The 72089-nt window shown below is 34.3% G+C and overlaps 3 protein-coding genes across 3 annotated transcripts; all 3 read right to left on the bottom strand.

Moving 5' to 3' along the window:
* Positions 1 to 12571: 12571 nt before the first annotated feature.
* On the bottom strand, positions 12572 to 15034 carry LOC120144563 (serine/threonine protein phosphatase 2A 57 kDa regulatory subunit B' kappa isoform-like). Its single transcript, XM_039158606.1, has 2 exons — positions 13886 to 15034; positions 12572 to 13122 (listed from the first exon to the last, which is right to left on the bottom strand). The coding sequence occupies exons 1-2, from the start codon at positions 15032 to 15034 to the stop codon at positions 12766 to 12768; spliced, it is 1506 nt and encodes a 501-aa protein (XP_039014537.1). The 3' UTR covers positions 12572 to 12765.
* Positions 15035 to 26452: 11418 nt separating this feature from the next.
* Positions 26453 to 27067, bottom strand: LOC120144707 (protein MAINTENANCE OF MERISTEMS-like). The gene has a single exon (XM_039158711.1). It carries the CDS (start codon positions 27065 to 27067, stop codon positions 26453 to 26455), a length of 615 nt encoding a protein of 204 aa, XP_039014642.1.
* A 1586-nt stretch (positions 27068 to 28653) lies between these two features.
* LOC120144473 (probable serine/threonine-protein kinase fhkB) lies at positions 28654 to 44474 on the bottom strand. The gene is made up of 3 exons (XM_039158512.1): positions 43991 to 44474; positions 29505 to 29778; positions 28654 to 29121 (listed from the first exon to the last, which is right to left on the bottom strand). Exons 1-3 carry the CDS (start codon positions 44318 to 44320, stop codon positions 28784 to 28786), a joined length of 942 nt encoding a protein of 313 aa, XP_039014443.1. The 5' UTR covers positions 44321 to 44474; the 3' UTR covers positions 28654 to 28783.
* Positions 44475 to 72089: the final 27615 nt, after the last annotated feature.

The raw sequence follows: 72089 nt of genomic DNA, 5'->3' as shown, positions 1-72089 counted from the left end.
CCGCCGTCTTCAGAATTACCCGGGATAACTCAAAATCCAAGTGCACATGATGCTCACGTAACCAATACGTGCCAAGAATGAAGTCGAAACCATGGAATGATAACTCCAGCAAATCGACTGAAAAAACTCACCTTGAACTACTAAAGGACACATACGATACACAAGATCCATAAGTGCTCTCTCACCCAAAGCTCTAGTTACATCCAAACCCACTCTTAACACAAACAGGAACACTCAACCGACTGCCAAACTACCAAGGATATAAGAGCATGTAGAACCAGAATCTATCAAGGCAAACAACGGAAAATAAGGAAAAGTACATGTGATCACGTCCTTCAGAACACGATCTTGAGGCTCACGAATCGCATACGCTCTATCAGGTCTACCAGTCTCAACTACCTCAGCACGTCCACAGCTTAACCCATCAGACCACTCGTACCAACTCGACCACCTCTTCTGGCAGGAATAGGTGCACCATTTCTAGACTCAGCTCTCCTCGGAAAATCTTACAACCGATGACCCTTGTCGCCACAATGAAAATAACCTCCAGTAGTACGCTAACACTCACCTGGATGACTTTTACCATAAGACGAACAAAGTGGGAACTATTTCTAACCTCCAAATGATCCAACAGCCATACCAGACTGGTCCTGAAAAGAATCATGTTGATATGATCCTCAACCCCTCTTAGCCAAATGACTCTAAAAACTAGCATCACCGGACCTCTTTCCAGAGAACTCCTTGACTGGTCTACCCAAAGTACTCTCAATATCCCTTGCCTGATCTACCAGAATGTCAACAGGCCTCCCCTACCATACCATATACCTCTTGCACCTCGTAAGCTCAGTCGGCACAATCTCTCAGGCATACTCACTTAGACGAACAAACTCAGCCTCGTACTCAGATACCAATAAACGACACTGAACCAAGTCGAGAAACTCTTTCTTCCTCGCGCCCGTATATTTTGTACTGATAAACTTGCACCTAAACACCTCTAGAAAGTACAACCATGCCAATATATCCTCAGTAGCACTCCTCTGAGTCGTGAGCCACCAATGATGAGTGTCACCCTGAAGTAAAGATGTAACACAACCCATCCTCTCAGTATAGTTACAACCATCTGATACAAAACCTGGATAACACTCTCCAACCACTCCTTTTTCACTATCGGCTCGATACAACGAACACCACTAAACTATCTCACTCATAAAGCCCTCAAGCGGTAACCCTCTAGTAGTTAATACCAGCACAGAAGCATGCACCTCAACTGGAATGACTCAACGTAAAGCTCTCAGAAGTGTCTTAGTCAACACATCCAAATGAGGATTCTGTTGTGGAATCACTGACGAGCGTCAATTAGCGCCACTTCTGACCTCGATCACATTTACCTCGGTAGTAGGACAACTCAACCCCGAATCTCCCAACATAGCATGACATTGTGGTGTCATTGCTCTAACTAGACACATACAAACCAATATTAGAGTGAGAAGTGCACCAGTCATCAAAGCAAGAACTGCAAAAACATTTCAAAACTATGTGGCAATTTGGTTTCTATTTTCTACCCCAGCCTACAATATGTTGAAAACATTTTGATGTTTCGATATAACAAATTAAGTATAAATGAATGTTAAGATTTTACAAATAATTTTCTAAGTATATTTGATTCAATTATTCGAATAGCAAAATATTACTCCAAGTCTTTCAAAGATCAATTTCAATCCTTACTAAAGTGTAAAATTGTGTTTTGAACTTAAAATATTTTTTAAACAATTTTTACAAAGTATTTCGAACCAAAAACGAGCCAAAAATTATTTTTTAGAGTGATGTACTGATGCACTATTTAATGCATCGATGCACACCCTATTTTGAATACATTTTGTGTATCAATGCACGGACATGCATCGATGCACTCTTGAATTAATTAAAACATCGAATGCATTTATGTACCGATGTACAGACCATGCATCGATGCACTCCTGGCTCTTTTGAAACATCGAATGTAATTAGTGTACCGATGCACCCCTAGTGTACCGATGCACTAAGTCTTATAACTGTCAAAATATTTGAATTTTACACCTAGTGTACCGATGCACCATGTTAGTGCACAGATGCACACACGCTCCCAACTGTTTTATTTAATTATTTTCACACAATAACGGCTCTATTGACTTCACCAATGATCCCCAATGTTCATAAGTGATTCAAGGTGTATTTAAACAACCTTATGAGCCATTGATCAACAACAAGAAACAAGAATTGAGAGAGAATCAAACAGAAAGCATCAAACATCAAGTTTGAGCATTTCAAGCCAAATTTTTCATTCAATATTCATTTTTGCTTTCAAAAACACTTATTGTGCTCAATTGTATTATTCTTGAGTGTTCTTTCTTTGTTCTAGAATTCTGCAAACATTTTTCCTTGTGAGGTTTTTCCGTAAGTTTGCGAAATTTGTATTGTTCTCTTTGGGAGAGAGTGTTATCAAGAATTTGGGGTATAATTCTTGAGGGATTTGTAAGGTTACTCTTTGTCCTCAAAAGAAAGAAAAATTAGTGAATTTGTGGAAAATCCTTAGTGTGGATAGCTAAGGTAGTGGACATAGACTTTGGTTGAGAAAGTCGAACCACTCTAAATCATTGTGCAAATATTTTCAATTTTCTGCAAAAGCATCCACCAAAATATTTATTGCCAATTCACCCCTTTTTGGCTATCTCGTCGATTGATTAACTCAACACAATAGTATACACATCATCAATCAACACAATATTTGTGTAACCTAGCTCTGATAACAACAAATGTAATGCCCAATACCCGATCCAGGAGTTTGAGCCGGATACCTGAGCATACATTAGGTTCCAATCGTGTTGGACATATCAGGATCCACATTACGCACATTTCTCAAAAACAAACAAATTAAAATCTCTTATTGTTCATCATATACAACGTTCAATGTAACTAACATGCAATTGAATCTCAATTAAACATGCAAACATTACATTTAAACGTTTAGGTGTATTTTGATTATTTCACATCACATAATAAATCAACAAGTTAAATTGTCCAATTAAGGTTACTACATGTTAAACAATCTCATAAGGAAACAATACGTAAAGAGTCATACCAATCAGACATCAAACAATCACTCAATTGATCATACAAGATTAGGGACTAAACGTAAATATGCAAAATTTATGTACCAAATAGTAATATGTAAATTAGGGTTCCATTATGTAATTAAGTGTGTTTAAGAAGTGATCACTCAAATCTTGTCAAATTCTAATTTAAGAGTTTAAGTAATTAAGCAAATCAATTCATGGGTTAACTTGAACTCACATAATCAATCACGGGTCAAATTAGAATTTAAGAATATTTCGGTCCTTTAATTAATGCAATTTCAAATTTTTCCATCGAGCAAAATAGCGAAGGAATCTATCCTTTATTGAAAGGGATCAATCCTTTTTCACGGGGGATTGATTTGAAAATAGATTAATTCTTTACAAAATATAAAGTTTGGGATCGATCCTTTCCCCAAAGGAATCGATCATTTTTCTAAAAAACTACATATTTTCTATGAACATGCATATTTGGTCAACTAATCACTCACATAAAAGTAATCATGTACTAGGAACATGCTTGCACACTATTTAACCACTTCATACATGTCAAAACAAAGGTGTAGCAAGCTCTATAACACAAGTGAACATTACCAACATTATAAGTCCAACAAAGTGAATAAATGGTCTAAGTCCCAAACGTCCCCAAATTGCCACACAAAGTTTCTGAAAACCACATACATAAAGCTTTATGCCTTAGCCTTGCTTGATCACATTGATGTCAAGCTCCTCGTCTCCAAACTCGACTCTAATCCTTTGAAAAAATGTTAACGAGTGTGAACATATAAAGCCCAGTTAATGACTAACATTCAAAGTAATCGACATAACCAATATAAAGATCAATCTTATATGTTCATATGTAACTTGTTCCTTACTCTACACAAATAATTCAACATCTCATACTTGAATGATCAACTAATATTTTTCCAAAACACTTGATTTCCAGATTAAACAAACATCAAAGGACTATATAGTTCAAAAGCAATCACAAGTACACGTGCACAATTACCTTCCTTGACAAGTCACAAAATCACACATGTTTTTATATTTTAAGTTCAATGACTTTTGTTCGAAACAAAACTCACTCTTGGATAAATGGACTCCATACAACTCCCATTTTGCTTATGGACTCACATAGATCCAAAACCATGAATTGCATAGTAAACTCAATGCCCAACCTTACTCCTTATCTTCTCGAAGCAAAGATCAATGTACCATCCAAACCCCGTATAATCCCGAATCACACACTAATACAAAACACATAGAGTACTCTTTCCTAGGCATGCCTTTCATATCCAAATGTCATATTAAGAACAATATCCAATTAATCCAATACACCAAGATCGATTGACAATGATGCATAGTTTTCAAATATTGATTCAAATACACTTTGAAACACACTTACAGATTTGGTTGTCATGATCAACCCACATATTTGAACAGTGAGAAAGTTCATCTCATCGAATTCACATTCAGAATATATATATTTTTTAACAAAACCATTTACAAAATCCTATACATCATTTTGTAACACATCACATTCACATTCACAATTCACATTCTCATTTCCAACATAAGTGGCATCATATGTAAATATACATAATTCATCCTCCATCATCATAATTAACCAAATAACACAATATATATAATAATATATATATATATATATATATATATATATATATATATATATATCGGAATTACAATGAAATATTACACAACCTCAACCTTGAACCATGTTCATTTCCTAAGAATGAGAGCCAATCACCTTTCTGCCTGAAAATCGAAAACGATTCCAAACACTACCTCAACGTTCACCAAACTTAAAGAAACAAGTTTCCTCAACCAGCAACACAATAAGAACCTTTTAAAGCAAATTAAAACACCAAATCAAATGTAAACCAAAGCAGAATCCTCTTTTTCCAAAATATAGCGCAAACGTCAAAAACCTTACCGAAACATCACTCTAGAAGCTCCAAGCGCAAACGTCAAAAACCTTACCGAAACATCACTCTAGAAGCTCCAAACCGAAACACACGAATATCCACACTAAAAGTTGATAAACAAAAACTAGAATCAACATCTAACTCAGCTAGAACCACACAAAACAACATCTACAACCCTTAATTCATGGATTCCCAAAAATACCAAAAATCGACATTGTTTTCAAGAAATCAACATTCAAATAATTTGAAATAAAAAACTAATTTAATATGATTATAATCAGTCCAAAAACAACTCAATTTCATTAAGAAAACCTCAAAATCAATTCAATAAATTAGCACATTAATTTGTTCCAAAAAATCAATTAAAATCTTAGAAATTATTTCAATTAAATCAACAATTCAATAGAATCATTAACACTTAGTCACTTGCCCTCAAAGCTTGAAAAAACCCAAGGAAAAGATCCTTACCTTGTTGGAAAATAGATTAAAATTGAGATCATCAATGGAACTGTATTATGATAAAGCTTTAAAAACTAAAAAGAGAAGATAATAGAAGAGAAACTTGAGAATTAAAATCAAGATTAAGATGAGTGATTTATAAATCAAGAAGAAAAAGAGATAGAATTGATCAACTTGTTTGGGAGAAAATGAGAGAAAATGGATGAAGTTATGGGAAGTTACCAAAATGTAAAATAAGAAGGAAATGAAAAGCACGTGAATGAAAACAAGTAAATAAGGAAATATAATTTAGATTAAAATGAATTTAGATGGAAAATAGTAAAAAAGTGAAATTTAAAACATTTTAATTTATGAGGGAAAACTCTAAACATAAGCCTTGGTATAATTGCTTCATAGACTTTGGACATTGTGAAAATTTACAAAATGATCACTGAAATTATAATTTCTAATTCCTTCAAAATCATCTAAAATCACTTAAACTTTTCCAAAATATTTTTTAAACCAAAATATAAATTTCATAAATTTTCTTCCTTTTTATCGAAAATCCAGAAATCGACCCAAAACCGACCCTAACTACAAACCCGATTTTATGGTGTTATAGTGTATTTAGATGACATGATTGTCAAGGCTCAAATAGAAGAAGAACACATTGAGAATCTCAAAAAAAAATTTAAGAGATTGAGGAAGTTCCAACTAAAGTTCAATCCGAATGAATGCACTATTGGAGTCACATCTGGAAAGTTGCTAGGCTTTGTCGTTAGTAAAAGGGGAATTGAGATTGACCAAGACAAAGTCAAAGAAATACAAAATTTTCTCCCCAAGAAACACAAAAAGAAGTCTAAGGCTTCCTGGGGAAACTGAATTAAATCGCCCGATTCATCTCACAGCTAACTAATAAATGCGATCCAATTTTGTTTCTTACTTAGAAAGAATAACCCAATGGTATGGAACGATGATTATCAAGATACCTTGGAAAAAGTGAAGAAATACATTTCAAACACTCCTATCCCAATGTCACCAATCCTAGGAAAACCTTTGTTCATGTATCTTTTCATCTCTAAAAACTCGATGGGATGTGTACTAGGACAACACGACGAAACTGGTAAGAAAAAAAGGCCATTTACTATTTGAGCAAGAAATTCACAGACTGCGAGGCATGATATCCTCCAATTGAGAAAGTTTGTTGTGCCTTAGTTTGGGCTACTCGAAGGCTCAGGCAATATATGTTATATCATACCACATGGCTGATTTTAAAGTTGGATCCGTTGAAATACATGATGGGTATACCCGCTCTTTCAAGAAGGCAATCTCGTTAGCAAATGCTTATGGTAGAATTTGATATCTAGTATGTAAGCCAAAAAGACGTAAAGAGAATCGCCATTTCTGACATCTTAGCTAGTAGAGCTTCAGATGATTATGAATCCTTGAATTTTGATTTTCCAAATGAAGATCTTATGGCCATATCCGCAGAAGAAGCCAGTACCTCCACCTCTGACTATTGGACTATGAACTTTGATGGAGCACTTAATACTCTGGGGTCATGAAATCAAGGTAATTTTGGTTTCACCTAAGGGGATCATTACCCGTTTACAAGCATATTGAACTTTGATTTCACCAATAATATAGTAGAGTACGAAGCTTGCGTCCTGAGACTCTGAGCCGCCATTGATTGGAAAATAAAAACTCTAAAGGTATATGGAGATTCTACTTTAGTGATCTACTAGCTCCAAGGAGAGTGGGAGACGAAATACTCTAAGTTGACAGAATATCAAAAACTTATCCTAGAACTGATAGAAGAATTTGACGAGGTCACATTCCATTATTTGCCCAGAGAAGAACACCAGATGAAATACATCAGAAATTCAACTTTGGCATCTGGCATCCTTAGAAGGTTTAATGATTCGAAGAGAACCTCGAACTCTTTAGACATCGTTAGAAGCATCAAGATCCTTTCGAAAACAAGTGACGCTCAACCTTTCTTATGGCGTGCCAGTTCAAATGAACTTATATCATTGATATGTATGGAAACTATTCCACATTGTTTTTTCTTTCTGTCAAATGTTTGCCATGTGTAGCTTATTTTCCTTGAACAATAGATCATTGGATATTACTGCACAAGAATTCATTGAAAAATGCAGGCATTTCAGAAGCCAAAAAATTGTCAATACGGGACTGACAAAAATTGTCTGGATTTCATATCGATAACCTTTCGTGCCTAAATTCTTGAAAAATTGGGCATCCTTCCAAGCAACTTCCCTACAAGTTTTACAGTGGGATCATGAACTCACCACGACCGACGTCATCTACAAGACACCCAGAGGTCAAGATAGAAGGGAAAGTCAAAATCAATCAAAGAATACCAAGACTTTTCCTCAAGGAACAAAAAGGAAATATCATTTGCATTTTTAGGCATTTAATAAGAGCATGCATCACATATACACAAATGTATTTACCATTTTGTAGATCATTTGAGTCAGCTTGAACCGCACAAAGAATGCTACACTCGAACTCAACTCGATTGAAACAAGACATCTCTCAATAGAGGTCTTCAAATCTGGAGGAAGACCCAAACTTATCCAAATTTTAGGTCGAGGTCAAGTCAATAAAAAGCTATTTAATAATTCAAAACCTTCAAGTTCGATTACACTCAGCTCAGAAGTACATTGATCATATGGAAATAGCAAGAAATTATCTTCCGGTTAAAATCCTAACGGAGATCTTCAAGTTTAGGATGAGACTTTAAATTGGCTACGATTTAGCAAACAAAGAACTACTTCCCAACCTAATTTACAACATAGCTTATGTCGAGAAGAGCTATCTGTCAATGAAAGCTTTCAATTTCGATTCCGCTCAGCTCAAGAGTGCATTGACCGCATGGTAGCAGCAAGGAACTACCTTCTGGTCAAATTCCAAACCGATATCTTCAAGCAAGAAGAAGACCTAGGTTGACTACGATGTGGCAGCAAGGAACCACTTCCAAGTCAGATTTTAATGCAGCTTAAAGCAAGAAGGGATATTTGTCAAACAAAGCTTTCGAGTTCAATTTCACTTAACTCGAGAACATATTGATTGCATGGTAGCAACAAGGAAATATCTTCCAGTCAAAATGTAAACTGAGGTCTTTAAGTCAAGAAGAAAACACGAATTGGTTGTGATTTAGCAACAAAGAACTACTTTTTAGCCTAGGTTTCAATGTAGCTCAAGTTGATAAGAGCTACCTATCGACCAAAACTATCAACTTCGATTCCGCTCAACTTGAGAGCATATATACCATGATAGCAATAAGGAGATATCTTCTGGTTGAATTTTCAAGATTAGCTGCAGTCTAGCAATGAGAAACTAGTCTCCAGTCGAAACCTTTGGGTTCAAGTTTAAACTTCACAAAGTTGCTTGATTTAAAAGCATGATCAACCCGGTTCAACAAGAAATCCAACCAAATTCTTGAAGAAAAGTAGAACGTCTTCAAAAGAGCAAGCTCAGCTTCGGAATCCTTTTAGCTCAAAACACCGAACGAAAATTTGTATTTTTATCTTTGTCATATTGTCGTTACACGAAAATGGACAAAGAGGGATAGCTGTAGACACCTATTTTTGTTTGAGGTTACTTTAGGGTTCATATTATTAGTGTAGTATATAATATGATATAACATGTAGTTTCAAAATATATAATATATATATAGGTTTTTTTAAAAATTTTAATTTTTAAAAATATATATATTGAAAATATATAATTTAATTTTTTAAAACATATTATATAATTTTTTTAAAATATAATATATATTATATAGTTTTTAAAAAATAATATTTTTAAAAATATTATATATAATATATAATTTTTGAAAATATAGTTTTGAAGACATGTCGTAAAATAAATATAGTTTTCAAAGATATATATATATATATTTCAATTATTATTATTATTATTATTATTATTATTATTATTACTACTACTATTAATTTAATTATTTTAGGTCTAATGTCCAAAGTCCAAAGTGGTTCAGTCCAACATGGGTGTCAAAGACCCAATCTACCTGACCCAACAGATTGGGATTCAAGGAAGTCCAAGTCAAGTGAAGGCCCAACAAATAGGCCCGCCTGACCCAGCAGACCAGACTGCCAAACCTAGAGAACAAGGGCATAATGGACAAAAGTCCCAATCACGAGAGCCCAAGACGTCTGACCCAACACCCTAGGGTTTCATCATTGAGTCCAGTGTCGTACAAGTGAAGACCGTTAGATCAAGACACGAATGGACGGCAAGAATCACGAGCGACTAGGGTTACAAAACCCCAGGTTTTTTATGACACTTGCACAACTGATCCACAGCCGTTAAATCTGCAACAAATCCAACGACCCATATCACACCACAGACATCAAAGTTCATCGGTCGGACGATTAATGGTGCATGAGGGCCACGTGCAGACGAAGCAAATCCCATGCGCTAATCAAAACATCATCGCCGATTTTTTGGCCATATTTCCACAAATAAGCTTAGGGAAATTCTCCAAAAAAAGACAATCAACACAATGATGGCAACCGAATAAAAAAGGCAACAGAACCATATTAGATGAAATCAACAAATTTGAGCATAAAATAAAAAGGAAATAAATCCTTTTTGCATACAAGATCGAACCAAGAAAGAAGCTTTCAGCGGTTCAAAATAAATCACGAAGCAAAAAGGAAACAAATCGTCTTAACGCTCGAAGTCACAACTGTTAAAGAGGGAACGCATCTTCGGTCAAAGGGAAATAAATCCCTTGGCCACACTATAAGAACCCTTGCGAACAAAGAGAGAAAGGCATCAAGCTGTTACAAAAAATACACAAGGAAAAAAAACACAAAAAGGGGAGATACTTAGCTAGGGAATACCACCGGGAAACAGATCTGAGCCAACGAAGAAGTTAAATCTGAGGCCTATTTTGTTAGATTTATGCCACGGTGTATGTAGCATGTATAATCGGTGGAGAGATTCAAGATCGGGGTAGCGAGGAGAGCATTCGGGATGATTTTTGTGAGCTTTAGCCACCGTGGGTTGTGGCTCGAGCAGCGGCGATGCGACGATAGATTTGTTGCTTGATCCATTTTCTTCTTTTTATATTAAATTGGTGCCTTAATCGATTCTTTTTTGTTTTGTAACATTCCTTTTTTTATATTATATTTTTATTTTTTATTTCTTTATTATCCTAACATTAATTTTATTTCTTAAAGCAACCCCTTCAATTTCTAAATAATCGTCAAAGGTAAACAACTCGAATCGATTTTAAATTTTATTTAAACTTTAAATTCCTTCATTTAAGATGACATGGTAATCAAATGGTACTGAAAGGGCGGTTCAGGGGTGCTCATCCTTCCTCGACCGTAAATGACTCTCGAACTCAACAAATTTTTGATAAGAGGTAGATCCAGTACACGGTAAGTTCGAGGTATCCAATCCACCTATTCCAAAAGTGGTCGATGGCAACTCCATCATTTCATTCAAGTCGAAATGTAACCTCTCGAAGGACCATTGCGACAGATATTGTCCTCATAAGTGTTGATGCTTCCTTAACAGTACTGATACTTTTCCTTGAAAAAAGAAATTTATTAAAGGGATTTTAGATAAAACATTTGTTCAAATATTCTTCCAAGTATAAATGGTCCATATTTTAGTCCATAAATTTATATTAATTCATAGATTGCATATTATTTATTAAAAAATAAATTTAAATTTCTTGATGCAATGATGTGACATTTCCGCTTGAGTTTTAAGATTGAAATGTTGTCAAAATAGGGTGTTTACTTTTCGGTTTTAATTGAATTAATCAATTAAATTGAATTAGTTCAGTTAATGTGGTCGGCCACCGAATTAGTTCGGTTGGAAAACGGTTAATATTTTTTCAATATTCGGTTAACGGTTAGTTCGGTTCGAAATTAGTTAATTAACTGAATTAATCGAATTAACCAAAATTATTAAATATTTTATACATTATTTATTAAAACATATTTTAAGCTCAAACTCATTAAGAATTAATATACAATTATTTTTTAACCACACTAGACTCATTAAATTATCTATATCTAATTAAATTTTATCTCAAATAAAAAATACATCTATTATATTTAAAAATCAATCTAATTAAAAAATTATTAAAAAATTCCGGTCAATTCGGTTAACCGACTGAAATAATCAAACTTTGTTCGGTTTGGTTAATATTTTCAAAAAAAATTAGTTCAGTTAACGATTAAAGATTTTTTTTTAATTAATTCGATTAGTAGAAATTCGATTCTGATGGTGACCGAATTAACTTAATCAAAGGATTAGCGATGGGGAATATGGGTTGATTAGCGATGTGACTCTAATAAGGCTTCTCTGTTTACTTTTTAAGTTATAGGATGTCTAACGAGACAACTTAAGGTTGCTAGGGATTAAACCCAACTCAAGGGAGTTGATGAGATGAGATCAATCTTGACCCTCCACAGTTGGAAACCCACAGGGTGATTATCCAGTTTTAGGGTGCCATGAACAAGTAAGCTTGGTGTAGATTATCACAAATAATTCTGCCATGGCATTCCCTTCTAACGCTAATGGTTCATGAACTAAGGCATTAAAAATGTCGACGCAGTCGGTTTTAATTTCGATCTTATTAAAACCTAGGATCTATGCATGCTCTAAAGCATCATGAACCAAGGCACTAAAAAAGAATACAAAAATGAAAATGTTTCAAAATGATAAGACTATGCAGATGAAAGTTGAAAATGAGTCCTTTTAAAAAAAATAGAGAGTTTGGATTGTTACAGAGGAAGAATAAACAAAACTAGCAGACAGAACCTTTGTATATCACTGCATGGCCCATCCCATGATCTTCACAAGGAGGCAAATTAAAATCCCATACAGTAGCATTGGATAATACACATATAATATATTACAAGAAATGACTGCCAATGAAAAGTCCATATATACATTATACATATATATATCCCTCCACATTGACAGTATTCATTTCCATGTACTTCTAATCGTAATAAAATCGAGAAATAAAGTAACAAAACTTGTAAGATTGTATTGCTCCGACATCCCATTTTCTTGATGTATCTGTATCTTTGACAGCAGTGTGCCAAAGCACATTTATATATGAATACGAAGATACGACTTTCCAAGGACCTCATAAATACATGAAAACACTTTGAAAAGTTGAACATAGCCGTATCAGAGACATATTCATATCCGGCCATTACACCCAAGCTCGTGTAACCTAGATTCAAGAAATCACTTTAGGAGGAGATTGAGGTATCCAAAGGAGTTACCATGTCATTAGTATTTCGAGTAATTGGCCGGAGATTAGCTGCATTTTCTATTCGCTGCCATGCTTTTTCCTGTTTCTCGGCGATTTTTCTTTGCTTTGCCTCTACATCCTTAAACTGAATATGGCAAGACATGAAAAACATACGATCCATATCCATGAACATCCTCCTGACATTTAAAGTTAAGTTCAGGATTGATGGATTCCAATGGCTCTGGGCATTCCTTTCCAAGGCAGGAAGTATGATGGGCAAAATCACATGCCGGTTGTGCACAATTAGGTTAAAAAATTGATCTTTATTCCAAAGGAGAAGTGCCCTTTCAGCCACCTGAAATCAATCATATTTTTCCATGTCTCATATCGATTCTAGCAATCCAGTGAAAAGATTGAAATCTTGTGAAACAAGGCATCCCCGTTAAGATAGTTCGACAGAAGACTTCTCTTCTCATCGACTGCCGGGATAGTTGCATTTTATAGGCAACTCTTTTGTAGTAAAAGAAATCTAACTCATAGCTTGTGAAATACAAGGTATATTGGTTATCATATTGGATAATCATAAGCTGTGATTTAGGGGTAATAGCTGAAAAGTTTAACAGAAGAACCATTATATATTCCAAACCGTTATTTTAAGACACCAACGGTCATCATGGCCCAAGTTGGCCGGAGTAAGTTTTATTTCAGGTCAAAGTAGAGATGTAGATAAGCTCAACTTTGTTAAAACCAAACATGAGGCTAGCAACCCTAAGTATGGACATTATGTAACTCATGAAATCAAGGCCTAGCTCCAAGTTTTCTTGAGTTATGCTCATTTCTGATCAAACATGATGGTGGATGATAAATTAATGTCAAATCACAAAACATTTCATTCAACTCGAAGACTCGAATGGTCATTACATTTCTTAACATCTTAATACATATGTATGGTAACAGATTTGAAATTGTGAAACAGAAGATACAGAGCATGATTCAAAAATTTTCCGAAAAAGATAATTCAAGTGAATGCACCACCTTGAGGAAAACAAAGTTGAGAGCATACCAAGCATGACATGAAGACTAGATGTAAAAAGAGCATCAAGGTAAGGAGAAAATACCTGAAAGTGCAAACTGTTAATGCAGCGGCCAATCCGTGAAAACAATGGGACCATAACCTTTTGGAACTCCACCATGTTAGTTTCTTCCAAAATATCTTTCAACTCATCAAGAAACATCACCTCCTTCTGGCTGTTCGTTATCGGCCAATACTTCAATAAACCCTTTATCACTACATTGGACAAGCTTGGGTCCTTATCAATGAACTGAGTAACACAATAGGACAATTGATTAAAGTAAACTCCCAAACTCTTCGGTTTATGCAGCGGAATCAAAACCCTCTGCAAGAAGATCTTATGCTCCTCCTTCAAAGGCAGAGCAAATCCGCTGATTATACTACCGAAAATCTCCAATAACTCGCTGATTCCATTATGTCTCTCCATCTCAAAAATAAATCGACAGAATATATTGCTTATATCCTTTCGAATAAGCGGCCTATGAACCATAAACTTCCCATAAACCCTATGCAATATAGACTTCAAACACTCCCTTTCTTTTGGATCCTCAGAATCAAATAAGTCGAGCAATTTCAAAATAAATGAATGGTCTATATACTTTTTAGCTATTTTTGCATCAAGGCACGGAGAAGTGATGAACTTGAGCAGCAAATCATATACAATTTGCAAATGTGGCCAAGCTGAACAAAACACTGGATCATCATCATCAGGTTCACCGCTACTGCTTGAAATAGATCGATAATTGGGCGGGAAAACTCTAAACAAATTCGTAGAACACATCCTACACAAGGCTAAAATCGCAGGTTCGCTAAATATAATTGACCCGGAATTCACGAAATCTAACAGCTCAAGCAGTATTTGCCTTTTTACATCTTTTTCAATTGAATTTTTAGTCGCGTCACTGAAATCGAAAGTCACGCAACAAAGGCTGACCTTACTCACAAAAAGGTTCATCTTCTCTGAATTCGGCGCGCTTTTGAACGGCAACAAAGGTTCGACTCCCGCCACAACGCTTGCCGGGAAAATGGCAGAGGATGTTCGTTTTGTGTTGCATGGACGACCAATGCCCGGGCCGAAACTTGTGGATCGGTGAATGTGTGACCCGGCTGTTATGTACGAGTTTGACCGAGCTATCTCGGGCGAGTCGGAATTCCCAAAATTCCGAGGGATTTTACTGAGGAATTGCCTTAACATTGCAATTTTGTTTGTAAAAACGGATTCTTAAGGAGAAACCATATTCAATGGGAAACATTATGAAAAAAGTGAAGAAGAAATTGAGATGCATCATTCCATAGAGAAAGAACGAGAAAGAGTGTGTTTGGATAGAAAGAAAAACAAGAAATCTGTAGGAAAGCGAGAAGGGGAGAAGGGGAGAGAATGTTGTTGTTTTTCTTATTATTATTTACGGTTGAGTTTCTTTCAATCTTTGTTTTTTGTTGTAATGGAAGTAAGAAAACTACACAATATTAAATAGGATTATCCCTTTTTTTTAAATTATAAATAAAACAATGTTATAATTATCATGTGAAAAATCCATCCAATAAATTTTTTATTAACTTTTATTTATGAATATCGAGTTTTCATCCATTCATTAATTCTTATCAACTTTTATTTTCGGTTTCTATCATACTTTTAAAAATATATGCTTAAAAATATGAAAAACTTTATTCTATAATCATTTCATTAAGAGATAAATGGTTGTTAACCATGTGTAAACCAAAATATAACTTTTAAATAAGTTTATTGATTATTTTAGGAAAAACTGTTAGCAATTAAAATAAATTACATGGTAGAACCAATCGGTTTCTATGGTAAAGAAATATTGTTATTTTCTAAGGTTTTGAGTTCGAGTTAATTTAGAATATATATTATCTTATACCCATCTCAAATTAATAAAATAGAAGATATACTGCTAAAATTTACTATTAATAATTGATGAAACAATTATTTTAACCCATATTTTTTTGAAGTACTTTAATTAGTAAAGTAATTGAATGGAAACTATTTATTAACAAACAATCAAAGTTTAATATGATATTAATATCTATATATATATAACTAACAATCAGTTGATCTAGTAGGATAAGGCATTAGGTCCCTTAAGCAAATCAGGGGTTGTGAGGTCCTCGCCTCTGCAATACTCGATATGGATTAGTTGGTCAACAGAATAGATCAGATATCAGTGATTAATTTAAAAAAAAATGCCTATATATAAAGAATGATGTGACATATTATATAATTAAAATATTTTATTTATCAGATTAATATTATTTATTTTTTAGTAATTAATATTGTTTGTTTATTTTGTTAAGTTAATATAATAAAATAAAATGATGACCCATATTATTATTAGAGAATATAAAGTGACGAGAATCAAATTCAAGTCTTCCAGATATAAAATTCAATACCTAACCACCAAGTCAAATTAATAATGCATAACATAGTTCACAAATATATTCTTATATTTATAACATAAATATTCGTATTTTTTAAAGTCTATGCTATAAACTATTTTAGGTAAAAGGGTAATTTTAATTTTTGTAGTATACCTAATTTATCACTTTTGCTTCTGTCGTATTTTCATATCAATTTAGTCCTCGAAATCACTCAATTGCATCATTTTTTTTTAAAGTCTATGCTATAAACTATTTTAGGTAAAAGGGTAATTTTTATTTTTGTAGTATACCTAATTTATCACTTTTGCTTCTGTCGTATTTTCATATCAATTTAGTCCTCGAAATCACTCAATTGCATCATTTTATATTCTACCCTAGCTTAAAACTCTGAATTATAAACCCTAAACCTTAAATCATAACCTTATAGTCTATAAACTATAAACCCTAAATCTAAATCATAAGTCAAGGTATAGACGAAAATGATAAATTGGATTTATTACAGGGGCAAATGTGACCTTTAAGCTATTATTTTATTATTAAAATATTTTTTAATATATTATTCTTTATTTTATAAATATATTATTTATATTTTATAATCTCAATATTGATATATTTTATCATTTAAATATTATATTTCTCACGTGTGAATTATTATTTATGATATAAAATAATAATATTTTATATCATAGTAATAAATTTAAAAACTAAATATTAATATAAAATAACATTAATTAAAAAATAATTATAACACACGTTATATAATAATATTTGTAGTATACATATATTAATATAACAATATATTTGTCAAATCATATATTACTAACTTGATTTAGGGCTCGTTTGGTGATATTTTCTAAAAGCACTTTTAGTTAAAAAATTCGTTTTGTCCGTAAAATCAATGGCAAATAGATAAAAACAAAAGAAAGAAATTACGGTGAAAACGGTAGTTTTAAACCAACCGCAAAAGTTAAGGTTTCTAGCATTTTCATTTTTAATTTTGTGTTTGAAATCAAATTATAATTTTTCATTTACTAATAGATGGGTTCCACTCAATTATATATTTACATTTTATTTTAATAATTCAATACTAACATCCTTAAAAAAATAATTTATTACTTTTAATAATTTATTTTAATCATTTAAAAATAAATAAAATTCATGATTTATATATTCAAATATTAATAGTGAGTTATATAAATATATTTTTATTATAATTATAATTTTATTTATAATTTTAAACTTTTATTATAGTTTAAATTGATTTAATTCATACATGATAATAAATTTTTTATTTATTATAGTTTAAATTGATATGTTTCATATATAAGTATAAATGTTATTTTTTTAATTTACACCATAATGTCTATAATGAACATTTTATCTTTTCAAACTTCTTTTTTAATACCAATCTTAAACAATTAAATTTTAAATTGTACTTTTGTACAACACTTTTAAAAGTTCATTTTTACAACAGTCACTTTTCAAAAGTTATACCAAACTGACCCTTAGTAGTTCCTGATTAGGTATTTTGTTTTTCATCCTATTCACCTAAGTCAAAGTCTCAACTTACATTTTTAAATTTCTCATCTTTTTTATAAGATGATTATTTGTTTTACTATCTTATTAGATTAAATTAATTTAATACAAAATTAAATAATATTAATTTAATAAACAAAAATAAAATATTTTTAAAGACATAGTTTATCACATCATCATTTTTTAACTCGTGATATATATTATATCATTATTTATATACGTATGATAAGTGTCACATTATCACTTTAGACACATGATAATATCATGTCATAACTTTTATACACGTGATAATATTACATCAACACTTTAAATACATATAATATAACACATCAATAACAAACATATTGTTAGTCACTTAACGATTTTATCAAATTAGAGATTATTTTAATTTAAAATAGAATGTTGAAGATTAAAATACTTCAAAAAAATAAAGATTAAAATGACTATTCATTAACATGTCGGGGGTGATTTGAGAAAGGGGAGGTTATGAAAGTCTTATCTTTAAGACATATCGTGTCTTCTATTTTATGTGACAACCTTTCTTTTCTTATTAATCATGTGATATATCAAGTCCTCTAAAGATATATCTTTTTTATGTTTTAGAAGATTACAATAATCTAACTATGATTTCGACAACATTTTACTGGAAAAAGTTATCTCGAAAGATCTCACATATTTTAATCTCGTTCACTAAAATATCAATAACAATATGAATTTATTCATATTTTATTAAGTTCTAAATTCATTAATTTGTTAAGAAAAGAATTACTTACTTCACTATATATTAATTTTAGATATATTCATTAATACTTAAGCAGATAATTTCATTGTTGTTGTTTTTCTCGTTTTAATAAATTTTTTTTTTGCAATAATGTGTGACAGTTAGATAATGCAAATAAAAGCAAAGAGAAATATCTTATAATATTGTAAATAATATTTTATTTTTGTTTTAAGTAGATTTTAGAAATAATTAAGAATTTTATGATAACCACGTCTGTCTTATTTATTATTTTAACCGTATTTTTACCTTTATAAATATCAAACTTTAATTCAATATGTTACATACTCTATGATTTCACTCCTATTTTCTCTATAAAAAGAGTAATACCAAGCAGTTTCACCTACTCACTGTGGGTGTATAATGTTTGAAAGACTACAATAATATTAGAGAATAGTGTCTACTTTAATGATTACATTAATTTAAATGAAATTAACGATAGATTTTAACATAGTATAATAACAATATCAATTTTCTTTTATTATTATTATTTGTGATAATCAATGATAACGTGTTTTATTTGTAACAATATTTACTAACAAAAGGCATACTTACATTTAACCAGGCTGCAACAACGATGCACGTGTGGGATTCCATAACCTCTTGCATCATATATGTATTTATTATGATTTCCCTTGTATCATACATGTTTGTGCAGAATCATGTATTTGTTTATAGGTATAATCATGTATTTTGCTTAAGATTTTAAGTATACATTGGCGATGGCTGTGTTATCCTCTGATGATTCTTTTATAAATGAATTACCAAGGGACCTCTGTGGAATTTGCAGTATGGTACAACTTTCTCAGTTGCTTGGTGTTGAATATGATAGATTTTAAAGCTTATTCCTACTTTAGATGACCAAATCAAGTTGTATGCGGACATTGTCAAGAACAATTTTCGTTGAAGCATCGATGAGTGTGTTTAGAGTGACATCATATATTGGACTACACCTACCCAACAGTCGAGGCCTTTAGTTTCCATCTTTCGGTTTTTTGGCCCAATACCCCAAGTGGGTTAATTATTTAGGGTATTGGGTCAACACAAATTTTATTTTGAAAACTACGATATTTTTTACAGTGAAAACCGAACTCGTCACCTCGAGGTGACGAGTTCCTAAAGATATTATTCTTAAATTATCCCAGTGAAGTGGGCTTCACGTGGGCCATTATTTTATTATCATTAAAATGACTCATCACCTCGGCGTGACGAATCTATTTAAAAAATATTTTTTAAATTACAAAAATAAAATAAAATAAAAAGTATAAATTAAAAAATTACGTGAAACTCGTCACGTCGATGTGACGAGTTCCTTTAAATTCAAAAAAAAAAAGTAGTTGTTGGTTAACGACTATATCGGCAACGGTCATGGGTCGAATAATAATGTCGTGGGGCTCGTCAAGTACGCTGGGGTCGTAGGCTTTGATCGTCGTCATTGTCTTGTCGAGGTGTATTTAACACACTTTGCGATCTACCTTCGAAATGCGATGATGTATTTATGACATTTGAAACCACCATTATCGTTACTGCTTCGACTTGACTTCTACTTTGTTGATCATATAGGATATGGCCTCACTCACCCGCAACCACATATTCTGTCAAAGATGGTTGAGTGTATTGCGATGCATCTCATGAACCTCTAACCCAATTCGGTCTAGTCTCGACTGAAGTATGAAATAGAGGATATAAACCGAAATTAGCATGAGATGCATAATAGTACTCTTTAGCTGCAGATGTTGAAGCAGAAGAAGACGACGACGACACTTTCTTCTTGGACTTGGGCTTGACGTATGTGGCCTGATGATGTTTCCAGTCCCCTCTGTTCCGGTATCGTGAGATATGATTTCTCATTTGCTTCATAATTTCGGAGATAGGGAGAATAATGTAAGGCACTTGTACCTTGTCGATTCATTGTGGGTCTAGGAAAGAAGCAAAACAACTTGCATAAGTGAATGGCTCAAAACAGATGGTTAAGGGTGGTAAACGTATAGGTGAATAGGTAGGCTATTTAAATAATGAGTGATGGAAGCGGAAGATGGTTGATATGGCTATGGTTTATGGTTGATGAAACAAAGGGATGGTTGTGAGGTAGTATCTTAAAGAAGACTCAAAGAAGAACCAATGCTATAGAGAGCAAAGACCCAGACTTTATATTGCTTCTTTAAGGGGTGGTATAAAGGACTTTGATCCACTAGTTATAAGAATTAGGAACCAAAAGTATCAAGGGGAAGGGGATTGACGCCACAAGTATAAAATACTTGATAAGTCGATAAAAGTCACCAGGACTTAAGAAAGAGAATAATCTCAATTAATTTAATCAAAAAGGTATGCTTACAAATGAAATATGCTTTCCTATTTATAGGAAATAGAGAGGCATGGTCGAATAGATACATGGTGGTTCGGCTAGCCTTTGTGTCTTTCTATAAAGTCATAATTTAATTACAAATAGAGATGATGGTTCATTTTAAATAGAGGGTAATAACCCTTGGCTGAATAGCTCTTGTGTTCCTTCAAGTTGGCGTAAAAAATGAGGAGAAATGATGTTTGGCCGAATAGTGAGAGGGCTCTTCATCTTGGCGCCTAAATGATACCACATGCAAGGCACATGGGGGCTGGTCATATGGCATGCACATGGGTGTTCTAGGGAGTCTTGTGGTGCAGCCTTATGAATGAGATGAAGGTTGGTCATGTGCATCATCTTGGGCGTGCATGTGTCTTTCTCCAAGCTAGCATGAGTGTGGAGCTAGCTAGCAAGCATGGGGTTGTTTGTGTGTTAGCTTCATATCCAAGTCCTTGTAAACTTCATAACAACATGTTCAGCTACATTCAACTACCATTGATATCACTTTTGGCAACTCAACTTTAAATAGTCAAACTAACTGAGTTTAGCTAGCCTTGAGCTCCTCCAGCTGAATTGAGCTTTCCTTAGTGTTCCATGAGCTTCCATATACTTTGTGATCTGTTTGTGAGCTGCATTTGATGTCCAAATAATCCACCAAGCTACCCAACGTGTGTCATGCTCCAATGTACCTACATGTGCAAGGAAACAAGGTAAGTCCATGGCATTGAGCTGATATGAGCTAAATACCTTGTTGTCATGCATGATTATGGTAATGTGAGCTATGTTTGAAGGTTATGAGCTAAATATATCATCTTATAATATGTGTGAGCTAATGCATAAAGCCTAAGTGCTAAAATGAATGTATAGAAGCTGATAAAATGAATGATAACTATGATGCCTTGATGTATATGTGATAACCATGCTTAATATGATTATAAGACTATTCTAACATACTTAATATATAAAAATAACAATGTGCATGATGTGTTCATACTAAGTTATTTATTAACTACATAACTAGTATTCTTATCATGAAATGTATTATAATAACATATAGTATAGAACTAGTATAAAGTAAATTTAGTATAAAGATGTTCAAGAGTACTCCTTTTAGTGAAAACGTGTTTGCATCATCCTCTCCTTCTTTAGGGCAATTTGTCCTCAAATCGTGATCATTCTGTCCTTGCATAGCTTCACGTATCTTTGCTAAAAGAAAGCATCCTTTGAACGTTTGTGTTCTTCCATTAGGTATCCTTTTGTAAGATTTCCCTTTAGGCCTTTCTTTGGAATATGATTTAACTACAGGTACCCTTTGGGAATGATATTTTTCTAGGGATATCCCTTTTGGACGTGACCTTTCATGTGGTTGGTCCTAAAAAGTGAGGAGAGAATAGGTTTCAAATGAAGGGGTACTTACCTTTTGAAGATTAAGACCCTTAGTGAAGAGTTGTGTCTTTAAATTCCAACCATCACCAATTTTTATAGGAGACCCTTCATTTTCTAGCATTGAACCATCATGTTTCTTCATGAAGAAGTTTGGTTTCATGTTTCGTCCCTCTTCATTCTTCATTGGTGGTTTATCTTTGTGCCATGCTTGTACACTCTTTCGCATATGCAATTGGTCTTGTTGTACTTCTTTAGGCGTCAAAGGCACCAAGGTTACCTTGCGTCCATCATGCTTAAAAGTGTATTGATTGTGATAACAATCATGGATGGCCCTTTTATCATACTACCATGGTCTACCAAGTAAGATGTGGCTAGCATGCATAGGGACAATGTCACAAAGCACCTCGTCCTTGTACCTACCAACTGAAAAACAAATTAGAAACTATTTGGTAACGTTTAACTCACCTCCTTCATTGAGCCATTGGAGTTTATATGGAGTGGGATGCTTTGATATTACCAAACCCAACTTTTCAACCATAAGAGTGCTGGCTACGTTTGTGCAACTCCCTCCATCGATAATCATAGTGCAAACCTTGTCCTTGACATGACACCTTATATGGAAAATATTGTTTCTTTGAAGATCCTCTTGAAACGTTTGTGATTGTAGGCACCTTTTCAAAACAAGCATCTCTCTATGGTCTGCATTCTCTTCAGATTCTTCTTCTTGTATTGCTTCAGGTTCCTCGTCATAAATAGGCTCTTCAAAATCCGAGACAATATCTCCATTGTCAAGTACCTTCATGGCATTTCGATTTGGACATTGACTGGCAACATGTCCTTTCCCAAAACATTTGAAACATTTAATGTCTCTAGACCTCTCGAAAATGTTGGTTTACTTTTCTTTACCCTTGCTAGATTCGCCTACTTGTTTAGTCTTGGTTACTTCTATAGGATCCTTTGCTTGGGTTGGAATTGGCTTCCTGAATGTGATCGGCTCTTGCTTTCATTTGGTGGCCGAACTTGGACTGCTCCGATTGTAGGTTTTCCTTTTGAGTTGTCGTTCAATTTTCAAGGCCACATGTACCATCTCTTCAATCTCTACATAATGTTGAAGTTCAACAAGGTTAGCAATATCAGATTTAGGCCAGATAAAAACCTTGACATGGTTGCTTCTCTGTCTTCATCAACATTGGCTCGAATCATGGCTATCTCTATTTTCTTGAAATAATCTTCAACGTTCTTGCTTCCTTGTTTTAGATTTTGTAGTTTATGATAAAGATCTCGGTGATAGTGAGTAGGCACAAACCTTTTCCTCATAATGGCCTTCATTTCTTCCCACGTAGTGATGGGGCGTTCACTATTTCGTCTTCTTGAACTCACCAACTGATCCCACCAAACTAAGGCATAGTCCACGAATTCCATAGCAGCAAGGCTGATCTTCTTTTTCTCCGTATAATTTTGGCATTAAAAAATGTGTTCGATCTTGATTACCCAATCAAGATAGGCTTCATGATCAGTTCATCCTTGAAATGGATGAATGGTTACCTTGATGTTGATGAAGTTGTCATTCTGATTTCGATGAACATCTCTTCGCACTACTGATGTTACTTCAGCCTCTTCTTCTTTGAATTCTTCTTCAATTCTAGGGCGATTTACTCTCCGGTTGCTTAAGGATGCTTCAAATTAATCCATACGATCATGCAAAGGATCCAATTCTAATTTCAACAATCTGGTCATTTCATGCATGATTGCTTGAGTTTGCAAATTAGGGGCTTCTCTTTCAGGGGTTTGTCCTGGACTTAGAGACATGGTTAGTGAAATAAGAAAAGAATAAAATGTGTAAAAGACCTTACCAGAAATTACTCTCACAAAGCTTCACGAGTCACTCCAAGAAAAACTTGAATGTCACTAAATCCGCTCGTGTTTGCACTATATGACTTTAATAGCTTTTACTTGTCCTCTTCTGATCTCACACACGCGAACGCTCAAGCCTTTTTCCTCTCGCTTCTCTTTATCCCAAGTTCTAGAGGACTTTACTCAAAACCGTATCAAGTTATTTAAATATATAGAAAGGGGGCTTAGAAAAATAGAAAGAAGAGAATAATAGGTAGGTTATTTAAATAATGAGTGATGGAAGCGGAACATGGTTGATATGACTATGGTTTATGGTTGATGAAACAAAGGGATGATTGTGAGGTAGTATCTTAAAGAAGACTCAAAGAAGAACTAATGCTATAAAGAGCAAAGACCCAGACTTTATATTGCTTCTTTAAGGGGTGGTATAAAGGACTTTAACCCACTAGTTATAAGAACTAGGAACCAAAAGTATCAAGGGGAAGGGGATTGACGCCATAAGTATAAAATACTTGATAAGTCGATAAAAGTTGCCAGGACTTAAGAAAGAGAATAATCTCACTTAATTTAATAAAAAAGGTATGCTTACAAATGAAATATGCTTTCCTATTTATTTATAGGAAATGGAGAGGCATGGCCGAATAGATACATGGTGGTTCGGCCAGCCTTTGTGTCTTTCTATAAAGTCATAATTTAATTACAAATAGAGATGATGGTTCGGTTTAAATGGAGGGTAATAACCCTTGGCCGAATAGCTCTTGTGTCCCTTCAAGTTGGGGCCAAAAAGGATGAGAAATGATGGTTGGCCGAATAGTTATAGGGCTCTTCATCTTGGCGCCTAAATGATACCACATGCAAGGCACATGGGGGCTGGTCATATGGCACGCACATGGGTGTTCTAGGGAGTCTTGTGGTGCAGCCTTGTGCATGGGATGAAGGCTGGTCATGTGCATCATCTTGGGCGTGCATGTGTCTTCCTCCAAGCTAGCTTGAGTGTGGAGCTAGCTAGCAAGCATGGGGTTGTTTGTGTATGAGCTTCCTAGCCGAGTCCTTGTAAGCTTCATAACAGCATGTTCAGCTACATTCAGCTACCATTGATATCACTTTTGGCAACTCAGTCTCAAATAGTCCAATTAGTTGAGTTTAGCTAGCCTTGAGCTCCTCCAGCTGAATTGAGCTTTCCTTAGTGTTCCATGAGCTGCCATATAATTTGTGAGTTGTTTGTGAGCTGCATTTGATATCCAAATAATCCACCAAGCTACCCCAACGTTTGTCATGCTCCAATGTACCTACATGTGCAAGGATACAAGGTAAGTCCATGGCATTGAGCTGATATGAGCTAAATACCTTGTTGTCATGCATGATTATGGTAATGTGAGCTATTTTGAAGGTCATGAGCTAAATATATCATCTTATAATATGTGTGAGCTAATGCATAAAGCCTAAGTGCTAAAATGAATGCATATGAGCTGATAAAATGAATGATAACTATGTTGCCTTGATGTATATGTGATAATCATGCTTAATATGGTTATAAGACTATTCTAACATGCTTAATATATAAAAATAACAATGTGCATGATGTGTTCATACTAAGTTATTTATTAACTACATAACTAGTATTCTTATCATGAAATGTATTATAATAGCATATAGTATAGAACTGGTATAAAGTAAATTCAATATAAACATTTTCAAGAGTACTCCCTTTGTAGGTGAAAACATGCTTGCATCAGAGAATAGTTGAAATCTATGTCCAACGGTGTAATATGGGGAAGCAATTGTTCACGCTAATTCCATGTGTTGATGCATATAGCATGTTTTATTGGCCAATTTTCAGTATGTTTCTCACGCGTATCAATTCTATAAAGCACATCCATATCAACCATATGCGTAAGAAATGACTGATGCGACGGGAAACTATTGTATCACTCTATGAGCAGCATGCCACCCAACAATCACATAACGCAATAACGACGTCACAACACACCATAAGTGGGACCTCTCAAAAAATCCCCTTGGCAATTACTGGTTGATCTCCTCGTCAACATACGGAAGCCAAGAGAACTGTAAATATTAAATATCAAAATTAGTATATATAAAGTTAAAAAGATTCAAAAAATAAAAAAATACAAAAATTGTATGTCCTACTGCATATTGACTGGCGATGTCGATCCTCATCTATATATCTTACGCAGTGGCGCCCCCAACTTCGTCTCAGATATTTTATGATGTCATCTAAAATTTTTAAAAATAAAAAAATATTATAAATAAATAAAAATAATTAAATTTATGAAATTAAAAAAATTCATAAAAAATAATTACCTTGCAGCTAGAGGAAACTCAATAGGGGTTGTTGTAAGTGGCGACATAAACGGGAATCGATACCAAACCCACCACTGTAACAGTATCAGACAGTCGACGACATCGACTTTTCGACCCAACTGGATAATTACAGCCTTGCAAAGCTCTCGGTATAGAAAAGCTAAAATCGCTAAGCCCCAATTGGTATTACGGCACACAGTGAAGTCTTCCAAATATCGCAAATATTGAGTTTGCACCAAATTACCGGATTTATCTAGTAGTAATACCGCTCCGATCAGTTGGAGAAAATATGCTTGAGACATGAAAATAATCTCTTCCTCGGTAGACTCGTCCGTCACATGGAATTTTGATTCCAACCATATTATCCGTACCCGAAAGCCGTTGATGACGTCGGATGGTGGCCATTTTCCAAAAACTTGGTAGACCAATGATGTGGGGTCGTTCATGTTATGATTCACTAGGGCTCCATTCACAGGAACATCGAGTTGGTAAGCGACGTCTTCCAAAGTAATTGTCACTTCACCACTAGGGAAGTGGAACGTGTGCGTCTCGGGCCGCCAACGTTCGGCCACAGCCTCAATCAACGTCGGGTACAGCTTGAAGCCACGCATAAATATGAACAGAAATAGACCAGATTGCTATAGATATACCACAGTCCGCTGATGCGGCTCTCCGAATGTCATCCCGTACTTACAAATATTCCATTCATCATTCGGACAACGTACGATTGGCAAAACATGGACGTTATCCAGGCGCAACATATATTATCGGGTTGCCATTTTTTGAGATTTTGACAGAATGTATGTTTTTTGTATTTTTTTAGATTCAGGGTTTGGTGAGAAACCAAAATCCCAAACCCCTATTTATAGCCTTATATCCAACGACTATAAACGACTAATTGGGAAAAATACCCTTCCTAACTTGTCTCCTCGAGGTGACGAGTTCCAATTGACCTTTGGTCGTGATCGTTACCCATATAATCGGGGTGACGAGTTCCACGTAATTTTTTATTTATTCTTTTCATTTCATTTTATTTTTGTAATTTTAAAAAATATTTTTAAACGGACTCGTCACGCCGAGGTGACGAGTCATTTTAATGATAATAAAATAATTACCCACGTGGGGCCCACTTCACGAGAATAATTTAAAAATAATATCTCAGGAACTCGTCACATCATTGCTTATTAACCTGCTTGGAGTATAGGGCCAAAAAATCGCATCTTTTTGTAAGTACACCGTTTAAGTCTTTATTTTAATTTTCTTCTAATCTGTGATGAATCTTTTACTTATAACTGAACGCTCATACCTCTCATGCCTCTTTGAAGCAATGGCAGAAAAAATTCCTTCGGATCACCTTTTATGCATGTCTCATATGCAGTCTTTGTGACATAATCACGTTTCAGTAGTGAATACACACAATTACTCCCTTGAAGATTTAATAGATCCAACCCTAGTAAAAGCCCACGTTTCAGTACAAACATTGTCGATGTTATTTATTCGTGGTTTTCTTGTAGGATAATCTTTTAATGAGCCTTCATTCTCCTAGAGGTCACCATATTATTGAAATTCTATTTCTTAAACATATCATTAAAGAAATTTTATAAAATAATTATTAGTACACTTGAATTCATTACTAAAATAAACAATCAATAATTACATATAATCTGTATTATTATTCTATAAAAATAAAATAATTTAATACTTCTATCATACATCATTTTGTAACGGCAATTTTCTATTTTCTCCTCCATTGTGGTTGAATTTAAATAAATACAGTTATTTTCAAGATAAAACCCTATAAACCATAGAACCATGTCTTCTTAACAGTGTGTAAGATCACAACAATCACACTTAATTTGACTTCTCAAAATCAAATGGCATATTTAAAGGTACTAATCCTCTCACAATCCAAATAAGTGGTAAAAAATTGTTAGTAAAATGCCCCCTCGTTCTCCTTATATTAGTTATTTAGCTAACCTAAAGTTTGACAGCATCATTGATCAAACTCGAGCTCCAGTCTACGTTCAGCATATCATGTCGCATCCAAACAATCTACGTAGGCATATTTAATACACAAAAGTTCTGTTCAACTGTTGTCTAATGAAGAACTTTGCAAACAAAACTGCCATAACAATTTGTTCCATGATAAATGACCAACAATAAGATCCCAAATGCGATAAAAGATAAAACTTTCACCAAGTCAACTCAAGTACAACTAAACGGTCCAAGGTTTTCAAAGAAAGCAAGGTCATCTGTTTATTTCAATTTTCATATGAACAACGAGAAATGCATGTTCATATATATGTATGCCAAACAAAAATGGGGCTTTACCGTACTGGCTGTTGGTTGTACCGGCTCTTCTCTTTCTTCTTCGCACTTCTTGCAGCAGCCTCTTGTGCAGCAGCTTTTGCGGCAGCATCCATCTCTTTGCTAGATTTTTTCTTCTTCATAGATGTCACCTTCTTTAGCCGCTCCTTCACATCAACAGCAGCTGCATTCTCCCCAGTCTGCTCATTCCAAGCAGCAGCATCAGGCCCATTGGTGGCATCTGTACTACTGGGCTGATCCTGAATTTCTTTTCCCTCCTTTGATTTATCTTTCTTTTTCTTCTTCTTGGTACTTTTAGACTCTCCGGGAGGATTTTCTTTCTTTTCTTGTGGTACATCTGTAGGTATAAGAGAAAAAGAGCCAGATTAGAAGAAACTTGTTCCACAATACATGTTTAGGAAAAGGAACTTTTTTGGACTAAAATGTCATAGTCTCTAGGGTACAGTGCTTCTCTTTAGCTAAGCAGCAACATTATTAACCTTAAAAGGTTGTATGCACGCGTTTAAGAGAGAATTTCATATATTCAAAGTTCAACTCACAAACAACTTCAAGGTCCTTATGCATACATCCCATTAAATTCAATTATTAAATATTGTTCATCAAAATAACGATCGTCTAAGAATTCATTCTGCTGCTTTCTAACCTATACTATAGGATTGATTAACTAACCAACTTTCCGCCAAAACTGTTGCAAAGTAATATAGGAAGTGAAAAAAGCACCAAGTTGGTTAAAATTACCATGTGACTCATCCTGGCTGTAGCTCTCCCTCTGTGTAGCTCCAAAATCTGCAAGAAGAGCATCCAACTCTGCAAGTTCCTTCCTCTTCCTCTCTTTCTTTGAAAGTTGTCTTTCTGCCTCTTTGGGTGGTGCAGGAATTTCAAGATCCCTTTTTAGCATAGGCTCTGGATGTACTTGAATCTCTGGTTCTTCATCATGATCTTCATTCATATCATCATCACCTTCATCTAAAATATCTTCTTCACTCTCACTATCCTGTAATCACATATATTGAGAGTTTGTCAAGAAGGCAACTAATTTTTACCATTCATTCTCTATAATTGTTTCCATCCAATCATAGAAGATAAATCATTTACACTGAAGGGACTCATTCTTTTGGCAGAAATAGACTGCAGTCCTATAAGGACCCAGTAAGAAAGTGCAAGGTAAGTGTCATAACCGTCTTTCGCGCGGAAGGAAAAATATTGATACTGACGATTTTTTTTCTTTGAAAATCATTTTGAAAGGTGAGGAGTCGCCACCAATCATTTGAGGTGCGATTGGAACACCGTAAAAATTAGATGATTTTTAATAAAACATTTAGTTTTTATTAAAATACCGAGTTTTGAGGTCTGCGAAAATCTAGAAATCAGGTTCGGGAGTCGGTTACGCATGGGGAAGGATTAACACCCCCACAAGCGCCCAAAAATTAGTACTTAGTTGATTACCCTATATTTAAAATCGTAAATTTTGAGTTCGATCTTTATTTAATTTAAAAATCATTAAGGATGTAGAGTTCGAAAATGATATTCGTTTATTGAGACCGATAGCTTTCTCCCCCGAGCGTAAATGCGGGAGATCGTCTATTGTGCCTAATAACCGAATATTACCTCATTTTTAGAAAACATGATGTGGTTCTGAAAAGGATGTCGACTTATTCAATGAATTATCAGTATTCACCCCCTAAACACGATCGCGGGAGATATACTATTAACTCCTTAATAAGTGAACATTGCCTTAAGTTTTAAAAACAATGCAATCAAGCAAAATTTTATTTAATCTTAATTATACTAAAAATAAATGTTTTTTTCTAACCTACGTTGTCAAATTATGAAAATTAAAGAATAGGAGCTCAAATTTAAAATGTAAATTCTAATATTAATACTTAATGCTATATATTAAAATGGATTGAATATTCATGTATTAGAAATTTTCTTTTTATAATTTTAAAACGATCAAATATTACACTTAATCAATTTATTTCGATTCGAGTCAAGTAATGCTAATGAGGATATCATACATCTCGTACAAAAATGATGACATGTTATTTAGAGGTAATTCATTCACATGTCCGTATACTTTTCAAGATAAATTACATGTATATGCATGATAAATATCCATACTTACACACCAACAAAATCTAATCAAAATCAATAAATTAATAACCTTCACATGCTAATTTTCTATTGATATATGTAAGTATATGTTATCATGAAAAATAATAAATAAAAGGAATCTACACAATAAAGCATCACTATAAATAAAAAATAGGTTTAATATATTTATAATGGAAAACACGGCAATTTAATATATCATACACATTATATTAAAATATGAATGCAAGTATAATATTTTATATTGATTTCTTTAGCCTACCGAAACCTTGTCAGACTCAAAATCAAGCCATCAAGCACTTAACTACCGAAAACGAGAGAAGTATCACTATGCAAGTATAATATATAAACTTATATTTACCAATAACATGTCAAACTATAAATTTTAAAAATATATATATTTAAAATTTAAAATAATGACTAAATTTAAATAAATGTGAGATTAAACAAAATGCCTTGCAGGAAGTCTTGAATCAGACTTTCATATCGAAAGATGTGCCAGTAGAAAAGATAGATCGACTAGTTGCAAATATTCAGGTGGATAACTTCATCTCTTTCTCTGATGACGAGATCTCGTCTGGAATAATGGGCAACCCCAAAGCCCTACACATTACCATCATGTGTAAAGGACATGTGTTATCATGAGTACTGATCGACAACGGATCTGCCCTGAATGTGATGCCATTAATAACCTTGAAGAAACTTCCGGTCGACAGTACACAATGAGAAATTGCCAAAGCATTGTTTGAGCTTTCGACGGAACAAAGAAGGAGGTACTGGGAAAGATCGATATTCCTCTAACCATAGGTCCATCAACCTATGAGGTCGAATTCCTTGAAATGGATATAATACCCTCTTATAACTGCTTGTTAGGAAGGCCTTGGATCCACCAGGCAAGAGCCGTGCCATCCACTCTGCATCAGAAACTCAAATTTGTAATTGAGGGGAGACTGGTATGCCTTAATGCCGAAGAAGATATCATTGCTTCCATATCTACTACCGCCCCATATGTCGAAGTAGATGAAGATGCGGTTAAGTGCTCTTTCAGAGCCCTGAAATTCATTAATGCTACCTTTGTTGCTGAAGGAAAGAAAATTCCAAAGCCAAGGCTGTCCAACTGTACCAAAATGGAATTGAAAATGACTCTGGGAAGAGGAGCCAAGGTTGGGAGAGGGCTCGGAAGTCGCTTACAAGGAAATATTAGTCCAATTTTTCCCAATATTAAGCGAGATCGTTTTGGTATGGGATATCGTCCGACCTTAAAAGAAAAGTTGAAAAATGTTCAAAAGAGCTAGGAAATGAGAAAAGCCAGGTTAGCTGGGGAGGATATTAAGTGGGAGCCCATGATTTTCTCACCATTGTGTAACACCTTCATATCCGGGGGGGCACATGTTTTAGGGGGCCCGATCATCTAAAGAGCCTGTTATTGAAAATGCCCTGAGAGATTTGGGTATAAATGTGATATCGGAGGAAGGAATCGAAGATGGAATGGCTATGAGCATTTACCTCGCACCACCAGGCTTTGGGCAAAACAATTGGACTGCAGAAGAATTACATGTAGTTTACAAAACTGTCTCAGAGTAATGCACAAAAACTTTCCCTATTGTCTAAACCCCGGGACAATAAGTGATCTTCTATAAGGGGTTAATCTATATGTTTTTTATTTTAATAAATGATGCATTCATGTTAATTCATGAAATGGAAAACATCATCCCTTGCATTTTTTCTCGTTATTTATTTATTATACATTATTATTTCATTCTATTTTGATATGGGATAGATCATCTTGTATTTGTATATGTATATATATCCTCTCGTTCATTATTCTTTCAGGACCTCCAGTATCAATAGTATGAATGCTGATGACTCTGACCCGAAGATAGATTTTGAGCTGCCCATATGTCAAGGGGAAATTGGAGGTTATGATAGTGATGAGGGAAGCAACTTACCTTCTGAACTACTGAAAATGGTAGAGAGAGAAGATAAACAAATTCTGCCTCATGAAGAGCCCATTGAGATATTGAATCTAGGATCAGAGGAAGATAAAAAAGAGATAAAAATTGGCACCATCATATCTGTTGAGGGACGACAAAGTCTGATTGAGCTACTTCGAGAATATAGAAATGTGTTTGCTTGGTCGTATGAGGACATGCCAGGTTTAGATATTGAGTTAGTGGTACATAAGTTTCCAATAAAGCCCGAATGTAAACCGGTACAACAAAAGCTCAGAAGGATGCGACCTGAAATGCTACTTAAAATTAAAGAAGAAGTAAAGAAGCAATTTGATGCTGGGTTCCTGAAAGTAGCCAAGTATCCAAAATGGGTAGAAAACGTTGTTCCAGTTCCAAAGAAAGATGGGAAAGTTCATATGTGCGTCGACTACAGAGATCTTAATCGGGCCAGTCCGAAAGATAATTTCCCTCTGCCACACATAGACACTCTAGTGGACAATACGGCTGGAAAACTTTCTATTTTCGTTTATGGATGGGTTTTCATGTTACAATCAAATAAAGATGCATCTAGATGATATGGAAAAAACTACATTTGTCACTATGTGGGGCACGTTCTGTTACAAGGTGATGCCGTTTGGGCTAAAGAATACAGGAGCAACTTATCAAAGGGCTATGGTAACACTATTCCATGACATGATGCATAAGGAAATAGAGGTCTATGTCGATGATATGATTGTTAAAGCTAAAACGGAGGAAGAACACATCGAGAATAAGAGTCAGACTCAACCAAAGAATATCCAACCAGGATTGTCGATTGAGATGAATTACTGTTGATTTTTCGTGTCCAAATCAGTCTGAAGTACAAGGTCGTTAACAAAAGCAAATTCTCGTTTGAAAAGAAAATACTCTCAAAATAACTGCATCATTGCACACATTTTAGGCATAAACAGGATCATGACATAAAATGCATAATAATGGGTGCTTGCAGGTTCTCTTAAAAGAAATGACAGAGATGTAAAGACCCAACATAGAAATAACCAATTCGAACTTCCATGATTGGTCGGGGCAAGAAAAGCTTCCGCAAGAGAAATCTCTTCCAAAGATTATTATCCCGAGACTTTCAGGTATGATGTTTTTGAATCCTCAAACACATACTAACAAAGGTTAATGTTTAATTTTCAGGTTCGACCCTGATTCAATGGATCAACTTTCCCAGATCTGATATTCCCTCAGAGAAAGCGGAATAGATCCATCTCTTTCAAGATTTGATATTCCCTGAGTGATAGCGGAACAAGTCTACGCTGATTCAATGAATCAACTTTCCCAGATCTGATATTCCCTCAGAGAAAGCGGAACAGATCCCACTCTTTCAAGATTTGATATTCCCTGAGTGACAGCGGACAAGTCTACCTTGATTCAATAAATCAACTTTCCCATATCTGATATTCCCTCAGAGGAAGCGGAACAGATCCCTCTCTTTCAAGATTTGATATTCCCTGAATGACAGCGGAACAAGTCTACCTTGATTCAATGAATCAACTTTCCCATATCTGATATTCCCTCAGAGGAAGCGGAACATATCCCTCTCTTTCAAGATTTGATATTCCCTTAGTGACAGTGGAACAAGTCACCCTGATTCAATGGATCAACTTTCCTAGATCTGATATTCCCTCAGAAGAAGTGGAACATATCAAATCTCTTTCAAGATTTGATATTCCATAAGTGATAATGGAACAAGTCTACCCTGATTCAATCTTCCCTGAAGAACAGTGGAGTGGATCAACATCCCCAGATCTGATAATCCCTGAATGACAGCAAAACAGATCCTTTATCATATTTTAAATTATGAAGTTGACTGGACGAAAAATTGATTGTCTTTTCATCTTTGCCCTATTCTTGTTAACATAAGAATGGACAAAGAGGGGCAGCTTTCGACACTCAATTTTTCATCCCGTTGTTATTATTATTATTATTATTATTTATTAATATTAATATTTCTTTTGTAGGCCATGCAAGCAGCCAATCATCATTTTCTTACATGAGATATTCATACACAGGATTGGTGAAAAAAAATCGTCGGTATCAGTCTTTTTCCCTCCAGGCGAAAGACAGTTATGACAGTAAGATTGATGCTAAAGATGGAGAGAGTTAGAGAGAGAGAGTTTTCGAAATGCAATGGAGGAGATACTTGGTCTATGTTCGTAGATAATCTTAGCAGGTGCGTCGCAGTTTTGTAGGCCATGCAGCCAATCATCATTTTCTTACATGAGATATTCATAGATTGTGGTGAAAAAAATCGTCGGTATCAGTCTTTTTCCCTCCAGGCGAAAGACAGTTATGACAGTAAGATTGATGCTAAAGATGGAGAGAGTTAGAGAGAGAGAGTTTTCGAAATGCAATGGAGGAGATACTTGGTCTATGTTCGTAGATAATCTTAGCAGGAGAGTGCGTCGCAGTGTTTTATGGGATCGTTTTAGTCATTATGGAAAAGTCATTAGGGTGTTCATTCCATTTATCAATAACAGACTGAAATATAAGGTTAGTACGTTTGTGTTTGTCCATCTCGCAAGCAAGGAGGATCTGTGCAATGCAGTAGAAAAGATGAACAACATCATGATCGATAGAAGGGGGATTTCTGTTAAAAGAGCGAAATATGAGAAATTTTCTGGGGAGAGGAGGCAGAATGAAGGCAGGGTTGAAGGTTCATATAGCGTTGAAAAAGGAGGGGTTAAGCCAGGAAGATTGTCTTCTCCAACAGAAGGGGTAAGGAAGATGGAGATGTTGAATAGGTTTCATGATGGAAGGACATATAAAGATACGTTTGTTGGGGTGAGTAAAGATCCAGTGGGTGTTCAAGAGGGTAGACATAGGAATAAGGAGATGGAAAATCCTTTGGAAGTCTTTATTCCGGTTGAGGAAAGGGTCTTGTTGAAAACATCCCTTATAGGTATCTGTAAAGCAATTTTTGAAGTAGAGTTTTTGCAGAAAGCTTTAAGGAATGACGGTATCAATGAAAAGGTGGTAAAGTGGGGTTTTTCAAAGAATGCTTGTTTGGTAGTTTTCCAATCGATGGAGGAGAGAAGGATGGCGATGGAAGAAAAATGGGAAGCTCTGTCCTTCTGGTTTGAAAGATTTGAACCTGTTTTGGATGAGGGAGGTATTCCCCTAGCTTATTGTGCGATCTCCACGGTAGGAGTTCTATTAAATTGCTGGTCGGTTCTTTTCTTTACTAGTTTAACATCTAGATGGGGTAAGCTTATGAAGATTCAAGATGAAACTGCTCAAAGAGTGGACTACAGAGTGGCGCAGATGCTTCTCAGGGTGGTCAGTCCATTTGATATTCCTAAACATATTATCATCAATACGTATGGGAGGAAGTTCTTTATTAAAATTAAGGTTGAATGTGCTGAAGAATATTTTCCTGAGCTATCAGAAATGGTTGAATATGATGTTCCAGAGGATCCATGGGAGAAAAGCTCCTCGGACTGGAGCAAAGAGGATGTTCAGCTGCAGCAAGAAGGGCACGTGGTTTTTCAGGAGGTGTCAGATACCCAAAATAGGGTAGAGGAATGGGTTCAAGGATCCCAATATGGAAAATACACAGAAATCGAGGGGGTTTGAATTTTTGCTTAAATTCAAATAAAACTGTTTCGGTTGACTTGTGCAAGGGTGTGAAAGCTACAGGAGTTGTCTCCTTTCAGCATGAAAATTCAGAAGATTTTAATGAAATGAGAGAAGATAGGAAGAGTTTGGGGGATGTTTCTGTTGGGCATGATAAAGTTGACTAGAACAATGGGCTTCAAAAAGGCCTGGTAAGACAAGTGTTCGGTGGGCTGGATCAAGAGGATGGTAGAATAAACAGTGTGGGTCATATTCCCACAGCAGATAATATTGAGGAGTAGTCTCGGGCTACTCTTCAGTGTGAGCCTGTTTCGATGTCTCAGTAAAGAATTTCTGGAAAGAGAGAGGCTGGAAGTAAAGTGCGAAGAAGCTCATGTAATCGTGTTTATTCGAGGTCTAGGAGGGGGAGCCAAGAGCTGTGTAGATATAAGTTCAGATTTCATATATTCAAGGGAGCCTGCTGGAGGGACCGAGGCACTTGAGTGCTGGAATGTAAGTAAATCGTTGGGGGTCGAATTTAGAGGGGAAAAACAAAATTTTATAGAAAAACAGTTCCATTGGTTAAGGAGAGAGAAGGAAATGGGAGTAATTAAGGGGTATTGGGATGCAAGGTTATACATTAAGATATATATGTCAAACTGGAAAATATTGTCTTGGAATATTCGTGGTCTAGGTAAGAGGGTTAAAGCTAGAGCGGTAAGGAGGTGTGTTGAAGAGAAGAAACCTACAATCTTTTTTTATCCAAGAATCGAAATTGGAGTTGGTGAGTCCTTCATTATTGAGAAAAATGGGAGGGAAATTTCTGATTGGCTCGGTAGTATCTTCAGCAGAAGGTTCTGCTGGAGGCTTAATTACTTTGTGGAATGAAAAAGAATGTGATGTTAAGGAAGAGGTCATTTACAGCAGATTCTTAGCAATAAGAGGAATTATTGAAGGTTTCTCTAGGTCTTGTTGGTTTATAAATGTGTATGGGCCAAGTGTAGATTCTGAAAAAGAGCTGTTTTTTGGGGAGTTGCTTTCTTTTTTGGAAAATGCAGACTGTTCAGTGTGCATTAAAGGGGATTTTAACGCTATTCTGTCATGAGAAGAGAAGGCTGGTGGTGAAGTTAATTTGGTTACAATGAATGTTTTTAGACACTTTGTGAGCAGTGCTAATTTGGTTGATTTGCCTTTGGCTAGAGGAAGATTTACATGGTGCAATAACAGGGATATCCCAACTTTTGTGAGATTGGATCGATTTCTTGTGGATCAGAATTTTTTGTCAATCTTTCCATTGATAACCCAAAGTCTTCAACCAAGGTTTATTTCGGATCATAATTTAGTTTTGTTGGAAAATAGGGGTTGGAAATGGGGTCCTAAACCTTTCAAGATGTTCAACTATGTCATGGAGGAAGATGGTTTTGGTAAGATGATGGAGGCTGAATTATTTAAGTTGTGTAAAGTTGAGAAGAAAACTCCAATTCCCAGTGTGCTAAAAGGGGTGGAGAAAGCTGTGAAGAGATGGTCTAATAAGGGTTACCTAGAACTTTCTGGAAAAACTAGTAGTTTGGAAAAAGAAATTCAGAAGTTAGAGATTGATTTGCAGTAAGGCTTACCTGCGGTCTATATGAAGCAATTAGTAGAGGTAAAAAACAATTGTGGGATCTTTATAAAATTGAAGAGTCGTTTTGGTTACAAAAATCGAGAGTGAAATGGAGTTTGGAAGGGGAAAATAACACTAGATTTTTTCATCAATGTACTTATGGCAGAGGTAGAAGGAATTGTATAAAGTTCCTCAAAGTGGGGAATGAAGTCACCTCAGACCCTAGTAGAATTAAAACAACAATGGTGGATTTTTATAAGGAACCGTTTACTCAAAAAAATACACTGGAGGCCGAAGAGTTGGACTTGGAATTTCTAAAACTTTCGCGTGAGAAAAGTATGGTTCTTGAAAAGCCATTTTCTGAAGAGGAAATATGGGAAGTAATTGCCAATTCGGACAACAACAAAGCGTCTGGACTTGATGAGTTAAATTTAGGGTTTTTTAAGAAATGCTGGCCTTGTTTGAAACAAATTATGCTAATGTTTTTTAAGAATTTTTATGAGGGGAAGGAATGGGATGAGGAGATTAATCACTCTTACATTTCTCTTATTCCAAAGAAGAAGAATCCAGAGAGATTAGAAGATTTCAGGCCAATTAGCCTTGTTAGAGGGTTTTATAAAATTCTATCAAAGGTTTTAGCAAGAAGGTTGAGCCTATGCATTAATGAAGTTATAAGTCCGTCTTAATTTGCTTTTATCCCGGGGAGACGCATTATGGATTGCTCTTTTATTGCAAATAAATGTATTGACTTTTGGAGGAAGAAAGGATTGAAGGGGGTGGTCTTTAAGGTAGATTTTAAGAGAGCTTTTGATTCGATGGATTGGGAGATTTTGATCAAAATAATGAGTAAAATGGAGTTTGGAGTTAAATGGTGTTCTTGGATATATAAATGAGTGTCAACTGCTTCCATTTCGGTCCTAGTAAACGGGAATGCAACGGAGAAAATTCAACCTTCAAGAGGACTAAGGCAGGGATGTTCGTTATCTCCGATGTTGTTTAATTTGGAATGGGAGTTGTTACATTTGTTGTTGGCAAAAGCAGTGGACAAGGGGCTGTTTTCAGGTTTCGAACTAGGTTCCCATAATCGCTCATTCATGCTATCACATTTACAATTCGCGGATGACCTTATAATTTTCAGCAATGCAACAATTCGTGATTTGTTGAATGTTAGAAGGGTTTTGTTGATTTTTGAATTATTGGTGGGGTTGAAATTAAACTTAACAAAGAGCAAAATTTATGGAGTTAATGTGTTGGAGGAGGTTCTAGATACTTAGGCAAAGGAAATTGGATGTTCTAAGGGTTCTTTTCCTTCAGAGTACCTAGGGTTACCGTTGGAGGCCAAGAGGAACTCTTTTGCTTTATGGGAGCCTGTTGTGCAGAAATTCTACAGTGCATTAGCTGGATGGAAGGGTTGTTTTGGTGAAATACGTTTTGTGCTCTCTCCTCATATATTTCTTATCTATTTTTCGGATACCAATCAATGTTTCCAACAAGTTAAACTCGATTATGGCAGATTTTCTAAGGGGAAGCTCGACAGAAACAAAAAGAATATTCATTGGTTGAATTGGAAGTTGGTGTGTAAGCCAAAAAAATTGGGAGGTTTAGGGATTCTGAATTTGGTGCTTTTGAACAGTGCTTTATTGGGGAAATGGGTTTGGAAATTTGCATCGGAGAAGAAATCATGGTGGAAGGTAGTGATGTGTAGTGTGAATAACTTGGATCTGAACTCTATGACGATTGGGAACAATTGCTCCGCTAGAGCTTTTTGGATATGGAGAGGTGTGGTAAATAATTTCTTTTCATATGATGATTTTGGGGATTGCATAAGGAAATATATGTATTTAAGAGCTGGAAATGGGGAATCAGTGGAGTTTTGGAAGGATATTTGGCTGGGTATGGTTCTTCTGAAGTAATGGTTTCCGAGACTTTTTGCTTTATCGAATAACAAAAGGGGTAAGGTGGCAAAATTCAGGATGAACAGTAACTCCGGTTGGGTTTGGGATATACAAATGAGAATGAATTTGGTGGATTGGGAGGTTGAACAATTGTTGTGGCTTATTTCCTTGTTGAACAACAAAACTCTTTCATTATTAGAGGAAGATTGTTGGATATGGCTTGGTAATGGGGAGGGTTGTTTTTCAGCTAAATCATGCATCACAAAATTCTATGATCAGGAGGGCAATGATGGAGAAGAGGGTATTTGGGATAGGCACATTTGGGCAGGGGTTGCACCTCCTCGTGTAGAAGCGTTCGTTTGGCAAGTTACACATCAAAGAGTAACAGTGAAGGAGGAGCTGTTGAAGAGAGGTGTCACTGGGATTGATCATCTTTCTTGTCCAATGTGTGGGAAGTGCGATGAGTCAATTTCACATCTGTTTTTGCATTGTGGGGTGGTTTGGTTTATGTGGTCTAGATTTTTGAGGGACTGGAACGTTTCTTTTGTGGTTCCTAAGAAGTTGATTGACTTTTTAATTTTGTGGGATGATTTAGTTCCTAGCTCAACTATTTGGAAATTCATTCCAAGGGCGATGCTGTGTTCGGTTTGGAAATGCAGAAACAAGATTATTTTCCAGAATAAGGTGGATTTTGCAGTGCTGTTTTTTCTTGTTAGATTCAGAATTGCTACTTGGTTCGGGGTGAGATTTAAGGATGTTAAAGTTCCTTTCGATTCTCTAGTTAGGGATCTAAAACTGGCATATTCGAATGGAAGACAGAAAAAAGGGTGTTCTCCTCCTACAAAATGGGTACCTCTTTCAGAAGGTTTCCTTAAACTTAATGTTGATGGGGCAATGACTAAGGGATGGGACAAAGGTGGAATAGGTGGTTTGATTAGGGATGACAGGGGTTTGTTACTTGGTTCATTTTCTGAAAAATTGTAGGTGGTCCACCTATTCTTGCTGAGTTAATGGCGATCAACAGAGGTTTGACTCTCATTGAAGAAGTAGGCTCTTCTCCAAGACAGATGATTATCTTGGAATCAGACTCCACCACAGCTCTGAAGTGGATTAAAAATCCAGATCTTTGTACCTCTTTATTTCAGACCTTGGTTAGGTGTAACTACCAATGTGGAAGGAAATGGCATAATTTCAAGACATATTTTGAGAGCTGCTAATTGGGAAGTGGATGAGTTAGCAAAAGCTGGTATTGGTTGATCAAGTGGTATTGTGCTGAGGTTCTTTAGTTGTTGTGCTTACTGAGTTTCTAGGTTTATGGATTTACTGCTGCAGTTTGTTTTATGTTTTTAAGTCTTATGGCAAGCAGTATATGACTAGGAATTAGCTGTATGTTATGATTTAGAGTAATAAAATTCAGAGGTTCTCTTTTCCTCCTTCCTATGTCCTTCATGTTTCTGATATAGCATGTAGGATATGAATGGGGTTTTTAATGAGGCCTATCTTTTATCAAAAAAAAAAGAAAGTGCAAGGATATATTACATAGGCCATTCACTTTTCTATAAGAAAAGTTAGAACAAGAGAATTAGATTGCAAGAAGCCACTTAGAACTAGAGAAAACTAAAATATAATCAGAGTATCTGGAACAGTGTTTTAAAAGGCGCGAGGCACCCTAAGGCGATTAGCTACCCGAGAGCCTCAATTTTTAAGGCGCTTTGAGGCGAGGGATTCACGTACGCGAGACGCTTAATTTTACAAAACATTTGTAAATATTTTATAAACATACCTTAAACACAAAACAACTTAATAATTAACTTAATAAGCAAAAACATCAAGTAGTATATGTCATATTGTATCTCAAAAAGACAAATAAAAAACATCATCAATAATCAAAATGCCTAAAACTCATCTTCATCATCATCGTCATCAACATCAATCCCAAGCACCTACTCCTCCCCATCATCTTTGAAAAGTCCAATATCTTGTTCTATCTCTTCATCGTCTTTATCAATCAAATTTAGTCCAATAGAGGGCCTTCTATGAGTGGAGGTTTGGGTAACACCCTTTCCTTTATCTCTTGAGTTTGAACTTCAAATTGATTAAAAGAATCATTATTATGAATTTAAAATTTTAAAAAATAAAGTTCATGTAAATTAAATAAATCAACTTGAATTTGATTTTGGGTATCTAAGCAAACATAAAGTTTAAATGCTAAAAATGCACATTTGAGAAAAAAACTCAAAACTAAGGTTGATGACATAGCAAGAAGTGATAGGTTGTAAAGAGAGAGGAGATAGGATATTTCATTCACCCCACAGGAAATATAAAAGGATAAGCATATCCATACTTCAGAAGTGAAAATAGATAGCAGCATTCTCCAATCCCTTGCTTCAAAATCACCCTTACCAACCAACCCTCTTCTTCTGAAACCCTCGTCTTCGCCAACATGTAATTACCTACCTTTTCCTCATCGCCGCCGACGGTTGCCCAAAGTTTATTGTACCAACAGCAGCGCCGATAAGGATGAACTCAAAGGCTGCAGCTGAAGCAGCTCCGAAGAAATGGGAGGAAATGAGCATGACAGAGAAGGCTTTAGAGTTTTACGTTGGAGAGAAGGGTTTGTTGTTCTGGCACAACAAGTTTGCATATGCTTCGATTTTCATCGTAATCGGGGCTTGGATAGTTTTCTGGTTTGTTGGACATGCTCTCAATCTTTACCAACTTGATTCTCCTCTTGCTCCCACCTCCATGTTCAACGGTTCTTTACCAACTCGTCGCCGCCTTGGTGGTCGAAGGCTTTCTTCTAAACGCCTCGCCTTGCGCCTCAGGCGCGCTTTTTAAAACACTGATCTGGAAAGGCTAAATATAAATCTTAACATTCCAAAACTGAACTGCAAGAATAACAATACACCAATGTTCAACCAGTTATTTCCCCCTTCTCATTGTTTGGATTACTAAAGAGCATCTTCCTATCAGTTCAATTGAGAAAGAAAAACAACGATGAATTTAAATCCACCCTACAAGATACATGCAGGAGCAAGAAAATGGATCATAATCTTGTGGAAAAAGATCACCAAAACAAAAACGTCTAGATTCTAGATTATACAAGCTTACAACAGTGTGCGTGACCCTCAACAGCTGGAAACCCTATAGTACTAATAATGGATTTTAAACTGAACTCAAATAAATATAAAGGCAAAGTGAAACCAAGAAACACCACCATTGATCTCTATGATATCATTATGACAAGGATAACAAAACAATTCATCCATAGAGAACCAATATACATATAAGTTTCTTAGGTTCTTTTACCATTTTTTTCAGAGCATGGTTCCTTGATTAATAGCAATGATGGTAGTAACTTTCATAGTGCAGCAATCAGGATAATTAAAATTCAAAGTGTAAAATTTATCCACATCAACATGAAGTTGCACACTACTGCAGGCGACAAAAGCTATGAATAGAATATATAACAAATTTTAATTAGAACCTTCTCGAAAGCTAAGAACTTGGCCTCTTTAGTATTTAACCAGTTCCTTGGAAGTGTATGGAGTTCCCATAAATATAAATGGCAGGATATCACCATCTAGAGACTCATGCTACAACCTTTTCAAAAAAATTCTACCAAAAACATTTTTCTATCAACATGAATGAGGCATAATATAGGCATTCTCAAGTGTCAATGCTAACACTACAAATACTAAATAATGAAGAATTTAGACCCAAATAATTCTAAACTTGCACTCAAAATTGAGATCAGGTAGAAAACGGTATATCCAATCTAGGGTTTGTAGGAAAACCCAAATCAGTATCTCCACCTCAAACCAAATCCCATAAAAACTATGCGTAAGTTTCATCTAGCCAACCACTTCCTTGTAAAACTTCCATGGCATAATTTCTAATCACATAATCATGCACAATCATTTGAATAATAACAAAAAAAATCCAACCCTAACTTCAAAAAATATACATATTTTTAAAACAAATTACACCAATGAATTTAGAAGAAAAAAGACAAATGATCGTTTAACCAGTAAGTCTATTCACCTCTACGCTAGCTGTTTTTTCTTCATGATTTTGAGAAGGTTCAGAGGTCCCCCAGACGGACTGAGGCAGAGCGGTCATGGCATAAAAATCATCATCGTCTTCGTCGTCGACATCCGCCCAAGACTTGACTGTGAGAGGTGCCGGAGTCCAAAAGACCTGCGACTCTGGTTCTTGTTGAGACTTCTGTTGCTGAGACTTGGAAGAAGATTTTCTAGAACGTCGGTCCTTGTCAGATTTCTTCTTCTTTCTGAGAGTTTCGAGAGCCGCAAACACGTTTGTGCTAGTTATCACCACAGATCCTTCGTCCCACCTGCTTCCTCCTCCCACCATTTGTCTCCCCTTTCTCCCCAAAATAAAAATTTCAAAAGAAAATTTTGAATAGACAAAGATAAGAGATTAGATTTAAAATTCTATGATGAGATGAAATTACTGTTTAGAATTCGTTGAAACTTTAAGGCAATTGAAGATCAGAGGAATATGCTTGTTACCCGATAAAACCAAAGAAGCTATAAGAGAGAATTAGGGTTTTAAATTATGCGTATTTGTTGCAGAGGCGGAAAATGGGACTTCTGATATATATCGGAGGAAAGAAGATAACGATAAATGGCTAAGCAAGACGACGTCGTTTTCTTTAGATTTATGATTAAAAACTCAATTAATTATTATATGAGCTATGCTATGAATGAACGCCCATGTACTTTCCTCTTTCTCTCTATTTGTACGAGTGTTTAATCGGTCTCTTCGGTTAACGGACCGAATCAAATTTTTTAAATTTTATTACTTAAATTACTTTTTCGTTTTAACTATTAGTTAAATTGAAATATTTTTAAAAATAATTAATCGTCGAACGGAACAAAGTTTAGTTAATTGATCGATTAACTGAATTAATTAAAATTTTAAATAATATATATTATATATTTAATATTTAATATTTTTGATTAATTGATTAATTTGGTCGGTTAATTCAGTTAAAACCGAAATTTAAACACTCCTAAAACTATTAATATATAAATAATATTTAAAAATTTCAATTAATTAGGTTAGTTCAGTTAATTAACTTATTTCGAACCGAATTAACCGATAACTAAACTTTAAAAAAAATATTAACCGTCAATCGATTGAAATTAAAGTTAGCTAATCAATTAATCAAAAAAAATCGATTTGGTTAGCTTAATCGGTTAATTTTGAATACCTCTATCTATTTGTGCTCTCTTATTTTAGATTAAGTTAATTGTATCACATGTCCTTAAAGTTTGATATTTATTTTAAATTGATCTTTAAACATTTAAAAATTCTAATTTTATCCTTAAACTATGATTATCATTCTAAATTAATTCTTAGACTTTGAATAGTTTAATTTCATCCCAAATTATGACCTTCATTCTAAATTGATTCTCAAACTTTTAGAACATTTCAATTTCATCCCATACTATATGTATATTTTAATCACATACTTTGTTAATAAAATCTTTAGGCCAAGTTATATTATTATATGATTGAAAACACGAAATTTAGGTTAAATTTTGATTGAAACTAATTATGTTTGGATGAAATTAGATATGAAAATGGAATATAAAAAAGTTTGGGGACTAATTTAGAAAGAGGGTCTTTGTTTGGAGATAAAATTAGAATGTTCAAAAGTTTAAAGACTAATTTATAATAAAGGTCATATTTTGGGGATGAAATTAGAATATTTATAAGTTTAAGAATCAATTTAAAATAAGGGTTATAATTTAGGGATATATGATATAATTAACTCTTTTAATTTTTTTATATATTTTTCATTTAATTTATTTTTGTATAAAAGTTTTTTTTTTTTTGAAAAATGACAACTAGATTTCACTAATACAAACAAATGAAAGAATCATAATTACAATGCACCCAAACATTGAGAGGAAAATGGGACTAAAGTCACACAAAAAACTCGTATAAAAATAAAAAATATTAAATTTAAATATGCGAAAAAAATGAAAAACCTTTCCTTGAAAATGACACCAACATAAAAAGAAACCAATAACCTTCATAAAAGCTTTTTATCTAGGTCAAACAAGACACTGTATAAAGTGATAAAAAGTGAGGAGCGAACCAAATTATCTGTTAGGTTGCTTCACTACACAATTCTGATTATATCAACAAACAAACGTTTACCTAAAAGGAGATCTGATGATACTTAATAACCGTCAAACTAATCAAAAACATGTCACGAGGGTCTCTATGCGAACACCAAAAGACCACAAATACAACACCTCGATTTTCGAATGAATAGTTTTGGGTGAATCCGCATGGGTTTTAGATAATCTAAGTGACCATTTAGAAGTTTTGAGTTTAGATGAGTTTAGGTTGTTTTGGGCTTGAGCCTATTCAGGCTTAAAGATGACACTTTTAATTTGGGAGCAAATGATGAGGGGCGTGAAAAGTAATTTCCTCTTTATTGATTCAAAGGCTGATTTTCTTTTATTATGGATGAGGTCATAGTTGAGAAGGAAATGACCAACACTGCACCCTTCTTTTCTTTATTTTCTCCATTACTTTGTCTTCTGCTCTCCTACATCTTTCTTTTTTTCCTTTCAAATTGGAAATCTAAAGCGGAGAACTTTAGTCACTTGTATTCCTAATCCGAAAATTTAAAGATAAGAAGAGAAATCATCACCAGTTTTTAAGCTTGGTGGTTTAGAGATTTTATAGAAACCTTGGTGGAATCATCCTGTTTTAGAGTGGAGTTAGACCTTAAGAAGTCTCTTTATCTTGCTTTTGGGTTCATAAGCAAGTTAGTAACTCATTCTTTATTTTTTAATGAGTGAAAGATGTGGGAGACAGCTCTAAAGGTAACGGCAAAGAGAAGCTTGTTCTTGGGTGAGCTTTGTAACACCCTTTTTTCGTATTCGCTACCGAATACGGGTCGGAGATAACACATAATACTTGTAAAACATTTTTTATTAAAAAATCGATAAAAATTCATTTATTTTAAAATCATCAAATTTAACATCAATCATGAAAAATATTTAATCGCATAAAATCAAAATATAATATTTTAAACATCTAACTCAAATCTAATTTCAGACACCAATATGAAAGTTCAATACTGTATCATATTCTATGTGAAACTGCCTAGAAATTTCCTAAATAGAAATCAATCTTTATGCTATTAAAATATCACTTTATCAAAATATAAAACTAAAATCTATGTTCATAACCATTTTTACTTACGACATTGACACATATAAACTATTATAAATCATTTAAACTTCATATATATATATATATCATATCATTTCTGACCAAATTAAATCTAGTCATATAAAAATATTACTAACACTTACACACATATACATGTCATCTAGAAAATCAAAACAACAATAGAATGTCATTACTAATATCAATAGGTAGTCCTCGGGATTATCTCTTCAGAAGTTTTAAACGATGTACGATTTACTTAATTCAATCTTGCTTTGACACCATTTTCCCCTCGTAGGACTAACACTTTGGTATTGGGTGGAGAGGTTTTCAACGATGCCCGTTTTCTTTAAATATATATATATATATATATATATATATAATATATATATATATATAAGGTATTCAATTATAAATAAGCTATTAGATTTGTTTTAATAGTTTAAGTGTTCTTATATTCCTTAATTCACTTAAGTTTAAGTGTTCCTATATTCCATAATACACTATATTTTGTCAGAGTTCTAATTTTTAACTTTAATTTAATATTTTATTATTTGTCATCATTTTAATTATTTATATTAATTAGTTTTTTTATTTCAAATCTTATTCTTTTAAAGTTCATTATCTATAGTAATTAAGTATGTGTATATATGTTTAGTTACTAATTGCATGTAGTAATTACTATATATGTGTTTGGTTATTTGCCATAATTAAATTAAAATAGATATATGGGTTAGAATTTAATATTTTAATCGTGTTTCAATTTTTAACTATATTATTTATTGATATATATATATATATATATATTATATTTGAATTTCAGTTAGTACCAATTATTAAACAAAAGATAATAATAATATTTATTTACTTATGTGTGTAGATCCAAATTAAAAAAAAATCAAATATGTTACAACCCTAAAATCAACTAAAGCCCAACATAGAGGGTGACAAACCCTAGCAGCTGGATTTGGAAAGCACCACATATTTCTTGGAACTTCCAGAAGCTTCCGATGTGGCAACCACATCACCAGCTATCCAAGTTGGGCATCGGCCAAGGTCTCAACGGATGCATCTCCAAGTGAAAATGCTCTTCCACGCCATCGAAGCTCCCATCGCCATCTTGGATCGGGACCACTGGTCCCCTAGTCTCAATGTTATTCTTTGCAAAATGGCTAAAATTGCTCACACGCAGGAGATAAGACCTTGATTCTCCTCCTTGGAAGGATCCTCACGAGGCCCTCTATATGAAAGCCTCACATGCAATGAAGAAAAAGGGAGGAGTATGAGAGAATCATAAAAAAAGGACTTTTGGAATCGAAAAAAACATTCTCGGGAACTCATTTTTTCAGAAAAAAAAAACAAGAGCGAGAGCATGGAGATTTAGAACAAAACAAAAACGAGAGAGAAGGCCATTTTAGATTCAAAAAGAGAGAAAACAACAATCATAAATGTTAGAAGTTAAAAGTTTGTTATTTTTTCTGTTTTACTTGTAACTAACTAGAAGTTAGTTAGTTAGATTAGAATTATATATGTGTAGTTTCTATTCTAAAAATATATAATATGAGGTATTTTTTTCATCTGATTTTAACATGGTATTAGACTAGAGTTTCCTCAGCCCGTATTTCCTTTTGGGCTTCTTCATTGGCCTGTTTTTCATTTTGCAATCAGTTCCAAGTTTTTCATTTGTTCCAAAACTTTTCTATCGTTTCTTTTTTGTTTTTCCCTCTTTCTCTATTTTTCTCTTGGCCTGTGCTCATGGCTCTTACAATTGATTCCAATCATCATCTTTTTTTGCATCCCTCATATACGCCAGGAGTTCATTTAGTATCACATCAGCTCACCGACTTCGAAAACAATAATGTGTGGAGCAGATCCATACGTATCGCACTCTTGGCCAAGAATAATCTCGGCTTTGGGGATGGAAGTTGTCGAAGGGAAGATTATGACGGTTTATTGCAATCTAAATGGGAGCAATACAATGCTTTTGTTCTTTCGTGGATTCTGAATTCTTTGAGTCAGGATCTCTCTCCTGACATTGTATTTGCTTCGAATGCAGAAGTTGTTTGGAAAGATCTCAAAGAACGGTTCGATAAAATTGACGGATCTAGGGTTTTTTTCTTACATCGGTCGATTGCCACTCTTGTTTAAGGTGATTCGTTTATTTCAGTTTATTTTACTCGTCTCAAACTTTTATGGGATGAGTACACTGCTCTTGTTCCTTTTTCTTCATGCGATTGTGAGGTTGCACAACAAAATTCATGTAACACCTCAATCTTTAGTTAATTATAACATTCACGTGGGTTGTTCAGAATTAGGCAGAATGTGAACAAAATGTTGGGTGAAATAGGAATAAAATAAGAATAATGGCATTCCATAATTAAAAAAAAATTAAAGAATGACATTGATTGGTTACTTTGTTTAATGATTGCTTGCTGAAAATTTACAAAGGAAACCAAGTTCAATCATCTTATCGGATGGCTTCATTCAGTTTCAGTTGTCCAACAAGTTTTTTTTTCTTTTCTCTCTACCTGTCGTTAACCATCGAAGAGCCTTGCTGGTCGTTTCATTGCCAGCTCCAGCACTAGCAGCAGTGAGTTGATGAGCTAATCATCAGTTAGCGAAATAATTGAAAGGCCACGAACAAGCTTGGGGTTCAAGAACTCGACTGATATTTTTTGGGTTGATGTTCATAGTGCTGAAGGAAGACCACTGGATGTTGGGCTTCAAAAACCGGTGACCATTGGGTGTTCGACGCTTGAACAGGTTGAGAATGTGGTTTTTCGAGTTAATCTCAACAATGGTTGTGTTAGGTGGGGTGAGATTCCAGTGGTTCCATGGGTTAATTGGAACCAAGCTACTATTCTTGAGAAAGTGAGAGAAGCTTGTGAATCTCTTGGCTAAGGACCTCCAATGACTTTGAATTTGGGTTTACATCAGATTTCAAAAACGTTTCCTGGAAGCGAATTTGCTTCTAGCTGGATTAGAAATGGAATTGATTGATGCGGTTGCTAATAGCATTGATGTGCCCCTATGGAGATTATTCGGAGTGTTTTGCTTTGAGAAAACGGAATGGTTTTTGTAGATCTATGACTATCCACGAGGTTTCTTGACGATCGAATGTCGGATTCTTGATGTGGAGATCAAGAAGCTTGGGATAATAAAGTTTGGGCTTAGACCGAAGATCAACGACGACGGTCAACGTGGTGGTTACCGGAGTTTGGTGGCCGACCGACGAAGCTTCTCTACCTCCCTACAGAGTCTTTCGTTGGGAAAAAGTAAAAGGAAATGAAATGTTAAATAAATGAGAAATGCAGGGGGAATTTGGCTTATAAATGGAACTTACATATTAACCAAAACTACGTAGTTTTCGAAATGGTTTGGGGAGCTTGATATGAATGTAGTTTTGAGATTCTAACGGTGGAACACTACTCTTGGAAACGAATAAATTACAAGGTAAGCCATCCAAGTTGTAAAAGCTCAACCTTGTCTCTTAGCTTTCATATTGTTATGATCATGGCATAATGGTTTTATTAAGATCGATTTAGTCCCTAATTTTAGTAATTAAAAATTTGATTGACTACTAAAGTTTTTTAGTTTTAACAATTGGGTCCTCAAATTATTATTTAGATTCTAATAAGGTATTTTTTTTATGGCGAGGGAAATTATTTGGATACGAGTTAATAATTTTGATGGTTTGAGATCGTGAGAGAAAGAAATGGAAGCTCGAAAGACAAATTTTTGAAAAGTCATATTTTATGTTTTTCGACGTCTTGAATCCGAATCCGAAGTCCGTTTCGTCAAATTCAAACCCGATAAGTTGTTTTTCCCTGATTTATCACTCGATTCGATCCGTTTTCAGAATTAAGCCTCGTTTTTGATGAAATTTCTTTTATTATGCATCTGATGAATTATTGGAAGTTGAATTAAAGATCGAGGATATTCGAATGGAAATTATATGGTCGATTAGTATGGCACAGAAATTGAGGTAATACTTTACTACCTCTTTATGCTTTATGGAACATGTGAATATTGATAAATGCATGAATAAGATAATGTTGGTCTCATTTGGGTAGTTAATGAATTTCTATACTCGATTCGAATACAGTAGAAATTTGGTAACTGATTATGGTTTAGAGAACTTTTATAAGAAATTGAAGGATTGATAGAATTAAATTACAGGTTATGTGTTTAGTGATAACGAAAATACCCTTATGTTATAAAAAGACAAGATTTGAATATGGAAGTTGAATAAGAGATTTTACAGACATATTGATCTGATAAAAATATTGATGTGCATAAGAAATATTAGTTTTACTTGGACATTATGGATAACCAGTTTTTAATCCTATGAGGGTTTATGAAAGATACTAGAAATCTGTTAAGGGAATCATTTCAAGATCAGAGAGTGATCAAGAAAGCAATTAATCATAGGATCTCTAAATTATATTATTTTTGTTAAAAGCTAATATTGAAATTATCTGGTTAAGAAATTATGGAAATGCCCTTTAGAGGTAAAATAGTCCGAGTTGACCCTGAATGAGAAAGTAATTTAAAGATTTGTACTTAACTTGATTAAGTACGAAATTGATTGTTAAGATTCTGACTTAGTGCATAAAAATTCTTGATATTCCGTTGGTAGAAATCTGAGAAGGCACTTGACCTGAAAATATCCGAGTTACGAGTAAATACCTGAAGAACAATTTATCGGAGAGTGCTCTTTTATCAGAATTGTTCGAAAGGAAATGATAAATTGGAATTAAATAATAAGATAGGATGTAAGGAAATGATTGAAATACATCGGATCTGTAGAACGACCAGAATACCCCTGTAATAGAAATGACCCAAAAATACCACCAAGCTCAGGAATAATTGGATATCCTCGAGCTCTGAAATGAATGGAATAAAACTGAACACCAAAATTACCAAAATACCCTTATGGCCTATACTAAGTAAATGTCTTGGATTAATTAAGGAATCCAAATAAGCATATAAATTGGACTACCTTTAAAAGTAATGGAACACAATTTAAGTGAATAGATCAACCCTAAAGCTATGTCAATACCTTAATGGCATAGATATTACTTTAATGTGTGTTTGTCTTCTCAAGTTTAGCTCGATGATAATTTTGGAAGTATTCAGCTCAGCTCAACTCTATATCACATTCAGTACTAAGAATTAGATGTTTGTTCGATAAATCAACTATGAAGACCAAATTGAATGGATCGAAAGTACAATATGTATATGAAATTAGGAACGTTTGAATTACTCTGGAAAATCCCAAAGTAACTGGAAAGGACTTGAACGCTAAATGAATTAAATAACCTCAATGACTGAGGATTAAATAAGTGATTAGGATAAGCCTGGAAATTCGGATGAACTTACATGATGTATCATCCCTATGGATTATGAACCACAATCGAGTACATCAGTATTTTATGGTATCGTTGAAGCGTGAAAAGGAAATAAAGACCATTAGAGTATTTGTTCGTCTCCTTAAGATATGTTCAGTGATGACTCAAAAGTTGATTTATGGACAATAATTGTTGGTATTAAAGAGTGAATACATGTTAGGACAACGAATGGACCAGTCAACATGCATTAGTTTTGGGAGTTGTTAAATTTAAGTTATTTCAATAATCCGATAAATCGACGTCGACTGTAAATGTCCTGAATCTTCATTTCTTCCTTATCAACTCAAGTTATATTCTGAATAACTGATGATTCTGTTAGTTATTGAACTATTCCTATAGTGATTCTAAATACTGACATTCTATCGGTAAATTGAAGATCCTTGTTTCTCTCTCCAATAAGATTATCCAGTATCTCTGAAGAATATCTGATAAATATTTTGATCCTCTAGTGTGTTCCACATATACTACATGACAGTTTTATATGTTTCAAATGAGTTTAACAAAAGTATTGATTTACTGGTTTATGAACCATGTCAATATGGTATGTGATCTCCGATTACGGTTTTCATCGAAAAGTATGAATTGTACATGATTTATGAAATAATGGAATTTACTAGTTTATGACCTAAAATGTGTTATCTGGTTTCCTGTTTTTCACTGGAAAATATGAATTATTCTTGATTTATGGAATCATGGAATTTAGTAGGTGTGCAGGTGGGTGTAAGGTTCTGTGGAACCTACAAATTATGGAGTGTTGGTTGGAGGGAATAATATGATTTTTGATAAACGTTTTATGGGAGGGTGTTGTTTGAGGAAGTTATCGTTACTGCAGGCTCATCTGCTTTGTGCTCAGGGTAAGTCCTTACTTGGTGTGTAGGTGGGTGTATGGTTCTGGGGAACCTACACATTATAGAGAGTTTGGTTGGAGGGATTAATATGGTTTTTGAATAAAAATATGTTTTTAAACTACTACTGTTTAAAAATAAAAGATTTGTATCTCTTCACTGGTTTTATGGGAACACACTAGATAACCTATTCTGATATCCTAAGCCTAGACATCCGAAATATTTCCATCTGAACTAAAAACTCATTATCCGTTACTATCTGAAATATCAGTAGAATCTCCGATCTGTATTAAAATTCATAGATGTTCGGAACCAATAAGAAAATTTGTGTTTATATGTATCTGCACGTTCTTGAGCATCACCTGGTAGTTATGTATTACTGAGCTTTCCGAAGCTCACTCTATTACTCAATATTTCAGGTTAAAAGAATTTTATCAGTGCAGCTATCGACTTCAGTAAGGGAGTTTTTCTAGCGTTGTTATCAGAGAAGGGTACATGTGATTAGGGGGCATGTAATTATATTTTGTTTTATATAAAAGTCTAAAAATCTCTTTTATTTCTGTATACCGATAAATCATTTTATAAGTTACATGTTTTAATAAAATTTTTAAATTTTCTACCATTTTTACAGTGGGTCACTCCGGTGGCCCTATTGTGACACTCCAGACTGGATCGGGTTATCCGCATCGGTCTGAGGGGGTTACAATTCACTTCATGTTGGTCAACAACAACTTTTCTAGTTTTTGATGGGCTTGAATGAAACTTACTCTGCGCTTCGAAGTCAGATCCTCATTATGAAGCCTCTTCTTATAGTTAATCAGGCATACTCCTTGATTGTTCAGGAGGAATCTCATCAAGTTCAATTATCCGACGCACCTATTGAAGCTTCTATAATGTTCTCAAATACTTCCAAAGGAAATGATCAAAGGCGGTTCAATGGACTTGTGAATATTGTAAAGTCAAAGGCCACAATCGTGATAGTTGTTATTGGCTTATTGGCTTTCCACCAGATTTCAAGTTTAATAGGAAGAATGCTCCTCAGGCTGCCATGGCAGTTAATTTTGTGAATTCTATTAATGGAGAGGTTGAGAGTGGTTCGGTGTTTTCTTGTACTGTGTCAACTGTTCCTACTTTTACTCTTGAGCAGTATAATCAGATCTTAAGCCTGTTGAACAAGAGCTCAGCTTTAGATTCTTGTGTAAATCTTGCAGATATTGTTGCTTGTAGTTTACCTGCTTCCAATGATATGTATGTTCGTTGGATAGTTGATACTGGCGCAACTGATCATATCATATATACTTTTATGGGCCTGTAATTTCATGTTTCATGTCCTTCCCATCATTATGTTCATATGCCTAATGGTCAAACTGAATTAGTATCCCATATAGGTTCTCATAGGTTGACTTCTGATCTTGTTATCTCTAATGTCTTGTCGTTCCTAGTTTTACCCATAATTTGCTTTCTGTTTCTCGACTTGTCAAAGAACATGGCTGTGTCATTTCTTTTTATCCCGACATTTGTATCTTGCATGATCTTTACACTGGCATGATCAAGGGGATTGGTAGGAGGTTTAAAGGGCTTTATATTTTTGAGTCCACTAAAGGAGCTGCTGGTTTGTTTTCTACAAAAATTTGTAATTCTTTAGTTAGTTCTGGGAACATTTCTTCTGTTAATTATGTGTCTACTGCTTCTGTTTATAATAAAATTAATCTTTGACATGCTAGATTTGGGCATGCTTCTGCTATGAGAAAATTATCTTCTTATGTTTCTGATAAACTTGATACAAATATTGTTCATGATTGTAGTGTATGTCCTTTGGCAAAACAAACCAGATTTCCATTTCCCCTTAATCTTACAAAATCTTCAAAACCTTTTGAACTCATTCATATAGATTTATGGGGTCCTTTTAGGATATATACTCATAGTGGTCATAGGGATTTTTTTACTTTTGTTGATGATTGTACACGTATGACCTTATGTTTGCATGGGATATTCTAATACTCAAAAAGGTTATCTTTTGTTTGATCTTACTTCTAAGAAGTTTTTTGTCAACAGGGATGTTATTTTTCATGAACAGGTGTTTCCTTTTCATTTTCCTGTTCAGGCAGATTCTTTTTTTCCTTCCAATCCTTCTATTCCTGATTCTGAGTTCTTAGTTCTTTCTTTTGGTCAATAGTACCACCTGATTCTTCTTCTATAACTAAACCTGGGCAATCATCACAACAATCAAAATCTGCTATAGGTCCAATAGCTCCAGTCTTAGTTAGGAAATCTACTAGGGTTCCTAAACAATCTCAATGGTTGAATGACTTTGTTTGCAATTCTGTTTCTACTTCTTATTATCCTATTTCAGATTTTATTTCCTATAATCATCTTCTTCTTGTTACACAATCTTTTGTTTCCTCCATTTCGCATTCTGTTGAACCTAAATCTTATCATGAGGCCATTCAACATCCGGAATGGGTGCGGGCTATGAAGGATGAAATTCTTGCTCTTGAAACAAATAAGACTTTGCCAGTTGTATCCTTACCTTCTGGGAAAGTCCATATTGGTTGCAAATGGGTTTATAGGGTTAAATATAATGTTGTTGGTATTGTAGAAAGATTTAAAGCTCGTTTTGTGGCCAAGGGTTATAGTAAAAAAGAGGGTGTAGATTATGTGGATACGTTCTCACTAGTGGTCAAATTGGTTACTGTTCATTTTCTTCTTGCCATTGCTTCTGTTTTTTATTGGCATTTGTTCCAGCTTGATGTGTATAATGCCTTTTTACAAGGTGATTTGTCTGAAGAGGTGTATATGGAACTTCCTCTTGGTTTTTGCAGTCAGGGGGAGAAATAAGGTATGTAGACTGCAAAAATCTCTTTATGATTTGAAACAAGCATCTAGGCAGTGGAATTTGAAGTTAACTGAGGCTCTTTTAGGTGCTTGTTATGAACAAAGCAAATTTGATTATTCTTTGTTCACAATGAAAAAAGATAAGAAGATTGTAGTCTTGTTGATTTATGTTGATGACTTGCTGATTACTAGCAATGACAATTTTTTGATTGATGATTTAAATAGTCTTTTGAATAAGAAGTTTAGAATGAAAGACCTTGGCGAGTTGAAGTATTTTTTAGGTCTTGAGATTATGAGATCGAAAGAAGGGATCTTAATTAATCAGTGCAAATATGCTCTTTAATTGATTGAGGAAACATGAGTAAGTGGTTCAAAACCAACAAAGACTCCCCTTGAACAAAATTCTAAGCTTACTACAACAGAGTATGATGAGCTATGCACAAAAGGAAGTAATGAAGTTGATGAGTTATTTGCTGACAAGAGTGTTTATCAAAGGCTCATTGGAAGACTTATTTACCTCACACATACCAGACCAGATATATCTTTTACTGTGTATTACTTGAGTCGGTTTATGCAACAACCTAAAGAACCTCATTTGCAATCAGCATTGAGGATAGTGAGGTACATAAAAAAGAATCTTGGTCAAGGGATCTTGATGGATTCAAACAACAGTTGTGATCTTGAAGCATATTGTGACTCAGACTGGGTTGCATGTCCTATTTCAAGAAGGTTTATTTCTGGTTTTGCATTAAGCTTGGAAATTCCTTGATTTCATGGAAGTCCAAGAAATAGAATACAATAGCCAGATCATTTGCTGAAGTAGAATATAGAAGCATGACTGTTACATCAGCTGAATTGACTTGGTTAAATGGTTTAGCTAAAGAACATGGATTAGAAAGGAAGTATCCAATCAAGCTATATTGTGATAATAAAATTGCTCTTCAGATTGCAGCTAATCCAATCTATCATGAGCGCTCAAAGCATATAGAAATTGATTGCCACTTTCTAAGGGAGAAAATACAAGAAGGACTTATCAAAACAGAATTTGTATATTCTTCAGAGCAATTAGCAAAAATGTTTACTAAAGCTCTAGGAGTACAATAACATGAGTATCTTGTATCCAAGTTGGGGGTAAAAAATATCTTATACCCACCAACTTGAGGGGGGTGTTAGAAGTTAAAGTTTGTTATTTTTTCTGTTTTATTTGTAACTAACTAGCACTTAGTTAGTTAGATTAGAATTATATATATGTGTAGTTTCTATTCTAAAAATATATAATATGAGGTATTTTTTCATCTGATTTTAATAATAAAATATAGTAAAAACTCGAGAGAGAGGGAAAACGAAAAAAGAGAAAGCTGATGGTTTAGTTTGACATTGGGGAAAACAGTGGCGATTGAGAAGAGGAAGCTTTCATTCGGGTGTATTTTTTCTTATTTTACATTAGATCTAGTGTTTAGAGGAGAGTTTTAGAGTTTACCTAGAGTTTTCAAATCATCTCAAGGCCGAGGAGAGTATTTAAACTCACTTTCTCATTGCTTTGGTTCGCCAAGGAGGAGTGTTGGTCACAAATCATTCATTATCATGACATTTGCATTATCATAAATTTGTTGATTCACGAAAGTGGTTACCAAAGTCGAAGGTTTTCATATCGGCGCAAGAGCTCTAAAATTTGGTAATCAAATCCAAACAATCGATGATCTACAAAAAGAATTACCCAATAAGAGGAAATTTCTAAACCGGTTTAAAACCTCATTAAAGGCGTAGATATTGAGATGATATCAATAGTGCAACTGCTAGATGAACCAAGAACGAGGAGACTCTACATGAGGTCGTGAAGACCAATTCCCTTTGAAAAATCTTATAGAAATGAAGACGTAGAGATTAGAAACTCATGATAAGTGATTCAAAGGGAAGACAACCTCAGATCTTGGGAGAAACATAGATTAGGAATATAAAGACGATGAAGCCTGTGAAATTTGACCACCTAGTATGATAACTTGTGTTCTAATGAAAGTTATTCTAATGGTAGTCACTAATCAGAATTAATAGCTTTTGCATTTGTATTTTTGCAATTTCGCACTGCATTAATTTATTAAAAATATTTTTACATGCATCGATTATGAAAACATGGAAATGATTCATGGAGGATTTTGGTGACAGAAGATACTAGAATACACAAATCCATACCCTTACAACACTCGTATTAAGACAATGGAGGCCAAATTTAAATAGTTTAAGAAGGAAATGCAAGAGAATCTACAGAAAATGCAACAAGATTGGGATACAAAGAAGAAACAAAATCAAAAGTATGTTGTGGATCGCATCATTCAAAATCAATCTAGAATGGTGGATCAGATCGTAGCGAAGTTAGTTGGGATGAATGTTGAGACTGAAAAAGAACCAACTGTTGCACTGGTTGAAACTTCTGAGTGTACTGCTCCTTCATAAGCTCCAAGACTGATCACTACACCTGAGAAATATGTTGGGTATCCTACTGGGTCATCTACCACCAAAGCTCAAGCGGGCTTAACAAATCCTCAGAGTAATCCGAATGAGTACATAGTACCAGATATTGACGAGATGAAGAGGGCTAAGAATGAAATGACAGGGCATCAGAAAAACTGATGCAAGAATTTATTCAATGAGATAGGAGGATATAATTTCCAAGATAAAATACATGCAGTAGAGCTAAGTTTGGTGTCTGACTTGATATTGCTCCTTAAGTTCAAGATGCCCGAATTAAAGAAGTACGAGGGCAAGACTTGTCTCATTGAACATCCGACGATGTTCATAAGAAGAATGATAGGCTTTGTCCGAGGCAATAGACTCTTAATTCATTGCGTCCAAGCAAGCTTGACTGGGTCTACTACAAGATGGTATAATTAATTAAACCGTGCCAAAAATAAGGTCTAGGAAGGACTTGGACAATGTTTTTAAGGAGAAATACCAACATGTCGCTACAAGAAATTTCGATTGTTTCAATAAAATTATTTATCACTAAAATTACTAAATTTGTCACGATATATTTATTCTGACTAATTTTATTTGTTATCATGTTTGTTAGAACAACCTTGTCATGTAAAGTATATTGTGACAAAATTGCATTCGTTACCATTGTATAGTATTTATTGTAATTGTAACCCCCCAGACCGATGCGGGTAACCCGATCCGATCCGGGAAGTCACATTAGGGCCACCGGAGCGACCCACTACAAAAATAGCGGAAATTTTAAAACTTTTATTAAAACATGTAACTTATAAAATCAGTTGTCACTATTTATAAATAAAACAGATTTCCAGACTCGTATATAAATCAAAATACAATTACATGCCCCCTAATCACATGTACCATACTCTGCAACAACACCGGAAGAACTCCCTTACTGAAGTCGATAGATGCACTGGTACAATTCTTTTAACCTGAAAAGGTGAGTAATAGAGTGAGCTTTGGAAAGCTCAGTAATACAGAACTACCAGATGATGCTGAAAAACGTGCAGATACAGATAAACATATTTTCCTTATTGGTTCAGATATTTACAGATTTTTATGTTGAGCAGAGATCCTACTGATATTTCAGGTGGTAACGGACAATGAGCTTTCGTTTCAGAGAAATATTTCGGATGACTGAGTTCAGGAGATCAGAATAGGTTTTCTAGTGTTTTCCCAAAAACCATGTAACTTTTCAGATCTTTTTAAAACATATATATATATACCCCCATCCGTCACGAACAAAATGTAGGTTCCCCAGAACCATACAACCCCGTCACGAACAGTAAGGCCCTGAGCACACAAAGCCGAGGAGCCTGCAAGTAAGGCCCTGAGCACACAGCCGAGGAGCCTCCAAGTAATCTTCCTCCAACAATACCCCCAATAAAACATGTTCCGTCCGTAAACGGATATAGCAAAAATCAAAACATAATTCAAGTCAAGTATCATATCAGAATTCAGGTCATGTATCAGATCAGAATCCATGTCAATATCAGATCAGAATCCAGGTCAATATCATAACAGAATTCAAATTTGAAATCAGATAAAATATTCATGTAATTAGGGAACACACCAGAGTTTACAGGTATTATTTAGAGGTACTGTATCAGGCAGAGAAACATAGTTCTTTAGTATGTCGATAGAATGTTGGAATTTAGAATCACTATTGGAAGAGTTCATTAACTGACAGAATCATTAGTATTCAGAATGTGAATTATCAGGATATTATCTTATTCGGACAGTTTTCAGAAGTGTACGTAATCAGAAGGGTATTCAGAATCCTTTACATCCATGTCGATTGATCGGATAATCGAACAACTTGAGAACGAAGATTCAGAACCTTAACAATCTATGTCGACTGGTCAATTCATTTTCCTTCTAGGGTATTTACTCTTTAATACCACAAATTCTTGTCCGTAGACCATTTTCGGAATTATCGCTGAATAAATCTTCCAATGACTTTATTTCATTTCCACGCTTCCACAATATCATGAAATGTTGACGTACTTGATTAATTTGTTCATAACCCATTGTAATTGTACACTACGTAAACTCATCAGAGTTTCCAGACTTATCCAAATCACTTACTAAATCTCAGTCATTGAGGTTACCTATTTCATTTAGCAGTCATCTCCATTCCAGTTACTTCAGAATTTTCCAGAGTAATTCAAACGTTCCTGAATTTCAGATACATGTTGTACTTCCATCCCATTCAATTTGGTCTTCGTGGTTGATTGTTGAACAAACGTCCAATTCTTAGTACTGAATACGATCTAGATCTGAGCTGAACTGAATACTTCCAAGATTCATCATCGAGCCAAACTTGAGAAGACGAACATATGTTCCGGTATATCTATGCCATTCAAGTATTGACATAGCTTTAGGGTTGATCTACTCAAATTATTTCCATTACCTTTAAAGGTAGTCCAATACCTATGCTTACTTGGATTCCTAATTAATCCAAGACATTTACTTAATTTAGGCCATAAGGGTATTTTGGTAATTTTGATGTTCAGTTCCTGAGCTTGGTGATATTCTTGGGTCATTTCCATTACAGGGGTATTTTGGTCATTTTATAGATCTACGGTATTCAATCTTTTCCTTCCATCCGATCTTATTATTTAATTCAATCTTATCATTTATCAGTCCTTTCAAACAATTCTGACAGCAGAATACCCCGATAAATTACTCTTACAGTATTTACTCATATTCGAATTTTCAGGTCAAGTGTCTTCTCAGACTTTACAAACGGAATATCATAAATTTCCTGCACTAAGTCGGGATCTTAACAATTAAAATGTACTTATTCGAGTTAAGTACGAATCCTCTAAGTATTTTCTCATTCAGAGTCATCTCAGACTATTCTACCTCTTAAGGCATTCCGTAATTTTCTTAGCCAGATAAGTCGATATTAGCTCTTAACGAAAATAATATAATTAGAGATCCTATGATTAATTGCTTTCTTGAACAATCTCTGATCTTGAAATAATTCCCTTAACACACTTCTAGTATCTTGCAAAACCTTCTTGGGGTTAAAAAACCGGTTCTCCATAATTTCCAAGTAAAACTAACATTTCTTATGCACATCAATAGTTTAGCAGATCAATAATTCTTTTCAGATTTATTAATCCACTTCCAGAGACAATTCTTATCATTTTCCAATATAAGGGTAATTTCGTAATTTTCCTAATCGAAATATTCTCTTAATTTATCATCTAAGTACCTTTAATGAGATAAATTATAATCTACAATCCATGGTTAATTTTTTAGTACTTAATTCCAGAACTTGTAATTTAATTCAAACCGTCCTCCAATTTCTTATAATAGTCATCTCAGCCATATTCAGTTATCTACTTTCTACCGTATTCGTACCTAGTGTAGATCTTCATTAATACACATATGAAACTAAACATACCATTCATGCATTATCAATACCAACATGTTCCATAAAGCATAAAGAGGTAGTAAAGTATTACCTCGATTTCCGTGCAATACTGATCGACCATAAAAATTCCATTCGAACGCCTTTGATCTTCAATTCAACTTCCAATAATTCCTCAGATACATATCAACATAAATTATATCAGAAACGAAGCTTAATACGATAAACGGATCGAATTGGGTGATAAATCAGTGAAAGACGGCTTACCGGGTTCGAATTGGCGAAACGGACTTCGGATTCGGATTCAGGACGTCGAAAGCATAAAATATGACTTTTCGGAAATTTGGAATATTCGGTAAAAATCAAAGTCAACGGGTTTGACCGGCAATTTCGAGGTCTTCGGGTTCGAATTTCAAAAAACGGACAGCGGAATCGGATTTGGAACGTCGAAAAATGTCAGGATATGTATACTCGGTCGAAGTCAAAGGTCGTTTAATGCTCGATCAAAGCCGGTCAAAGTTTTGGTCAACAATGGTCAACGGTCAACGGGTCAACGGTCAACGGGTTGGGTCAACGGGTCGAGTCAACGGGTCGGGTCGGGTCAACTGGTCGGGTAAACGGGTCGGGTAAATGGGTCGGGTCGGGTTAGGTTATGACCAGTCAAACCGGTCAACTATCCACTAAAACCGGTCAAACCGGTCATTTAGACTATCCCCACTCGCAGTGGCGGCGCGTGGGGGCGCGTGGGCACTGTTCCGGCAGCGTTAAATTCACAAAAAAATTTCTAAAAATTATTTTGAGCGATTTCGAGATACTTACAAAGCTCGGTTCACAATTTTGAACGGCGGAGAGCTCGATTTTGAAACGTCAGAAACTTTGACCGCTTCACCTCCACACGCGCTGCCGCCGCAGGAGAAAAAGGAGAACACCGGTGGACTCGGAACGTCACAAGGAAAATGATGGTGCGGGAGGTGTCGTAAACGGATGACCCGATCGTCGTGAATCGATGAAAAACCAACTAAAACCGAGTTATTACCGACGATACTTCCGACTGAAATTCACGACGAACGGTGATGATTCACGACGAAAGGTTTGAGGGGTTTTGTTCCTCGATTGACAACGACACGTGGTGGTTTTGGCTCGTCGTTTGGAGGTCGGACGACAAGTAGATCGGAGTCGAAGTAGGGAGAACGGAGAGGAAAACTGGAAAATTTTCCAGAAACATACGAGAGTCTGGGGGTTTATAACATCTCATAATTAAAAATGGCTAAACCAAGAGTTTAGCCACTGAACTTCCTGTACTTCTTAAAACGGTCTGCCATCTTTGAAATCTTAAAATTTAATCCCCAAATTTCTTCCAAATACCAATTAAATTCACCATTTTATAATTTCTTAAATTTAGCCCCTAAATTGGGGTGTTACAGTAATAATGAAATTTCTTTACTATAATTAACTTATCACAATAAAATATTTGTCACAATCAATTAACCATTTCGTCACGAGAAGTACATTTTGTCATAACTAACTTATATTTAAACATCAAATATAAAGGGTTTTTGTGACGAAAATACATAAGGCAACAAAAATTATTTTGTCGCAGTTGCTATTTCGTCACTAAATGTAACTTACATAGACAAAATATTTGTTAAAATAAAATAATTATTTTATGACAAAAAGTAAATTTTATCACAGTTAAGTTAAATTATAACATCAAAGAAAAAAATGTTTTCGTGACAAAAATACATATTACAACAAAATTTATTTTCTCACTACTTTTATTTCGTCACTAAATATTTTTATAACTTTTTACTGTGACTAAATAATTTTGTTACAATTTGTTATTGTGAAAAAAAATTATTTGTCATAATGTTTTATAATGAGAAATTAATATTTGTTATAAATTGTTAATTTGATTAAATAAATTTGTCAAAAGTTGTTATTTTGAGAAAATATTATGATGAAATAAATTTAACATAACTTTTTATTTTGACTAAATTTAATATATTATTGTGACTAAATAAATTTGTTATAATTGATTATTTTGAAAAAATATTATTTGTCATAACTTTTTATATTGAGAAATTAATATTTATTATAATTTGTTATTATAACTATTTAAATTTGTCATAATTTTTTATTTTGATAAAATATTTTGACTAAATAAATTTGACATAATTTTTTATTTTAACTAAAATTAATTTGTTATTTTGTCTATATAAATTATCATAGTTTGTTATTTTGTCTAAATAAATTATCATAAATTTTCTTTCTTGCAAGGCACATATACTGATATAGGTTATCATCTGAAACAATAGCAAATTATTCCCTGTCATCACCTGTATTTCTCATCTTATTTGATCCATTCTCAGAAAAATCAGACTGAGAATGAGCTTGCTTCCCATAGCTATTCCTCTGACCCGCCATTATTATCAGCAAATGTTTCCTGGCAATTATAAAATTTTTTAAAGATTTACAAGATGGACCAATCTTGAGGATCAAACCACCCAAAATGTAAAGCACCATCACAAAAGCTAAACAACAGACCAAATCAAAAGGTATGATGGGCATATTTTCATTTTTCAATCATCAAAGCATAATTCAGATGACAATAAATTTCCATTTGATTGTTGGTTTTTCAACTTCTTGCTTATACAAACAAAAAGAACAAAAGAGGTATCTAGATACAGAAACGAAAACATATTTTTGGAAAGTTAAAAACTTTCACCTTAGTGAACACCAAAATGTATAAAACTACTTTCACACATAAAATTTGTGCTTTAATAAGCACTAGATTCCATACATTGGTTCATCTTTTAGAAAATAAAATCTTACTTCTTATAAAATTTTCAATAAAATGAAAAACAAATAGAAAATAACTTTACTCCTAAGAAGATTTAATATTCATAAAATATCCACGCAATTGCATACCTATGTACAGTAATGTCATGAAGGAAAAAAACATATATATTAAAAATAAGATGGCAAGAAGTAAAACAACAAATAAATGAAGTATAAATGCTAAAGGTTAAAATGCAACTTGGCAGAATTACAAGCACTGGAAATAGAATAAATCCCGGACACACATAGGATTAAAATGAAAAACTTCAGAATGACGTGTTGAATTTATAAATAGTACGAAATACAAACAAACAAGATAAATTAAATTGAAACATGCAAATTTTAGAGGCCAAAATTCGAAACCTGAAAACTGTTTGTTTCAACATTAACATAAACATAAGTAATGTATCACTATTAACATCTATGTCAATATGACATAGAATTTGTTAAAAACATTTTGATATTTCGATATAACAAATAAAGTACTACTGAATTTTAAGATTTTATTTGATTTTAAATTTTATATTCGATTAAATTATTCAAATATCAAAAATATTACTCCAAGCTTTCAATAGTCAATTTTAATCCTTACTTAAGTGTAAAATTGTGTTTTAGTCTTAAAATATTTTTGAAATAATTTTTACAAAGTATTTCGAACATTAATCGGGCCAAAAATAATTTTTACAAAGGGATGTACCGATACACTCTTGTATGTATTGATACACCCCCTATATCGAATGTATTTTGTGTACCGATACACAGATGATGCATCGATACACTCATGGCTCCGAGAAACATCGAATGTAATTAGTGTACCGATACACTAGGTCAACTAACGATCGAAATATTTGAATTTTACACGTAGTGCACCGATACACCCTTGAGTGTGTACCGATACACCTACGCTCCCAACAGATTTTTAAATGATAATTACACCATAACGGCTCTATTGACTTCACCAATGATCCCCAACGTTCAGAAGTGTTTCAAGGTGTATTTAAACAAGCTGAGGAGCCATTGATCAACAACAAGAATCAAGAGATAATCAAAGAGAAAGCATCAAATCTCAAGTTTGAGCATTTCAAGCCTATTTTCATTCAATATTCATTTTGCTTTCAATAGCACCAATTCTGCTCAATTGTATTATTATTGAGTGTTCTTTCTTTTTTATAGAATTGTGCAAACATCTTACCTTGTGATGTTTTTCTGTAAGTTTGCGGAATTTGTATTTTTCTCTTTGGGAGAGAGTGTTCTCAATAATTTGGGGTATAATTCTTGAGGGAGTTGTAAGGTTACTCTTTGTCCTTAAATGAAAGACAAATTAGTGAATTTGTGGAAAATCCTTAGTGTGGATAGCTAAGGTAGCGGACGTAGACTTGGTTAAGAAGTCGAACCACTCTAAATCATTGTGCAATTTTTTTAAATTTTTTGCAAAAGCTTCCACTGAAATTTTTATTGCCAATTCACCCCCTTGGCTTTTATGTCGATCGATTAACTCAATAATTGATATCAGAGCCTCACTCATTTGAAGGTTTAACCACCTCTTGAGTCGATTCAAGAAGAGTTACATCGATATTCAATTCATCAATGGCCTCCACTTCAAACTTCGATTTCATTCTTGATTCTCAGCCCATCAACAAGCCTCATTTCTTGAATATAGCTAATTATGCTTATTGGAAGAATATATTGAGATACTTCATTCAAGAAAGTGATATAGGAGCATGGAAAAGCATAGTGAACAGATACTCCGAACCATCCACACATCCAAATTTGTGGAACTCAATGGCTATCCATATTCTATTTTGTGCTCTTGGACCAGATGAATACGAGAGAGTTTCATCTTGTACAGCCACCAAATAAATATGAGATAAACTAGAAGTCACTCATAAAGGCACCAACGAGGTAAAAGAATCTAAAATTAGTCTTCTAACTCATAGCTATGAAAATTTCAGGATGAAACCGGATGAAGACATCAAAGCTATGATGGATAGATTTTCCGTGATTGTTAATGATCTCAAATCATATGGAGAGATCATTCCAAATGAGAAGCTTGTAAGTAAGTTAATTTATTCTCTTCCAAAAGCTTGGCAATCGAAGAAGACGACGATTATCGCGGAATTTGTATTTTTCTCTTTGGGAGAGAGTGTTCTCAATAATTTGGGGTATAATTCTTGAGGGAGTTGTAAGGTTACTCTTTGTCCTTAAATGAAAGACAAATTAGTGAATTTGTGGAAAATCCTTAGTGTGGATAGCTAAGGTAGCGGACGTAGACTTGGTTAAGAAGTCGAACCACTCTAAATCATTGTGCAATTTTTTTTAATTTTTTGCAAAAGCTTCCACTGAAATTTTTATTGCCAATTCACCCCCTTGGCTTTTACGTCGATCGATTAACTCAATAATTGATATCAGAGCCTCACTCATTTGAAGGTTTAACCACCTCTTGAGTCGATTCAAGAAGAGTTACATCGATATTCAATTCATCAATGGCCTCCACTTCAAACTTCGACTTCATTCTTGATTCTCAGCCCATCAACAAGCCTCATTTCTTGAATATAGCTAATTATGCTTATTGGAAGAATATATTGAGATACTTCATTCAAGAAAGTGATATAGGAGCATGGAAAAGCATAGTGAACAGATACTCCGAACCATCCACACATCCAAATTTGTGGAACTCAATGGCTATCCATATTCTATTTTGTGCTCTTGGACCAGATGAATACGAGAGAGTTTCATCTTGTACAGCCACCAAAGAAATATGAGATAAACTAGAAGTCACTCATAAAGGCACCAACGAGGTAAAAGAATCTAAAATTAGTCTTCTAACTCATAGCTATGAAAATTTCAGGATGAAACCGGATGAAGACATCAAAGCTATGATGGATAGATTTTCCGTGATTGTTAATGATCTCAAATCATATGGAGAGATCATTCCAAATGAGAAGCTTGTAAGTAAGTTAATTTATTCTCTTCCAAAAGCTTGGCAATCGAAGAAGACGACGATTATCGCGGAATTTGTATTTTTCTCTTTGGGAGAGAGTGTTCTCAATAATTTGGGGTATAATTCTTGAGGGAGTTGTAAGGTTACTCTTTGTCCTTAAATGAAAGACAAATTAGTGAATTTGTGGAAAATCCTTAGTGTGGATAGCTAAGGTAGCAGACGTAGACTTGGTTAAGAAGTCGAACCACTCTAAATCATTGTGCAATTTTTTTTAATTTTTTGCAAAAGCTTCCACTGAAATTTTTATTGCCAATTCACCCCCTTGGCTTTTACGTCGATCGATTAACTCAATAATTGATATCAGAGCCTCACTCATTTGAAGGTTTAACCACCTCTTGAGTCGATTCAAGAAGAGTTACATCGATATTCAATTCATCAATGGCCTCCACTTCAAACTTCGACTTCATTCTTGATTCTCAGCCCATCAACAAGCCTCATTTCTTGAATATAGCTAATTATGCTTATTGGAAGAATATATTGAGATACTTCATTCAAGAAAGTGATATAGGAGCATGGAAAAGCATAGTGAACAGATACTCCGAACCATCCACACATCCAAATTTGTGGAGAGAAGAAGAGACGAGAATGTTCCAGCTCAACTCAATGGCTATCCATATTCTATTTTGTGCTCTTGGACCAGATGAATACGAGAGAGTTTCATCTTGTACAACCGCCAAAGAAATATGAGATAAACTAGAAGTCACTCATAAAGGCACCAACGAGGTAAAAGAATCTAAAATTAGTCTTCTAACTCATAGCTATGAAAATTTCAGGATGAAACCGGATGAAGACATCAAAGCTATGACGGATAGATTTTCCGTGATTGTTAATGATCTCAAATCATATGGAGAGATCATTCCAAATGAGAAGCTTGTAAGTAAGTTAATTTATTCTCTTCCAAAAGCTTGGCAATCGAAGAAGATGACGATTATCGAAGCTAAAAACCTAAAGTCTCTAACTCTCGATAAACTTATCGGTTCTCTCCTCACGCATGAAATGATGATCCAAGATAAGGTAGACCTCGAGAAGAAGGACGAGACAAAGAAGGAGACAGAGAAAAAGAAGAACATTGGAATTTCTCTCAAATCCACAAAAGATGAGAGTGATTCTGATGAAGATGACGATAATGAGAAAATGGCATTATTTGCCAAACGGTTCAGAAAACTAATGAAGCCCAACAGAGGAAGAAAATTCAAACGAAATGAATGCTTCAAGAATAAATTGAAAGAGAAGTACCCAATCATTTGATACGAATGCAAAAAGCCCGAGCATGTTAAATATGAATGCCCGTAATTAAAGAAAAAGGGTCAATCCAAGAAGAAGTACAAGGCACACGTAGCTACTTGGAGCGGTGATGATGAATCATCAAATGAAGAGGAACAAGAAGTAGTGAACCTGTGCTTGATGGCCACCGAGGAAGATTCTCAAGTAACCTCTAGCTCATTTAATTTTGAAGATTATTCTTTTGATGAGCTGTTAGAGGAATATACTGGGTTGACTTCGGACTATGAGAAATTATTTTTGAAATACAAGAATGATATTTCAAAATTGAAAAATGAAAATGATCTCATATCCAAGACCAATATTGATCTTGAGAGTAATATTATAAATTTGCAAATCAAACTAGATGAGTTTGAAAAGAAAAATACGGATTTGCATAACTTACTTTCAAGAGTTAATAACAATCATAAAAAAAATTGATGATCTTAAAGCTTCTTTTAATAAAGTTTGAACAAAACGTTTTGAAAATGGAGAAAGTTCAAAATCCAACGTTGTTAGAAAAAGTTTTAAAAAATACAATCATAGGGGTCCCCAAAGAACCTCTAATGAAAAAATCGTTAGAAGTATATGGGTTCCTAAAGAACTAATTACTACTAAAGATAAGGATATCCTACACAAATGGATATCCAAGGGGACTAGGATTTTAGAAACTAATGAATATGGACCCAAAAGAATTTGGGTACCAAAAATTAGAAATTAATCTATGTTTGTAGGAAAAGGAGCATTGCTACAAGGCACAAAATACAAGTTCAAATTCATGGTTCTTTGATATTAGATGCTCAAGACACATGACTAGAGACAAGAGCCGGTTTATAAAGCTTAACGACAAAAATGGAGGAGTGGTAACCTTTGCTGACAACTTAAAAGGTTACATTGAAGGTATAGGTACTATAGGTAATACCTCTTCCATACAAATAGAAAAAGTATTATATGTGAATGGGTTAAAGCATAATCTATTGAGTATTAGTCAATTATGCGATAAAGGATACAATGTCTTATTTGAAACAAATGGTTGTAAAATTGTTGACATTGCATCTAATCAGATTATGCTTGTTGGTCATATAATAGGAAACATATACATGGTGCATTTAGATACGATAAATATGACTAACTTGTACCTAGTTGCTAAGGATGAACATGATAATTGGTTATGGCATAGGAGACTAGGACATACTAGCATGAGTGTTTTACAAAGACTAATTCAAGGAGATTTAGTAAGAGGGTTGCCAAAGCTAAAATTTGACAAAGATAAAATCTGTGATGCATGTGCTAAAGGAAAACACAAAAGAGCCTACTTTAAATCCATCAATTATGTATCAACTAGTAGAGTATTACAATTGATCCATATAGATCTTTTTGGGTCAATTAGGACTGTTAGCTTGGGTGGAAAATAATATTGTTTTGTATTAGTAGATGACTATTCTAGATATACTTGGGTTCTATTCTTAAGTACTAAAGATGAACCATTAGAAAAATTCTTCACGTTTTCAAAAGTAATCCAAAACGAAAAAGGTTACTCCATAACTAGTGTTAGGAGTGATCATGGTATTGAATTTGAAAATCTTGGATCTAATGATTTTTTTAATTCTAATGGTATTAGCCATAATTTTTTCAGCACCCATAACCCCTCAACAAAATGGAGTTGTTGAAAGGAAAAATCGAACTTTAGAAGAAATGGTTAGAACCATGCTTTGTGAAAATAATTTGCCAAAATATTTTTGGACGGAAGCCACAAATACCGCTTGTTATGTTATAAATCAAGTAATGATTAGGCTTATTTTAAAGAAAACTCCATGTGAACTTTTCAAAAATAAAAATCCTAACATTAGTTATTTTCATCCTTTTGGATGCAAATGTTTTGTTTTAAACAACGGTAAAGACAATCTTGGCAAATTTGATGCTAAAAGTGATGAAGGAATTTTTCTGGTTATTCCTTAGATTCTAAAGCTTATCGGGTATTTAATAAAAGAACTTTAGTGGTATAAGAGTCTATACATGTTTTTTTCGATGATAATCCCCTTCCGAGGAAGGATTATTGTGTTGATGATGATGTAGGTATTGTAAATACAAATAAAGTTGGACATGACGTAGGAGAATCATCATCAAAGGAAGAAATGAAAGATGATGAAACTCATGATGCTCTCAAGAATCCAACCATTGAACAAAGGGAAGTCTTTTACCCAAGAGAATACAACTATGTCAAGGATGGTGAAATTATAGGTGATCCATCAAAGGGGTAACAACCCAATCTTCTCTTAGAAATATATGTAATTATGTTGCATTTATCTCATGCATAGAGCCTAAGAATATCCAAGAAGCATTAAATGATGAAAATTGGATTATGGCTATGCAAGAAGAGTAAAATCGATTTGAGAGAAGTGTAAACACACCTTTTCGTCCTACTAGGATTCAAACTCCTAAAAATAGGATAGAATTTTGCTAGGATTTAAACTCCTAAAAATAGGATAGAGTTCTACTATGATTTAAAATTCTAAAGATAGGATCCACAAGCACTATAAATAGCCATTGTAACTCACTATTGTAAGACACGATTTACAGACAAAATACAGAGGAAAACACGGAAATTACAAAGGCAAAGCTATTGTAAACGATTCGAAGTAATAAAGGTGAAAGCTTTTTTTATCTTTCGTTTGTTTCTCTTTACTCTTCACTTGCATGCGTTGTTAATCATGTTTTCTTTGGAGAACCCCAAAGACAAATGTTTTAGCCGATGACGTAGAGGGAGTTTTTTCGAAACTTTGATTTCAGATCTATGCTCCCTAGTGGCTATTTCGCAAAAAAAATTACATTTTTGGAATGAGAGTACGAAAATCTATCAAAA

The sequence above is a fragment of the Hibiscus syriacus genome, unplaced genomic scaffold (genome assembly GCF_006381635.1).
Source record: "Hibiscus syriacus cultivar Baekdansim isolate YM2019G1 unplaced genomic scaffold, ASM638163v2 tig00110890_pilon, whole genome shotgun sequence".
Lineage (NCBI taxonomy): Eukaryota > Viridiplantae > Streptophyta > Magnoliopsida > Malvales > Malvaceae > Hibiscus > Hibiscus syriacus.
The sequence above is the reverse complement of the archived record's forward strand: the minus strand, read 5'-3'. Positions and strand labels throughout refer to the sequence as shown.

What these genes read in the sequence shown, in the direction of transcription:
- LOC120144563 (XM_039158606.1), bottom strand. Translation starts at nt 15,034, where the DNA reads ATGTTAAGGCAATTCCTCAGTAAAATCCCTCGGAATTTTGGGAATTCC. An exon ending in TTAACAGTTTGCACTTTCAG is followed by an intron (nt 13,123 to 13,885) that starts GTATTTTCTCCT and finishes GATTGATTTCAG; the next exon opens with GTGGCTGAAAGGGCACTTCT.
- LOC120144707 (XM_039158711.1), bottom strand. Translation starts at nt 27,067, where the DNA reads ATGCGTGGCTTCAAGCTGTACCCGACGTTGATTGAGGCTGTGGCCGAA.
- LOC120144473 (XM_039158512.1), bottom strand. Translation starts at nt 44,320, where the DNA reads ATGGTGGGAGGAGGAAGCAGGTGGGACGAAGGATCTGTGGTGATAACT. An exon ending in AAAAAACAGCTAGCGTAGAG is followed by an intron (nt 29,779 to 43,990) that starts GTGAATAGACTT and finishes ATGTGATTACAG; the next exon opens with GATAGTGAGAGTGAAGAAGA. An exon ending in TGGTAATTTTAACCAACTTG is followed by an intron (nt 29,122 to 29,504) that starts GTGCTTTTTTCA and finishes TTATACCTACAG; the next exon opens with ATGTACCACAAGAAAAGAAA.